The sequence below is a fragment of the Trichosurus vulpecula genome, chromosome 2, assembly GCF_011100635.1.
Source record: "Trichosurus vulpecula isolate mTriVul1 chromosome 2, mTriVul1.pri, whole genome shotgun sequence".
NCBI classification, from domain to species: domain Eukaryota; kingdom Metazoa; phylum Chordata; class Mammalia; order Diprotodontia; family Phalangeridae; genus Trichosurus; species Trichosurus vulpecula.
The window spans coordinates 383,183,786-383,255,874 of record NC_050574.1 but is presented as its reverse complement, the minus strand read 5'-3'; the positions used below and the strand labels follow the sequence as shown (position 1 = coordinate 383,255,874).

General features: G+C 37.7%; 1 pseudogene; it reads left to right on the top strand.

Annotated features, from left to right (window-relative positions):
- Window positions 1-28,962: 28,962 nt before the first annotated feature.
- LOC118837223 lies at window positions 28,963-63,119 on the top strand (annotated as a pseudogene).
- The last annotated feature ends 8,970 nt before the right edge of the window (window positions 63,120-72,089 follow it).

The following is a 72,089-nucleotide window of genomic DNA, read 5'->3' as shown; positions in this document are numbered from 1 at the left end:
ATATGTATGTACATATGTTTGATTAAAGTTAGATTGTTGACCCCTTTGAAGTTGCTTTCCTTTAAAAAAGCAGATCGAAGAACCTGTGCTAGCAGCCCTCCTGTGTGCTGGTGTTGTTGGTCTTACACCCCCGTAGCAGCTGCAAGTAACATTGTTGTTACATTCAGGCTATAACTACATGCATACTTGTTAATAAATGTGTAACACTAGTGAAAATTTTCTAGGATTATGTGTAGATATAAATAATACACACATATATTGTTGCTGGTTGTCCTTCATTTTCAAAGAGGGCCAATGACATCAAGTGATGATGGCTTGATTCATGCATGAATTGGATTTAAGTGAGGCAGAATTGAACAAAGTCATCAGCCTCTCTCTCTCCTCAAGTCATTGAAGTAGAGGCTAGTCCTCCTTGAACACCTCATATACCCCATGTGTATATATGGATGGTATATTTGTGTATACATATATTCGTAAAGCTATTAGATGGTAAGATTTAACCTCTTTTCAAAGGATAAAAACATGTCTGTTGTGAGAAGCAAAACTTTAAATAGAATCTCAAGAGGCTTCTCTTGAATAATTTCTGGTTACCTACTGATAATAGTACCTTATATTTCATGCTGAACCTTATTATTGAGAGCAAGCTCAAATAAACCTGTAGAATAATAACTGTCATGCACCCCTATACTCCACAATCCCTATCTTTGTAGCAGTACTACAAGTAGTCACAGCCACTTCTGAACACATTGCAGAGATGCAAGAACCCCCCCATAAGGTATTTTCTAGTCATACACTTGGGGATACTGTAGGGCACTTTCCTAAGTGATTCTAAAAGCTACTGACTACCCAGGTTGTTGGGTGATGTTTGAGGGAGTTTTGTTTACTGTAGTACAGGAAGGCTTCAAATGAAATTTTTTCCTGTCCAGTGTTTACAGAAGCCATGGTTGTTGCATTCTCCCAAAGGAAAAGGGAAAATTGGACAAGTTAACTTTGTACCTTAATTATTCAACCCTGTGAAAGGGAATATAGTCAGAATGAAAAATAAAACCACTATGAGAAATTATAGGCAACAAATAGTATTACAAATCCAAGTACTTTCCTCTAAAATGTGCAGGAAGTACTTCAAGATTATTGAGAGATTTTTAAAAATTAATGATCTTACTGAGAACAAAATTCAGATATTATTTTTCTTTTTCTCAATTTCAATCAAAATCGAAAGAACTTTTTCATCTCTTAGAAAAGTATGAGTTTAGGACTTTGTTTCCTGTCTACGTTCAAGTGAAAAGGACTCTAAGCGTCTGGGTAGAGAGAGAGAGAGAGTCCTTGGCCTTTTATCTCCCAACGGGCCAACATTTAGCTATAAACATGTTGCTTTAGTGCCTTTCATCTTTCCACTTGTTCTTTCTTGTTCCTGAGTGAAGGAGTACTGGCCTAGGCCACATCACTATGAGCTTTGAAAGATCAGGAGAGGGAATCAGCAAAGGTCTGGGAGTTAGGGTTCATGACAGATTTTGAAGACTGCTGAGCAAGGTAAGGAGCAAAGTCCTAGCAACCTGTTTGACCCAGCATAGAAGTGGATCAAAGGCAGCCAAGAGGATGTAGAAGCAACTCATCCATGAGCTATGCTTTATTAGAAAGTGAACTTGGTACAGCAAAGGTTTTATCTAAACTGCCTTAAAGTTTAGCCCACTTTCCTCAGAGACTGAAGGGCCTTAGAAGAGAGTGTGCCCTCATGTCCTGGGAGAGGAATGCTTTGTAACTTCTGTTCTTGTCATAATTTCTCAGTATGTATCCCTTTATAAAAGCTTTAAAAAAAAGTATGAGTTTTAATTTAACATCAGTTTAGAGTAAAAAGCAAGTTAACACTACCACTAGAATTATATACTCTAATACAGGCCCTCATCACCTCACACCTGGATCATTGCAATAACCTGCTGGTGGGTCTACCTTCCTCAAGTCTCACTCCACTCCAATATATCCTTTATTCCTTTATTCAACCACTTAAGTGATTTTCCTAAAGCACAGGCCCGATCATCACACACACACACACACACACACACACACACACACACATCAATAAACTCCAGTGGCTCCCTATTGCATCTAAGATTAAACACAGGGGCAGCTAGGTGGTACACTGAGTAAAGCACCAGCCCTACAGTCAGGAGGATCTGAGTTCAAATCCATACTCAGATACTCATTTAACCCCAATTTCCCTGCCTTCCCCCCTCAAAAAAAAAAAACAAAAACAAGATTAAACACAAAATGATCTGTTTTGCATTCAAAATCCTTCATTATCTAGTCCTCTTCTACATTTCTAGTCTTCTCACAACTTACTTCTGACATGCATTGTTCGATTCTAGTGACACTGGCCTCCTCCTTGCTCCATGAACAAGACACTCCATCTTTCATTTTCCCTAGTTGATCCTATGCCTGCAATATTCTACCTCCTCTCCAAGTATGGGTTTCCCTGGCTTCCTTTAAGTCCCAACTAAAACTCCACTTTCTGTAGGAAATCTTCCCCAAATCCCCTCAATTCTAGTGTCTTCCCTCTGTAATTTCCCATTTATCTTGTGTCTAACTTGCTTTGTTTATAGCAGCTTCTAATAGCAGTTTTTATTTTCAATCTAACCTAGGAATACCTTCATGCTTTTTCCACCTACATAAAGTACATTGGAAAAACACCAGTGATTCTTGTACATAAATTCATAAACTTTTCATATAAATATCCATTTACATGTTGTCTTTGCCATTGGATTGTAAGCTTTTTTAGGACAGGAACTGTCTTCAGTTTCTTTTTGTATCCCCAGCACTTAGCACAGTGCCTGGCACATAGTAGATGCTGAATAAATGTTTATTGATTGATTGATTGGTTCCATCTTTTCTTGGCCACCCTGCTCCCCTTCCAAAAAAGAGGAGATACTACTCTCAGCGATACTGCTTGGATAGTACTTGGACAGTTACATTTGCTGTTTTCAGCCTTGGATTCATTCATTGCAAATGTATGTGTTCGTGATATCACTCTTTCTGTCCAGATGTATAGATTGTTAAGGAATATCTTTATTTTTTGCATATTTTTAAAGGAAAAAGAACAAAGGAGTGTGACCTTTTTGCCATGAAATACTGCACAGTAAGATTCTGAAAGCAATTTTCCCTTTTATTTTTATCCCTTTTATGGTCAGTTTATACAGATTCTTAAGAAACACAGGGACTATCTTGTAAATAAATCTATCTTAAACTCTTGGTTTTAAGAGGTAGGAGAGGGAAGAACCTGTATTTTTTAGTAGATACACTAGGAGGGTAAAGTTGAGTAGTTTGGGCAGAAACACAGCTTCTATTTTCAGCCTTACCTATGAATACCTCCATGGCTTTTTCCACCTAGGTAAAATACATTGGAAAAAAGACCAGTGATTCTTATACATAAATTCATAAACTTTTCTGCAACAGCCTAGACAGCAAATTGCCAGTGTTGTCAGACAAATTCAATGACAACAGCAAAATGTTCTGCCAAATGCAACGCCTCAATAGAAAAGCCCTGAGCAAATTTTCTGCGGCCATGAACAAGCAATGGGCATCTTGCCTGTGAAGAGATGCCCTCAGTGCCAAAATATACTGATCAGTATTGCAAAAGTTAATGGTTTCCTCCCTACTGCGACCCTGCAAGTAGCTACCCAGTTTGCTTCAGCCACTGCTACTGAACAATCAGGACTATGCTATGTGGACTCTATACCTTTATTTTTAACCACTCCTGTAGCATAGACTAGATAGCCTCTGAGGTCCCTTCTAGTTCTCTATCTATGGTCCTATAAGCCTGCAATCAATCCTATGTATTTTAACGATTTACTCTGCTAGGTACTGTGGATACAAAGATTAATCAGACACAGGCTCCTAGGGATCTACAATCTAACAAGGAACATGACACGTGGTAAAACTGAAAAATGGAAAAATTCAATCAACAAGTACCCTATAATTGTACCTCTATAACCGTAAAGTGATCAGAGGTGCTGTGTAGTAGTATAGAGAAGGCAACTAGGTGGCACAGCGGATAGAGTGCCAGGCCTGTAGTCAGGAAGACTCACCTTCTTGAGTTCAAATCTAGCCTCAAACACCAACCTTGGACAAGTCACTCAGTTTTCTCAATCTATAAAATGAACTGGAGAAGGAAACGACCAAGAAAACCCCAAAAGGGGTGACAAAGAGTAGGACATGACTGAACAACAGCACCAAAAACAATAGTAGTGTGAAGACTGCTGAAATTCAGACTCTGTAGTAAGATCTGGTGGCTAGTGCCAGCCCTACCACCAATTAGCTCTGTAACCCGAGCCAATTCATGTAACTTCTTTGATTTTCACCCTTCTGGATATATAAAAGAAATGGATTAAGTAGTTGACCAAAAATTTTATGATTCCATGAATCTCTCTCTTATGTTTGCAAGCTGGGGAGATTCTGCATCTGCAGGTATCAAGATCACTGCAAGATTTAACCCCATCCCCTGTATGCTCCAAATTAAATGCATCTGCCCTAATTCCCATTACAGAAAACAGAAGAGATCTTATTGAATGACAACCAAGGCAATTCAATACACAAAGACCTGAATTAGCACCTCTTCACACACCATCCCACATCCCTCCAAAAACTCTGCCTTCTATCCTATGCTAGTATTACATTCAGAGGCTGACAATGTAAGTCAGATTATTTTGCTTCCACCATTCAAAACAGTAGAAGTTATAATATTTCTGTCCAACATTATACCGTATGTAGAAAAGCTTTATGAGTGACTTTGGGCAATTTTCCTTGTGTCTCATTTCCTCTATTATTAAAATGGGGACAAAAATACATAATGTGTACTTCATAGAGCTGTTCTGAGTTGCCATAAAGGAAACATCCTAAAATATTTCAAGGAAGAAACATGCAGACTGATAACTACCATTATGAAGCATCATTCTCAATTGGTAATTGCATCTATATATCCTCCAAGCCAATAGACACAATTAAGGCCATGATTTAGATTTATGGTTTTGAGTAGAGCATTATGGTTTAGAGTAGAGTAGAATTTGACAATCATTTTCCAATGGCATTTCTTCAGTTCACACCAACAGTTCTTCCAAACCTCAAACTCACTTTTAAGTGAACATAGCTATATTCTTTTTCTCATGATCACAAAGACTGCTAGTGACTGCAGATTTTCTGCCCATCCATATGATGGCATATCACAAAACCTTGCTAGTTAGAAAAAAGGAAGATCCAGCCAATTTTATGCTTATAGGTATCTTTAATAAATTTTAAAAAACAAATTTGAGTTCTTGATTTTACCTCACCCACCACATAACTCCATTAATTTCAAATCTTTGGAGATTTCTAATAGTATAAATTTCTAATTTATTATTTCTAATAATCTATAGGTTTCTAATTGAATAATCTATAAATTTCTAATTGAAATGTAATAGAGTCTAATAGATTTCTAATAGTATAAAACATTTAGCCTTAATAGAAAGAAACTTAGAAAACATACAGATCCAATAAGAGATTAGATAGCAAAATGTATCATGGCATCATGGCATAGACATCTTCTAAAAAATTAAGTAATGCCACAATAGTACAAGTTTGGAATCCAGTGGCTTCATATAGAGTTTATAATAAAAAAATTACTAACTCCTTGCCTTAAGCATGGGATAACTTATTCATGACACATAAACCACTTATTTGAGGTTTATGTACCTTGTATGTATATCATAAAAATGTGGGTTTTTTTAAGGTTTAAAGCAGAAAATTTATTTAAGTAGTCATAAAATGTATTTGATGCTTCTAAAGGTACATTCTTTTAAAAGGAAACCTCAATACAGTTATACGTATATCATCCGTAGCTAGTATTTTTTTAATATGGAAAAGTTAACATTTTTCTTTCCTTCTTTTTAGTCACTCAAATTCTATGTATTCTATTTATATGAGCAAGTGAGTGAGTGATTGTGTGTGTGTGTGTGTGTGTGTGTGTGTGTGTGTGTGTGGTGGGGCGGGGGAGGGGTGGGGTGGTGATAGGGAAATGACATCATCAAAAAATTATTTTTTCTCCACCCTTTAATTCTATGTCAATGGACCTTTCAGTCTAGGTCCTATGATATAATACAAGACAATGTCACTAAGAATTAACAATATTAACCTGGTGCCCAATGACCCAGCAGTTACAGGTTCCAGTCCAGTGGTGCACAAGTCATTTTGACCTCCACTGTCCATTGCTCAACCTCCTAAGGACCAATTGTCCTGCCTGTAATATCAACTTCTGGGAAGTCATTTTTATTCATTTTGGCTGCAGTTTTTGGACTTGTTCTCATTGCTGAGTTGTGAGGACAGTTTATCAAGTTTAATTACCTTCATCTTGTTAAGTAGCTCAATTTTTTCTTAAAAAAAACCAACAACATATATTCTGTTAATAAGATTAGCAGCGTGGGCTTGATTCCAGATGCTACCTCTACAGAGATACATGATTGACAAATTTTGCTTAAAGAAAAACAAGCAAAGGCTTTCTACCAAATGTGTATGGCTTTTGGGAAATTCAGAGTAAATTAGGAGATTGTGGAAGGTATCTAAAGAGCAGAAAAAGTTGTAAATGTGACCATTAATTGTCTTCAAATCACATCAGTTTTCTAGTCACAATGAAATAGAGTGATCTGGAGATCTTAATTCTGATAAATTTTGGCAAGCAAACTACCTACCAATCCATTCCATAATTCTTATTTGGATACCCAGGATAAAGGACTGGTGCCAGAGCCACAGGGGATACCCTGCTTACCCTAAGGAAATAAGTCAGAAATAAGACAGGAGACTTCATGGAATCAGAAGGACTGTCCCAAAAGGCATAGAGGACCTCCAACTTGACCTGCTTCCTGAAGATCTTCAAAACACGAGCCTGGTTGAGATGGGAAAAATAAAAATAAAAAGGAACTGCTACCTCTTGACCAATGATGGTAGGTATCTTCACTTATTTGGGTTTGGAAGCCTCTTTGTTCAGGAACCTACTGCCTTTGAACTTCTTGTCTCATATGGAAGCTTCACACACTCTGCCTTGCATCACACAATTATGTAACTTCCCACTCCCTCTAAGAATGTTAGCAAACATCTCTTTGTCCTGAACTTCTCACATTCTTTTCATGTTCTTGCATTTATGGAAACCTTAGTCCTTTGGAAGACACTGCATCCTTGGCCGCCGTCTCTAGTATTAGGTACACTTTAGCTCACTTAACCTTTCTCAAAGAGGAAGAGTAGGCGTATTCTCGTTCCTCACTGACATTTTCAAACTCTCTAGACGCCAAACTCAATTAGTGCAAAATGGAGCTTATTGTCTTCCCCCAAAACTGCCCCTCCTTTAAACTCCTCTATTTCTGCGTAGGAGGGTAGCTAGGTTGCACAGTGGATGGAGCACCAGGACTGGAGTCAGGAAGATTCATTTTCATGAGTTCAAATTCGGCCTCAGACACTCACTACCTGTGTGACCCTAGGCAAGTCACTTAACCTTGTTTGCCTCAGCTTCCTCATCTGTTACCTCAGAAGCCACCTAGTCCAATTTATCATTTTACAGATAAGGAAACTGAAGCTGAGGGAGGTTAAGTGATTTTTCCCAGGGTCACATAGGTAGTAAATTTCCAAGAAAGGATTTGAAACTAGATCCACATTGGCTCAAAAACAGGGTCTAGACAAAAAGTGTAGTGCAAAATGTTTGTCTTTGGTGCCCTTTCACTTCCTCTTTTCTACTTCCTACCCAGCTGTCTGATATTCCTTTCTTCTTCTTCACTTCCCACATGTCTAATCTGCATCCTATTCCTACAGGGTTTTATTGTTATTAAAAACAATAACAAAAATAAATATTTATATAGCATTTTAAAATTTGCAAAGCACTTTACATACATCATCTCATTTTACCCTCAGAACAATTCCATGAGATAGGTATTATAAATATTATTATTCTTATTTCGCATATACAGAAACCGAGGTCCAGAGAGTTTTAGTGACCTGGCCATAGTCAGACAACTAGAAAGTGACAAAGGCAAGATTTGAACCCTGGTAAATAGCCAATATCCAATAAGCATTTATTAACATGTGCTATGTACCAAACACTGTGTGCCTCGTCTTCCTGAATCCCAGCTGGATGTTCTACCCAAGTTGCTACACTAAGCCATGCTGCTATAAAACTATAATCAGCTAGTGCTGATTCAATATGTTAAAATGCTTTACGGGACTTCCTGTTAGAAGGTAAGGTGAAAATCCACCACTAAGCATCTCCATCCAGTCCAGGACTGCATGAGATAACCAGAAGCCTGCAGGAAATATGGGGATGGATGAGCCAGGGGCAGCTTTGAAGTCAATCTGGAGTCTGATAAATAGTGCCTGAAACCAGGAGGATCTTAGGTATGACCTGTAGAAGCCACATCAGGGAATAGAGATTTCTTCACAGGGAGGTAGGACAAGGCAATGTGTGCATGTCTCAAGTCCTTCCTGATGAGCTAAAAGAACTAATGAAAAAAATGCAGTATTTGGGCAATGGGCAACCCCTATATGGGAAAGGAGGGCATTTGAGGAAGCATGAGATGTGGTATGTTTATGGCCTGTTAGCAAGGCACTAACACAACTAAAGACTAGAGATTTTGCAAAAAGAAACAGGCAGAGATGGAGTTACAGCCAATACTCACACTGAGCAAGAAGAAGGCAGAGTCAAAAGAATCATCGGGCTCCTGAAAACTATGATCAAACACGTGACCTCTATGCCATATTTCAAAAATTAATCATAATAGCTAGCATTTATATGCTGCTTTAAGCTAGCCAATAATAACAATAACTAGCATTTATATAGCGCATTGCAAGGCAATTTGTATAGGTAATCTCATTTGATCCTTACAACAACCCCGGGAGGTATGTGATACAATTATTTTCATTTTGTAGACAGAGAAACTAAGGCAGACACAAGTTGTGACTTACATGAAGTCATACAGCTAGTAAATGTCTAAGGTCGGATTTGAACTTGGGTTTTCCTGACTCCAGATCCAGCCCTCTATCCACTGTCTCATCTAGCTACCTCTTCAAAAATGACATTTTTTTAAATTGCCCATATTCATTAGAATTAGAGAGCAAAGTGAAAAAAAAAATGTTAATCTACCCATCCACATACTAAAAAAAAAATACCCCAAATCAAACAAATTGAGGAATACTATTGATTAAAATTTTTATTTCTGGGTCAAAGAAAAAGTATTACAAGCAGGCAGGGTTCAAGTACTAAGGAACTAGAGTTATGATTACAAAAGACTACATTGCAGCTACAGTAAAGGATAAGAAATCTCATAGAAAGATGTTCCAAAAGGCTAAAGAAAAAAGGCTTATGACCAATATCAAGTCATCCTGCAAATTTTAGTATAACACTATAGGGGGAAAATGGACTTTTAGCAGAATTGAGGACTTTTCAAGCATTCCTCAGGAAAAGACCAGAAGCTGTTAGAATCTTAGAAACACAACACAGGATGCAAGCAAAATCTAGAAAGCTAAGCACATTTAAGTGATTAGAAAGGGTTAAATGTTGAGGAAACAGATACATAGTTGTTATGTTTGTCCTTCATTCTTGAAGAGGACTGTGACATCAGGGAAATGATGACGTGACTTGCAGTTGACTTTGATTTGAGTGAGGGAGGGCTATGCAAGGTCACCAGCCTCACTTTCTCCTCCAGAGCCATCTGGATCCAGTGACCTGATATTCAACATGCTAATAGAGGGAGAAAAGACCAGAGCACTTTTGGAATGTCTAGTCACAGAAAGAACAGAGAAAGAAAAACTCATTGCTTAGGGTGGTGGGAGGTCATTTTTTTTGGTCTTGGTTTTAATAATGAAGATGCTAAGTAATCTAATGGTTAGTGCTCTGAACTTGGAATCATGGAATACCTGAATTCAAATCCTTCCTCAGAAGCATTTGCCAGCTGTGTTACTTCACTTGGCAGGTCACTCCAGTTTTCTCAGTCTCATGTTTCATGTTTTGTAAAATGGGAATAGGTGTAGCACTTACCTCACTGTCTTGTTGTGAAGATAAATTAGATATAACATGTGAAGTGCTTTGTAAATCACTTTGCAAAGCTTAAAATAGTATGTAAATATGAACTAGTATCATTATTTTAAGAAAGGAAAGAAGAACAAGGAGAAAAGGAATGCATTAAGGAAGAAACTAGGAAGAGGAATATATAATTGTTCATAACTGAAGTATGCCCAGAGAAGAGTACACATAGGGCAGCTGGGTGGTATAGTGCATAGAGCCCTGGGTCTGAAGTCAAGAAGTTGCTTTTAAGTCATGTCCAACTCTTCATGATCCCATTTTGGGTTTTCTTGACAGAGATGCTGGAGTGGTTTGCCATTTTCTTCTCCAGCTCGTTTTATAGATGAGGAACTGAGGTAAATAGGGTTAAGTGATCTGCCCAGTGTCCTACAGCTAGTATCTAAGTATCTAAGGCAAGATTTGAACTCATAAAGATAAGTCTTTGTGTTTCCATGACCAGTGCTCTATCCACTGTGCCACCTAACTGCCCCTCAGATTCCACACAAATAATGTGTAGGGCTGTGGGTGTGTGTGTCTGTCTATCTGTTTACGTGTATTTGCATATATGTAGTGATAGTGATTTTTTTAAAAAAACAAAGAAAGAAAATAACATTAATAAAACATTTAAAAATAGAAGACAGTATAAGGATATTCACAACACAAAGAGCAATTTTGTTACTATTGTATTTTAACACAATACACTTGTTAAAAAACAAGAACTATGTAATAGAAGTTAACAGAACCATATATAAACTATGCCTTTGATATACTAAAAAATATCTTGGAGCATTATGGAGCCAAACAAAGGATAGAGAAGATTACAGAAGTTAAAATGGACAGTTTTGATTATTTCAAATTCAAAAGTATTTTGCACAAATAAAACCAATACAGCTAAGATTTAGAAAGAAAGTAGATAATCTTTGCAGTTTCTCTGATAAAGGTCTCATTTCTCAAATATACAGGAAACATTCAAATTTATAAAAATATGAGTCCTTCCCCAATTGATAAATGGTTGAAGGATATGAATAGACAAATTTCAAGGAAATCTACTCTATCAATAGCCATACTAAAAAAATAAAATAATGCTCTAAATCTTTAATAATTAGATAAATGCAAATTAAAGTAACTGTATTTCTACTTCAGTATCCATCAGATAGGCAAAGTTGGACAAAAAAATTGCAAATTGTGCAGAGGCTATAGGAAAATAGGCAAATTAATGCCCAATTCGAGGGCATTGGTCTAGCCATCTGTGAAACAATTGGAAACTTTGCCGCCAAATTCCCTAACCTGCACATACCCTTTGGTCCAGTGACATCATTATCAGATCTATCTTTCCAAAGAATTCAAAGAAATAGAGAAAGGACCCACATGAACAAAAATGTTTGTAACAAGTCTTTCATGATAGCAAAGAACTAAGGGAAGTATCCAACAACTGGGAAATGATTAAGAATATTATGGAATAGTAATGTAATAGAGGATTATTATGCTGAGGCTCAAGGGGCTAAGACATTCTATTCAACAAGGCCCACTGAAGTAAATGATGAAATGGTTGTTTTCAGAGAATTCTTGGAAGATATGAATGAACTGATACAGAGTGGAATGAGCAGGAGAATAATTTATACAATACTAATAACATTGTAAAATTGAACAACTTTGGAAGACTCAAGAATTCTAATTAATGCAATGACCAAGCATGATTCCAGAGGACTAATGATGAAGAATGCTATTTACTGATAGAGAGGTAATGGACTAAAAAACACATGGGTGTGGCCAATGTGGGAATTTGTTTTGCTTGACTATGAATATTTGATAAAGATGTTTTTTTCTCTTATTTCTCCATTAAGGAAGGAGAAGGGAGAGCATTATTTTAATGCTCATTAATTGAGAAAAGTAAAATCTAATTTAAAAATAGAGTTATAGAGTATTATGTGAGAATAAAATATCACTAGGATTATGGGATTATTTTTTCCCAGTAGAATTTGCATTTGAATAAGTGATTCTTAGAGACTAAAATGTCTTTGTAAAAGAAGAAGATTTATTTGGTTTATTCCTCTTTTTAGCTGATGTAGACAAAGCATGTACTCACAGACGATGAGGTTTTAATGTGTTAACAAGATGTTAATACCCTGTTATGATTTTACAAAGTATAAGAACTGCTCTCTGATTGAGTTAGAGGAGTACAACTTCATTGGACAAGCAATAACTAGTTGGAGTCTGTCAGACAGAGAACCAACAGTAGGAGAAGAACCTAACTCTTCAGTTCTTGGGGTGTGTAACATAAACACAACATCTACAATAATTGTGAATATGCCTATGTAGTTCTCTACAGCAAAGTATGAGAGACTCTCCATATAGAAGGTAGAAGAAGTAAAACATTTATTCAGACACCAGAGTACCATATCCTATAACCAAACAATCTGCTCCCACAACCAGTAAGCCCACTTTATCATAACAGCAAGGAACTTAAAACACAATATCACAACATGGAACCTCTCTATCCCAAAACCTAGCTGACCCCCTGCTAGGGTCTTCCCAAAAACAAACTCACAGTACAGTTATCACAGGTTGACTGTCTTTACCTCAACTCTAACTATCATGATGGCCATTAACAGCCATAATGGCTCTCTCAGCATTTCCTGTGATACAACTTCCTTTTCCTCTCAGGAAGCTCCTCCCACAATATGTGACTTAGGTTTCCTGTGACTTAGCAGGTCACATAGCCCATTAATGTGTGGAAAAGATCTTCAAATCTAAATCGCTATTACAGGGTGATGATGGGGGAGGGGTAGAAGATATTATCTACTAGGCATATAGTCCAATTGTTCTATTCAACAACAAGAAGAAACTCCATTGGGACACTGAGAATCAGTTTGAGAAAGTTTAAGGAAGTAATGACACATATACCAAACAGGGATATAGAGAGGTATTCACATGAGGAAAGGAAGGAGCTTCAACAGAGGGACCCCAGGCAGCAGGAAAAAAAAGTTTTCAGTGAATTCAGAGAGCTATCCCTAGCAATAAAGAGTAGAGCACACTCTGGGAGCTCACCTGAGCAATCCACTAAATTAAACCACATCAGCCTTTGTGGAGCTTTATAAGGATTCACTGAATAGAGAAAGGATTTCAAGTCCTGACATACCCAGAGCTGTGAAACTCTTTGAACACATGTGCTCCCTACATGTCTGCTTCACAATTATTGTATACTAAGTTTGTACCCACCTTTTCCACAGCCTGGATTTTTAAAGGCAGCTAGGTAGGTGACTCAGTGGATAAAGAGTGGGTCTAGAATCAGGAGGACCTGACCTCAAATCTGGCCTCAGACCCTTATTAGCTATGTGACCCTGGGAAAGTTACTTAACCTTGTTTGGCTCAGTTTCCTCATCTATAAAGTGAGTTGCAGAGGGAAGTAGCAAGCCAATTCTAAAAATCTCAAACGGTGTCATGAAGAGTTGGACATGCAATTAAATAACAACACCCTAGATTTATGAGAAGTTGGAATATATCATAGCTAATATTTTACTATTCCATTTTAGGAAATGCTTTTGCTATGAGCTAATTATTTCTATTGGCCTGCTTTTTAAAAAAAATTGTTTTTATTCTATACTTTAAGGCCAACTAAAATGGGCATTTCATATGCATAGTAAGAGAGTAAAAAAAGTTAATTATACATGAAACTATAGATGTCTGTTATGTATTACTAACTTTTCTTTTTAAGTATATAAGTTCAAACTGTAGCTTTTGAAGTTATTATGTTCGTACGTACTTCTTTCCGTCCTTCCCGTTCTCTTCTCAGCATTTTCCCCCAAAATATGCCTCAATGTCTTTCTTTTCTTTTTTTCCTATCCCATCCCAATGCCTATTTCTTCAGGAGGGTCTCACCAACCCCATTGGGGAAAGAAAGATTTTTGAAGTCTTTTTTTGTTGTTGTTGTTGTTGTTTGGCTGTTTTTAAAAAGCTCTTTCTTTAAGTCCTCTAAGAATTCTTGTTGGGCTTGTATCCAAGCAGCATTTTTCTTTGAGGTTTCACTTATAGGTGTTTTCAAGTCATTGTCTTATGAGTATGTTTCTTGAGCTTCCCTGTCACCATTTAGCTTTTTATGGTCAAATTCTTTGTTTGTTGGCTAATTTTCCAGCCTTCTTCTTAACTTTGGACTTGATGTTATATTGGGCTCTGCTAATTTCTGGGCGGGGTGTTGTCTGACCTGAGCTTCTGTCTTTTCTATCCTTCTGCCACTTTCATACCTTAATCGGGAGGCCTGTAAGTTTTCAGTGTTTCTGAGGCATTGCAATTTAAGGAGAGGTCTGGTCACTGCCAGTGCTCTGGTCCTTATACAGATAGGGCCCCTGCTCCCTCACAACTGTGATTACTCCTCTCCACTCTGGAACTATGATTCAGAACTGGAAAAAATAGGCAGCAGAGCTCCCAGGTGACACCTAATCCTACTCCCCATATTATAATAGGATCCCTTGAGAGCTCTTTCTGCCCAAGCAGTCATCCCCCTTGCTAACCCTGGTGCTGGCTGTTTTTCATGGCTGCTGTTGCCACTATACCTTGTTGTGGTCTCCATTGCTAAGCTCCCAGTCACTCCTTCTACTAGTGTCCACAGACCTCTTTTTTGTCCTCCTAAGTTGTCCTGGAAATAAATGACTCTCTGTGACTTCTTGATTTTCCCACTCAGAATCTGTTTTGCCACCTTTTTATGTCATTATGAAAGAGATCCTGAGGAAGATGAAGCAAAGTTGCTGAACTTTCACTACACCATCTTGACTCTGCTTCTTGGCTTACTGTTAATGAAAAGCGCACTGGTATGCTGAAGAACTATGAATCTAGTATTAGAAGGTTCCAGAAGTTAAACCCTTGAAACCTGAGTATAGTCATCCCTCTGACATCCTAACCTAGATACCTATGAATATTGAGTTGGGAAATATTCCAGAATGGGTGCTACATCTTTAAAAAAAATCTATAATGATGTAATTTATCATATTGTGACAGAAAGCAAGAGGCAGCCATGGTCTAATAGAACGCATGTCTACTCAGGAAGCCTTGCTGCTGCTGATCCCTCATTTTTGAAGAGGACCGATGACATCATGGGGTTAGATCTTGACTTTCGCATGAACTGGACTTTAGTGAGTAAGAGTTGCCCAAAGTCTTCAGCCTCACTCTCTCTTCCAGAGTCATCAAAGTCTAGTAGCAAGACAAAGGTCAAGATGACTGAAGATAAACCTGGATGCAGTGGACGACCTTAGTGTCTGTGATGTCTGACTGAGTTCTAAGCACTCCACAGTGACTGCTTCAGTTGCCCATTGGAACAAATTTCTCTCCTCCACCTATTCCACTGGGAGACGTCTTAACATGCTTGAGGTAGACATCCCCCTACCTCACCAGTGGTTTTGAGGTTTGTCTGTTACCCTCAACTTGGTTTAGCCCATCTGCCAAGATAGTTTCACTGAGGTGTGGTCCCTGTGTATTCCCTGGCTTCTTAGAGCCAGAGATAAGAGTTGGGGGGGCAGGTGCACACCAAAGGTGGATGAGCAGTCCTGAAAAGGGCTCAGTTGCCCTCCCACCAGAGGTGCTGGTCCTCCCTGAATACCCCATATAGCCCAAGTCAGGAAACTAAGTTGAATCAAAAAAAAAAAGTCAAGGGTTAAAACCTCCCTTATGGTTTTAGATTGAAGGAAGAAAAAAAGGAAGAAAGGAATTTAAATTTAAGAAATAATAAAATCATAAAGCTAATATAGCTTAGTGTTTAGAGGGCTGTCTTCAGAGTCAGGAAAATGTGGGTCCAAGTCCTACCTCTGATACATACTGACTGTGCAACCATGGACAAGTAAATATGAAGATAATATGAAATCATAAATCTAGATTTTTAAAAATGATAGGGTAGGGGAGAGATTTTTGGTCAGGAAGCTCAGTTTGCCCCCTCAATTCACAGTTTATCCCTACTTATCAGGGCAACCCTGGTGACATGCTTAGTGAACCACTTAACCAGTTGGAGCTAGAGGAAAGACTGCTGCTAATTGGTAGTAGACAGAGGGATGCAAGAAAACGAATAACCTGTGCCTAAGATTTTTGTTTTCATAAAATACTGAATAGAAGTCAATGAGGCTAATACAAATCATTTTGTCCAGTAACAAAATAAGCTTCTCAATTTAATTCCCAAAGAACTGACTCTGAAAATCTCCCTGAAACAGATGACTATCTGAACTTAGAGATACCACGCAGTTTAATTCCACGATTTTATGGTAGAAAGTCATTCAATCATTTCCTTTGATGCAAGGAGAAAAATAATTACAATAGTCCATAAACTCCAGCAAGAAAAGGGGTACAGATTCAGATCCAAATATACAGCACAAGATCATATTTAGAAAATCTCAAAATTAAAATTCACGTGAATGGTTTCATCATTGAAGCTGCCTGCATATTTTGTATGTAGACACATACGACACACTCACAAATCAGGTGAAAGGATGTGTGAACTTTTGGCATAATGAAATGAATCCTAAGATGAAATGAGCTTTTTTTTACAACAACCTGAAATTTGCTACAGAACTACTACATATTACAGAATACTACAATATTCCTCCTCATCCATTGATGTCACAAACAAGATTATCCAGCATTTCTAGGCATCTATGGAATAATAGGCCTTTGTGAAAGCAACTGAATAAGATATTCCTTGAGATTTGTCTGTACATATCAATCTAAGTGTATAAGTGACACAGGATCAGTGATGTACCAAAAGAGAAAAATCCTAGAGCTGAGAAATTACTAATATTTTAAAAATAGAGGGGCATGATGGGTTCTAGACATCTACAAAAAAACTCAGGTTTTATCAGCATTTCTAAATTTTCAACATAGAAATATTGTTTTATGTTTACTGTGTTTTATGGCACTTTATAGTAATTTGTAACACATTAACAAAAGGATACACTGGGCTAAAAGCCAACGTGAGAATGAAAAAGATGAAGTGCTGTCAGAAATAGCAACTTTCAAATTTTAGATACACTCCTTGCTTTTATATTCTATCTAAGCTGTTAAACGTAACAATTAATTCTTAGCCACAAATTTAGAAATAAGGATTTTTCAAAAAATATGAAGTATCAGACAAATGCAAGCTACTTGTAATGTTAAATTCAAATGAAGACTCTGAACAAGATGCTAATATTGCTTGTTTTTTTTTTAATTTTAAAGAAATAGTACCCTTCTATATTAAACATTATATAAATAAAATAGAATATGGACCCATTGAATTGAAGAATTCTCTTTAAATTTGACTATTGGGTAAAGGACTTGTGCTACTCAAATGGATTAATGAAATAACTGGACCACTTAAATATTTTGTCTCACAGAGATAGTGAGAAACAGAAATAATCTGCTGAATTTTAATATAATAGTACTCAAATAGGAATTGATTCTGCATTTCATTAACTTTTGTTATAACTTCTGAAAATTAAATGCATATAACCTTCACATTGATACAGCAAGATGCTTTTAAAACATAAAAACTTGGATTCTTATGTAATGGGGTACTAGCCAATGAGAGCCCATTTCTTACTGCATGCATTGATTTTCCCTTCTTGGTGGATTATAAAGAGCATGCAAGGTATTTCCTTCCTTCTGCCAATCCACCATGTGCAACTTTAAGGAGACGGTTTCTGGTCGTAAGTGATTGAGAGGCTGATGTGATGTGATGACAAGGAGTTTTCTAATTATATTCAGAGCTCAAAGTGCTGATGATGAAATTGGAACTGTGCTCTAAGGATTGGTTTTGTTGTTCAGTGGTGTCAGGCTCTTCATAATCCATGGACCATACTGTCCATGGGATTTTATTGGCAAAGATCCTGGAGTGGTTTCCTATTTCCTTCCCCAGTGCATTAAGTCAGAGGTTAAGTGAGTTGCCCAAGGTCTCAGAGCTAGTAAGTGTCTGAAGTCACATTTGAACTCAAGTCTTCCTGACTCCAGGGCAGCTAGGTGACACAGTGGATAGAGTGCCAGGACTACAGAAAGGAAGATTCATCTTCCTGAGTTCAAATCTGGCCCCAGACACTTATTAGCTGTGGAACTTTTGGCAAGTCGTTTAACCCTATTTGCCTCAGTTCCTCCTCTGTAAAATGATCTGGAGAAACCATTCTAGTGTCTTTGCCAAGAAAACCTCAAATGGGGTAACAGAGATTCAGGCACAAGTGAAATGGCCCAACAACGATAACAAACTTCCTGACTCTAGACACAGCACCCTATCCACTGAGTCACCTAGCTGCCTGCTAGGTTGGTTGGTTGCTTGGTTGCTTGGTTGCTTGGTTGCTGTTCTTCATTCTTGAAGAGGGTCCAAATGACATCACTACGCTAAAGTCCAGTTTCAGTGTGTCCAGCTGTGGCTGATCAGACCAAGATGATCTCTGAATGTACTACCACAGGTCAGGCACAAATAGTCTGTGTAAACATCTGGGGCGGATACTCCAAATTTGCATATCCTGTGTCTCCTTTGAGCTGTCTCAAATCTGCTTTGCTCATAGAGCACAGCACCTTCTCTGCTGTGGGCATGCCATGATAAATGGTCCTGTGCCAATGTCTCCCATGTCACATAATCAATTCCAAAGTTTTTAAGAGAGACCTTGAGAGTGTCCTTGTATTGCTTCTTCTGACCACCATGTGAACTCTTGCCCTGTATGAGTTCTCTATAAAATAGTATGGCAAGCAAGCATACGTTTTACATTCCAACAACATGGCCAGCCCATCAGAGTTGTGCTCTCTGAAGCAGAGTTTGAATGCCTGGCAGTTTGGAGTAAATGACTTGTCCAAGGTCACACAGTAAGTGTCTCAGACCAGTTTTGAACCTAGGTCTTCCTGACTCCAGGCCCAATGCTCTATTCTTTGAGAGGTCTGGTTTCTGTCTCGTTACACTTAAATATGACTTTTATTCAATATTAGGGTCAAATTTTGGGTAGGGGACAAATATTTGATATTAAAATGAAAGTCAAAGGGAAAATATATTCATTCCAAATGCAACTTCCCATAGAACAGAAAGAATATTAGAGATCATCTAGTCCAACCCTCTCCTTTTACAGATGAGGACCAGGGAGGTTAAGCAACTTGCCCAAGGTCACACAGGTATTAGGTAGCAGAGCCATGTGTAGGAATTCAGGATTAGTTAAAAAAAATAATCATGGCCCTTCATATCCCACCAAACTGCCTTTGGGCTTCTTTTTAAGGCATTCTTCTTCTCATTGGCTTTTTGGGCCTCTTTTGCCATTTGGGTTAGTCTATTTTTTAAGGCATTATTTTCTTCAGTATTTTTTGGGTCTCCTTTAGCAAGCTGTTGACTCCTTTTTCATGATTTACTTGTATCACTCATTTCCCTTCCCAATTTTTCCTGTACCTCTCTTACTTGATTTTTTGAGTTCTTCCACGGCCTGTGACCAATTCATATTTTTCTAGAAGACTTTCAATGTAGGAGCTTTGACTTTGTTGCCTTTTTCTCATTGTATGTTTTGATCTTCTTTGTCACCAAAGTAAGATTTTATAGTCTGAGTTTTTCCTGCTGTTTGCTCATTTTCCCAGCCAATTACTTAACTTTTAACTCTTTGTTAAGGTAGAACTCTGCTTCCAGTGTGAAATTGAACAGTCCCAAGCTTCAGAGGTTTTGTGTAGCTGTTTTCAGAGATACTTCTACAGACCTATAAATTTTCAGTTCTTCTAAGGTAGCATGATCAAAGGAGTGGTGTTTAATCCTCTCCTGGCCTGCGCTCTGGTCTGTGAGTGACTACGAGCATTCTTTTTTGCCTTGGAACTGTTCTCTACCACGCCACCACTCCTCCTAGCCCCAGGTCCACCACCCAGATCCAGGATCAGGGAAAGCAAGAGAATCTTGCCTCAGTGCCAGCAGAGGTCCCTTCAATCCCCCTCTGATCAGCCACTCCATCCCCCTACCGCCTGTGGGTTGAGAGCTCTGGAAGCAGCAGCTGTTGCTGCCACCGCCACTGCCACATCCACTGCCCTGGGGCTGGGGCCTGACCACGGCTCCTCTCTCTGCCCTATGGCTGGGGTTAGATGGCACTGTTCTCTCACCCAGATCCCACAGACCTTTCCTACTAACCTTCTAAGTGGTCTTTGGTGTTTGTGGGTTGAGAAGTCTGGAAACTACCACAGCTGCCAGTGATTCAGTGCCTTGAAACCTGCTCCAGCTCTGTCTGTGCCAGTGCAGCCCAGGCTGGACTGTGCTCTTCTCTCAGACTGATGCAACAGACCTTTCCTGTAGACCTTCCAGGGATGGAAATTTGTTTCACTCTATCATTTTGTGGGTTCTGTAGCTCTAGAATTTGTCTAGAGTCATTTTTACCGATATTTGGAAGGGCTTGGGGGAGAGCTCAAGCAAGTCCCTGCTTTTACTCTGCCATCTTGGCTCTGCCCCCCCCCACCCCCACCCCGGGCTTCTAATATATAAAGTGAAGCCAGCTGCATAATATAGGAAAAAAATGCTTCCCCAATTGAGAAATGCTCAAAGAATATGAACAGGCAGTTTTCAGAGGAAGAAATTAAAGATATCTATAGGCATATGAAAAAATGCTCTAAATCACTGTTGATTAGAGAACTGCAAATCAAACCAACTCTTAGGTACCACATCTCTCCTGTCAGATTGGTTAACATGACAAAACAGAAAAATCATGAATGCTGGAGAGGATGTAGGAAAATTGGAACATTATTACATTGTTGGTGGAGTTGTGAATTGATCTAGCCATTCCGGAGAGCAATTTAGAACTATGCCCAAAGGGCTATAAAAATGTGCATAACCTTTGACCCAGCAATACTACTTCTAGGGCTATATCCCAAAGAGATCATACAAGTGGGAAAGGAACCCGTATGTACAAAAATATTTATAGCAGCCTTTTTGTGGTGGCAAAGAATTAGAAATCAAGGGGATGCCCAGCAATTGGGGAATGGCTAAACAAATTGTGGTATATGAATATAAGAAATGAGGAGCAGACAGACTTCATTATAACCTGGAATGACTTATATGAACTGATGCTGAGCGAGGGGAGCAGAGCCAGGAGATCATTGTACACGATTACAGACACATGGTATCTGTAAGGACTAACTTTGATAGACTTGACTCCTCTCATCAATGCAAGGTTCAAGGACAACTCCCAAAGACTCATGATGGAAAAAGTTACACACATCCAGAGAAAGAATTATGGAGTCTGCACGCAGATTGAGGCAAATTTTTTGCTCTCTTTCTTTTTTTTCCTTTTTTTTAATTTGGTTTCGTTTCTCCTTTCTCATGATTCATTCGATTGGTTATAATTCTTCATTACAACTGGACTATTATTTAAATAAGTTCAATGTGAAGGTATATATAGAACCTACATTGAATTACATGCCATCTCGGGGGTTGCAGGGAGGAGTGGAAGGGCGAGGAGTTTGGAACACAAATACTTGTGGAACTGAGTGTTGTAAATTAAAAATAAAAAAGAAAGAAAGAAAGAAAAATGCTTTTTGTGACAATGTAAAGAAGAAAGCTGAGACTCTATTGTCAAGTGTGCCATTTATGAATCTATATACCTAGAATGAAGGAAGGTGACAAGGTGAAACATAACTGATAAGGATAAGGGCTGTCTTTCTTTTTTATTTATCATATCCTTAGTGCCTGATGACATTTATGTAATGCTTGAAAGGTTTACAAAGTCCTTTACATACAAGGTATGGTTATTATTTGATTTTCACAGCAACCTTGTAGATAAACATTACAAATATTATTATCCACTTATTAATGATGAAAAAATCATGGCTGAATTCAACCAGAGCCATTATTAATAACTGCCCAAATCAGGATGCAAACCCAAGTATGGAACTCCTGACTCCAATTTCAGTGCTCAAAACTCTAAACTAGAGGTGTTAAACACAGGGCCAGTGGCCCCCATGCTCCGGCAGCTCCCAAGCACTGAATCAAAGTAAAATGTAGTTGGGAAATAATTAACCAAATAAATAAAAATACGAAAAAGCATAGAAAATACTACATTTTAAAAGAAAGTCAGTATGCTGCCTGCAGGGATTGTTATGCATGGATTAATTGCTTTCATTTCTATTTGAATTTGCTCTAAACCAAGGCAGAGCTTCCTTCATATGGAAACGTGAAGGCCTTGGTAATGCAATACATGAAGCCTTCCCTTGAACTGCAAGATGCCAAGGAGTCTCATAATAATTAATTACTTATTTCTCACCAGAAGGGTGAGTCAGGATTGCCTCACCCTTAAGCAGATCAAAAAATTGACTCTCAGAGTAAATGACTAAACTGCCCAAGGTCACCTGAGGGCTGCCACTAATGCCATCATGGCCTTCATTTAAAATGCTAGCCTGAGATGCTTCTATATAGGAAGATAATTTGTTGACACACTGAATGTTTAGATGGAATAATCAGCTTTCTTAGCTTCAATTCATAATAGACTGAAACCTTTTCAAAAGTTCTGTTTGGGGAAGTTGTTTTAATCGCTATTAGTGGGTGGGGAGGTAGGCAGTAGTAATTGGTACAGTAGTAAAGGCTCCCTGCTTTCTGATAGCCAGTTTTCCCTAAGAACCATCTTCCATCCTGAATTAATTAAAGAAATCAATGTTACTTTTCTTGTGGCCTCTGACAGTAAGCTCTAAACTTTCCCTGAATTCAATCTTGGAGGTCCTACTAACATCAAACATTCTTTTTATTATGCTGTTTCTTTTACTACAGCTCCAAAACAACTTCCCATGCACTAAAAATCCTGAGCCATTTAATACTACTATTAGCATTTCTTTAGTATGGATCAGGCATGTTTGTATGGGATTGCTATGCCTTATAGTGTGATAAGGAGCCAAACTTTCTTGTTGATGATTATGGGTGGGTTAAATGAAATCTGAAGATTTGAGGGGAATCGATTTTGTGGCTCCAAGTGCTTGGGGTCAGGGACTGTGAAGTTAAAGCAAAAGAGTGAATAGAACATTAAGAAAACCATCTACCTAGCTAAATTAAGTACAAAAATACATTTAAGTGTTTACTATGGCCTGGCACTGTGTGTGTTATCTCCCGCTTTTAAAATGAAAGTTCCTAAAGGGTAAGGGCTGTCTTTCTTTTTAATTAATCATATCCTTAGTGCCTGATGCATAGTAGGCTCTTAATAAATGTCTATTGTATTGGATTGGATCTCTTTGACTTCAGGCCTCCCATCACCCACCACATCTGTCCTTTGAGGAACATTGATGAACATTCTGACCAGTTCATATCCTTCACATCCAGTGACTTTGAACTTCCATAAATCATCATCTAATGCCCACTGGATACCTCCTACCACCTGATTCCTCATTCCCATCCCCCTCAACACTTCTCCCCAAAATTTCATTCTAACCCAACCCAGCCTTTCTACAGACCTCCAGAATGCCTCTTCTATAGGCAACAAACTTACCTTCATCTTAAATGTATTCCCCTCCCATTCCTTCCTTCTACTAGTTTTTACTGAAACCTGGCTTCCCCTTGATTACATAGCCTCCCTGGCTACCCTTTCTAGTGATGGCTGCACCTTCACTCATTCTCCTCAGATCACTGATTGAGGAGGAGAAGATGGAATATTCCTTGTTCCCTATTACCACTTCCAGGTTCTCCCTCTTCTCCCATCACTCAGTGATGGAAGGTTCATGCTGTTCATATCTACTACCCAATCAAAATCTTGGTAGTTATTGTCCACAGAACCCAAAATCCTCCCTTAATGAATTCAATAATTGACTTAAAAATTTTTCTCCTCCCCAGCTCCTACCTTCATAATAGGGGACTTCAACAATGTATTCTCTCTCAAATACTCCAATCACTTAGTTCCTCCATCTATTCACCTCCCATGAGCTACTCCTCCAACCTATATCAGCCACATATAGAGATACCCTTGATATTTTGCCATCGCCCACAAAAGTATCACCTCCGTGTTCAAAATTTTTGAAATCCCCCTATCTAGTCATAATCTATTGGCTTTTCTCCTCTCCCTCTCCTTTCCCTTACATAATCCTACTCTTTATCCACATCATGATCTCCAATCCCTTGGACCCCTCAATTCTCTCCCAAACCATTTCTCCTACACTAGCCGCTCTCTCTTCTTATTCCCATCTTCACACCAATTCAACTCTATAATGCTACAATGTTCTCTCTTGCATGCCTAGCCCCCTTATATCACCAATTGTGCCCAAACAAGCCTCAGCCTTGAATCACTCATTACCTTCACACCTATGCATGTGCTGCTGAATAAAAGTGGAGAAAATCATGCAACCAGTCTGACTGGGTCCACTACAAATTTATTTTACACAACCTCAACTGGGCCCTCACTGCTGCTAGGCAATCCTACTATACCTCCTTTATCACCTCACTATCTCACTCTCCACAGTGGCTTTTCTAAACCTTTTTATCCCTTCTCAAATATCCCGTGGGTTCCCTTTTCTCCCCCTCCACCCTAGCTGAGAACCTTGTTTCATATTTTAAATAAAAAATTAATATTATTTGCCTTGAGTTCTTTTTTCCTTCTTCCTCATCCCCTATCACTTAGGTGCCTTCTTCCACTTTCTACTCTTTAACTTCTATTTCAATTGATGAAGTGGCCTTACTCCTTACAAAAGGCTAACCCCTCTACTTGTTCAAATGATCCCATTCTATCAGGTCTCCTCCAAAAGACTCACCATTCTATTATCTCCACTCTTTCAATTATTTTCAATCTCTCCCTCTCTACTTACTCATTCCCTATTGCCTACAAGCATGCCTAGATAAGACCTTTACTTGATCCTTTCATCCCTGCTAACTATAGTTCTATATTTCTTCTGCATTTTGTAACTAGACTCGTAGAAAGGCTGTCTACAGGTGCCTCCACTTTCTCTCTTCTCACTCTCTTCTAAACCTTTTACAATCTGGTTTCCAACCTTATCACCCCATTGAAACTGCTCTCTCCAAAGTCACCAATGATTTCTTAGTTGCCAAATCCAATGGTCTTTTCTTAGTTCTCATTCCCTTTGACCTCTCTGCAGTCTTTGATGCTGTTGTTCACTCTCTCCTCCTTGAAAATCTCTTTTCTACAGGTTTTCAGGATACCATTCTTTCCTGATTTTCCTCCTACCTATCTGACTACTCCTTCTCTATCTCCTTTGCTAGATTCTCATCCAGATCAAGACTTCCAAATGTAGGTGCCCTTAGGGGTTATAAGCTGGAACCTCTCCTTTTCTTTCTCCATAGTACTTCACTTGGTGATCTCATCATCTCCTGTGGATTTAATTACCAACTCTATGGTGACTATTCTCAAATCTAGCTATACTGCCCCAATCCCACTGCTGACTTCCAATCTGACATCTCCAACTGCCTCTGAGACATCTCAAACTGGATGTCCAGTAGACATTTTAAACTCAATATTTCCAAAACAGAACTCATCTTTCCCCTTCAAATATTCCCTTCTTCCTACCTTCACTACTACTGAAGAAAGCATCACCATCCTTCTAGTCCCTCAAACTCACAACCTAGGAGACATTCTGGATTCCTCACTATCTCTCACCACCTCAGTCCACCCCCATATCCAAAATGTTGCCAAGACCTGCTGATTTCAACTTTACATCTCTCCTCTGAAACTTCCACCACTTTAATGCAGATATTTATCAACTCATGCCTTGGTTATTGCAATAGGCTTCTGGTGGATCTGCCTGCCTCAAGTCTCTACCTGATCCATTCCATTCTCCATTCAACCACTAATGTGATTTTCCTAAAATGCAGGTCCAATCATGTCACTACCACTCCCCCCCACCCACATACACACAACTCCCACTACCACTCAATAAACTCCAGTAGCCTCCTGTTGCCTCCAGGAGCAAATACAAAATGCTCTGTTTGGCATTCGAAATCCATGTCCCTTTTCACTTTTTCCAGTTTTCTTATACCTTATTCCCTAAAACTTATTCTTTGATCTAGTAACACTGGTCTCCTGGCTGTTCTATAAACAAGACACTCCATCTCTCAGCTTTGGGCATTTTCTCTGGCTATCAGACATACATGAAAGTCTCTCCCTCCTGTTCTCCAACTATAGACCTCCCTGACTTCCTTAAAGTCCCAAATAAAATCTCTCCTTCTACAGGCAGCCTTTCTCAACCCTTTTTAAATTCTAGTAACTTCTTTCAGTTAACTATTTCCTATTTATCCTGCATATAGCTTGTTTTGTCTATATTTGTTTGCATGTTTTCTCCCTCATTAGATTGTGAGCTCCCTGAAAGTAGGGACTATCTTGTGCCTCTTTTTGTATCCCCAGGACTTAGCATAGTGTTTGGAATATTTGTTATTATTCAGTTGTTTCAGTCATGTTTGACTCTTCATGACCCCATTTGGGATTGTCTTGGCAAAGACACTGGAGTGCTTTGCCATTTCCTTCTCCAGCTCATTTTACAGATGAGGAAACTGAGGCAAACAGGGTTAAGTAACTTGCCCAGGGTCACACAGCTAGTAAGTGTCCAAGGTCAGATTTGAACTTATAGTAATGAGTCTTCCTGACTTCATGTCTGGCACTCTATCCACTGTACCACCTAGCTGCCAGCCTGGCACATACTTGGCAGTTAATAAATGTTTACAGATTGATTGATCATTCCCTCGTCAGAGTTTGCATATTGCATATGACATTTCTTGAATGTGTTTCAGTTAGATCTCTTGAGGTTAGGTTTCATTTAGATTATAGTTATCCCTTCCATATCACGATTTTCTCCACAGTTTCAATATATTGCAGGTCAGGGTAAGAAATTAAATGGGAATTTTGGGGGAGTCTTGCAAAAATTGCATATCGTGAGAAGGCAAGCAGATGACACAGAAAAAGTTTAGAAACTCATAAATGCATAAAATATATGTATAGTATTGTATTATACTTAACCCAATTTTTACAATAAGGTACTGTAAATAGCCCATGAAAGGGAAAAAAGAAAAAGAAAAAAATTCAGACCTTCTCTGATTTGAAAAGAAGGCTAAAATATTTTACATGAATTTTATTTTCTCAGAGACACTGCACCCCTAGCCCCTGTAATGTAGAAGGGATAATTGTATTTCCTTTTGTTTATTTTTTGTGCTCCCATGTTGATTTTTACTTTATTTAGAATAGTAGAGACCTGTCTGGCTATTAAAATGGTGCAAGTTCATTCCTAGTATATCTGTCCTTATTTCATGCCACTCCATCAGAAGCATTCACCAAATGTTAGTTTTAAATAATCCTTAATTTGTATAGGATTAGACACAAAAATAAGTGTTCTATTTTATGAAAACAGGAAAATAAAATAGCAGTAGATTTGAAGCTAGTAGCAAGAAGAATGAATGGTAAAATAGCAAACTGCCCAGGTATTTCTTTCCTTAAAGATACACTGCCACCTGGCATAGAATATTTCTCTGTAACTGTTGAACTAAGCAATCTGAGAAACAGCAATCCAAGATTACCTTCAGTTAGGTTCCTGAACATTCTTGTGCCAGTAGAATGTCTTGTGCCAGTTTAAATTTTATCAAGGGCAAAGTACCTGGTAAAGCTCACACCAACACCTACACCCATTTGGTAGTCTGCATTTTCTTTGCTTCTGAGAAATTCAAGAGCACCCTAGAATCTTCAAAATATTCTCAGTTGGGTCATGCTTTATAGATGTCTTTGTCTGTGAACATACATATATCGAGATTCCCTACTCCTTAATAGTCTCACTATCTTCACAGCCTTCTGTTCTCTGGACAAAATAAAGGAAAACCACTAGAAGGTCAAACTTGGCCATATGTTTCCCTAAATCCAGGATTGCAGGGCTAAGACATGCCCAGCAAGAAAGAGTCATTATTTGCTGTCTGCCCTAAACAAAAGTGATGTTATTTATCTACGGTCACTTATGCCAATATTTTTGAAGGGTCACCACCACCATCTTGTTGATGGCATCGTATGGATTAGTTCTGGATTCCTTCTTGTAATACACATTGAAAGAGGTTAACAATATAATTTGTGGCCATGAAACATAAGCTTCTTTGTCCACGTTGAGGTTAAATTTGTGTGTGACCTTGGCTTCTGTGGCACAGTTCATATATAGCTACAAAGTTTAAAATGTCCTCTGCTATTCAAGTAAGATTTCTCTGTTTAATAAAATTTTATTAAAAAATAAAAGAAATACTTCACTATGGAGAAAAGAAATTCCCAGAGTTTTTAAAATTTATTTAAACTGAATAAATATGGAACTAAAAGGGAGAAGTCAATTATTTTATATTTCTAGGGTTTTAACCCTCAAATTCTGTATTTTTAAAAAATTTATCCTTTACAACATCTTTTCCTAGAAGAATATTTTTTAAGTTCTTATAGTGCCTGAGGCCTTATATTATATCAAAAAACAGCTTTCTCTCACTAGGCAGGAAAGACCATCTACTTCGTAGATTTTTTCATCCATTCAACAATTGTTTGTGGAAAATTATATAGGCAATAAAATATAACAGATGATTTACATACAGACCACTATCTGGGTTGTTAAGGAAGTAGAAAGTTTACCTAAGACACAGGTACTTACAGTTCAATAGAGGGATAACAGAAACATTTCTAGCTATTATATTATTAAATGGCTGACAAAGTTTTAAACAATGAGCTATATGAGGTCTGAGGAGGAAGGTCTTTACTGGAGCCATAACTAAGATAAGGGAACAAAGGTCTATACACAAAGTTCATCTACCTGGCCAAGGCCTTTGATACTGTCTGTAGTGAGGGCTTGTAGAATATCATGGCAAAATTTGATTGCTCAGAGAAGTTCATTACTATTATATTCCAGTTTCATGATGGCAAGCTTGCATCGGTACTAGTTAAAGGATATTGGTCTCATGCTTTTCCAGTTAACGATGAAGTGAAGCAGGCTGTGTGCTTGCTCTAATGCATTTGACCATGATCTTTTCAGTGATGTTTTCAGATGCCATCAACAAGAATGAAAATACCATCAAGGTCAGCTATCACACTGGTGGTATTAACTTGAAAAAACTATTACCCAAGACTAAAGTGGAAGGAGAGTTGATCCATGACTTTTTGCTCACAAGTGTGATCGTGCACTCAATGCAGCCCCTGAGGCTGAGATGTGATAGAGTATGGATTCATTCTCTGCTGCTTGCATTAATTATAACCTAACAAATTAACACCAATAAAACAGAGGTTCTATAACAGCCAGCACTACACCGTCCATACATTGAACCATCAGTTACAGCAAATGGAGAAATTTTAAATGCTGTGCATAAGTCCACTTACCTTGGCAGTATACTTTCCAAGGATGCTCACATAGATGATGAGGGTGACACACACATTGCCAGAGCTAGCTCAGTGTTTGGGAGGTTTGAAAGTGTGGGAGAAAAGAGGTATTAGACTGCCTACCAAACTGAAGATCTACAGAGCCATTGTGCTAACCTCATTGCTGTATGCCTCTGAAACCTGCAGTACCTTGCCAGGAAACTGCATTGCTTCCATTTGAATTGTCTTCAGAAGATTCTGAAGATCACCTGGCAGATACAGTACTGGACACTAAGGTCCTTTCTTGAGCTAAATTGCCAAGTATTCAAACTCTAGGGCAGAAAGCGTAACTTTGATGGGCTGACTATACTGTTCAAATGTCAAATGCACATTTGCCTGAAAGACTATCTTATGGAGAACTCACAGAAGGCAACTATTTACATGGAGGTCAGAACAAGCAGTACAAAGACCCTCTCAAGGTCTCTCAGAAGAACTTTGGAATCATTTGTGAGACATGAGAGACACTGGCAAAGGACTGCCCAGCATGGTGTGCCTGTTGCAAAGAAGGCGTAGTGTTCTATGAGTAGAGAAGAATAATAACTCAAAATAAATATGAGATGTACAAATCTAAATACAGTAACATCCCAAATGTTCAAATGGAATATTTGTACCTGACCCATGGTAGAGCTCACATTTCTGAGCTCATATTGGTCTGACCTCCCATAATAAAGAACATTGTACCTTGACCCCAACATCATGATGTCACTTTGATCCTCTTTGAGGGTGAAGGATGAACAACAACTGAGACAAGAAAGCCAGAACTTTGCCCCAAGTGCTGACACGTTGGTGGTAAGGGAGGGTTGTGGTCTGTAAACTCTCATCCCTATACCTTGTACCTTGTACTTCCTGGTCTTCTGCCAGCTCACTCCTAAACTTTTCTGGGTTGTGTAGGGGAGGGGGCAGGGAATGAAAGGGAAGAAAAAGGATCCAGGCTGCTAGTGGTAGATTCTAAGGGAGGGAAAGAGCTATCTCCTTACCACTCACAACTGAACTAAAAGCCCAGATTATCTCTCATAGGACACAGCTAACTTCACTCCCTAAACTCCTACAAGCTGGTGTTCTCCCTCCCTTCTAACACCCTCTTCAAAAAAAAAAAAACAAATACAAAAATTTCTTCAAAGGGCCAGGACTCTTAGATAAGGCTTTCATCCTTACAGAGAGCAGGGAAGAGAACAGGAAAAGCTTTACTGGGGAGGTAGCATTTTAATTGCACTATAAAGAACAGGTAGGTATTGAATAAATTAAGAGAGGAATACCTTCCAGCCAAAGGTAACAGTCAAAGAAAGGGCAAGAAGTTACCACAACAAACATTAATTGAATAAAGTCAAAATAACTAATTTTTTTAAAGTTTAAAATGTTCAGTGCCCCAAAGGCACAGAGTGTTCCAATTTGACTGAAGACTAGATCAAATTGAAGAAAGCAACGTAAAAGAGAAAGGGAGAAAGGTAGAATGGTTGGTTGGTTGTTGTCTTTCAATCTTGAAGAGGACCAAAATGATATCACTATGCTTGAATCAAGATTCGATGTGTCCAACTATGGCTGATCAGGCCAATAGGAGCTTGGAACACTTTACCGCAGGTTAGGCACAAAAAGTCCCTGTGAACACTTGTGGACATTCTAAACTTGCGCATCCTGCGTTTCCTTTGAGCTGTTTCAATTTTGCTTTGCTCATAGAGCCCAGCACCTTCTCTGAAGTGGGCAAGCCATACTAAGTGGTCCTGTACCAATGTCTCCCATATCACAGAATCAATTCCAGAGTTCTTCAGAGAGAGACCTTGAGAGTGTCCTTGTATCATTTTTTCTGACCACCATGTGAATGCTTGCCCTCTGTGAGTTTTCCATAAAATAGTCTTTTTGGCAAGTGTATATTTTGCATTCGAACAACGTGGCCAGCCCATTGGAGTTGTGTTCTCTGAAGCAAAGTTTGAATGCTTGGCAGTTTAGTTCAAGTAAGGACCTCAGTGTCTGGTACTTTATCCTGCCAGGTGATCTTCAGAATCTTCCTAAGACAATTCAAATGGAAGACATTCTATTTCCTGGCATGGCGCTGGTAGACTGTCCAGGTTTCACAGGCATAAAACAGTGAGGTCAGCACCACAGCTCTGTAGATCTTCAGTTTGGTAGTCAGTCTAATACCTCTTCTCTCCCATACTTTCCTTTGGAGCCTCCCAAACACTGAGCTAGCTCTGGCAATTCGTGTATCAACCTCATTATCAATGTATACATCCCTGGAAAGTACACTAACAAGGTGAGTGAACTTATCCACAGCTTTCAAAACTTCTCCATTGCTGTAGAATGGTAAGAGACTGTTGAAAGCCTTGAATGCCAGGAACAGAGGAGTTGGAATTTTGCTCAGTAAACAACAGAGAGTATTTTTTAGACCCAGAAATGAAATCAGATGAACTTGTTTGTTCTTTGTGTTGAAGAAGACCAATGACATCAAGAGATGATGTCTTGACTTGTGTATGAATTGGATTTAAGTGAGGCAGAGCTGCACAAAGTCATTAGCCTCACTCTCTAGTCTAGTGGCAATACAAAATTCAAGAAGACTGGCAATGGCCTTGAATGCAGGGGGTGATGCAGTGGATGACCTCAGTCAATGTCTGACCAAGCTCCTTAATTTTAGAATATAGTTCTAGCTAGTTCACTTATCGTTGAGAAGAGTTCACTCATTTAAAAAAAAAGATTTATTATATTTAAAAGATATTTATTACAGTATAAGATTTATTATTGAAAGATTTAAATTGTTATTTATGCAAGTCCTAATATTTCTATTTTTCAGATCAGTAATCGAGTTCTTTAAAGTTACATAATCAAAATTTGTATGATCTGAATATTGAAAAGGTGTTTATATGCATATTTACATCATAAACCTTAGTGGCTTCTTCCTAACTCTAACTGCTACTGGTATCAAGTTCTAAGCACCATTATGGCAGCCATATTCCTTTGCAAACTGCCGTTAAAATCACAAAAGAAATTTACCACCTAAACAATTAGAGTGAAAGCCATCTAAATTAGTAGCGACTTCACAAAATGAAAGAAATAGGATTTTCCTTTCTTCTTTTCTTTTATACAACTTGGCTCAGTTGGAATGCATAGATCAAGCCAGAAGCCAAGGGGTGGGTGTGAGGGGTTGAGGGGGAAGGGAAGCAAAAGCTTCAAAGACGTCAAAGAATTAATTAGCTGAGAGAGTAGTTCCAGGTTCTCTGGGGATTGTAAACCACAAGTGATTAGTCTGAAGTAGAACTGTCATATTCACGAAACATATATTCAGGCTTTCTTTCATTAGTCAACACAAATAAAAGAAATCAAAAGGCTTTCTGACACCCCAACCACCTTGTAGAACTGTTGGGCATGCCTATTATGTACTTGGTTCTCAAAGTTTGCCTCATCAACCATCACCTGGTTGAATTTTATAAAAATGGCCCCTATTCAATAATCTAAGTGTTGAAGGCATAACACAGAAATCATGAGAACTGACGAGAAGTGTTAACAAATTTCTGATTTACAATCCTCTGTAGGAAATGTTTGTTGCATTTTATACCATCTTATACCATATATCATATATCTTACAACATATATCACAATAATGTGACCTGAATATTTAATGCAATTTGAATATGAAAGGTCACATTATAAAATAAGTAAAGGACAAGTAAAGCAGGTACTTTTGACAACAATAACTAAGGGTAGCATGGTGTGTTTTTTTTATTTTAAATTTGTATTGATACGCTTTTACATTACCTTTAATTCCCAATGTACAGTCCTCCCTCCCCAGTTCTCAATATACAACACCCTCCAATCCTCTGAAAGCCATGCCTTATTACAAGGAATAAAAAGGAGGAAAAAAAGCCAGTTCACCAAAACTAGTTATCACATCAATGAGGTATGACACTATATATGGTATTCTACACCTCATTTCTGCAAAGAAAATGTGAAAAAAAAGTACATGCTCATATCTCTTCTTTGCCGGCCAAGCGTGATAATCATAATTACAGTGTTTGGTTTTGATTGTTTTGTTGCTGTTCTTTACATTTTCATTGTTGTAATAATTGTGTATGTTGTTTTCCTAGTTCTGTTTACTTTCACTCTGTATCAGTTGAGATTAGTTTGTCCCAAGCCTCTCTGTATTGTTGACATTTCTTACAGCATAATAATATTCCATTACATGATGTACTACAGTTTATTTAGTCATTCCCTAATCAATCAGCATCTATGATACTTTATTTCTAGTTCTATGTTACTACAAAAAGTACTGTTATAAATATTTTGACGTCTGGGGCTTTTCTTTCTGTGTTTGACTTTAAGGGATATAGGCCTAGTAGTGGGATCCCTGAGTAAAAGGGCATGGACAAATTTTAGTCTCTTTCTGGCATAATCCCAAATTGCTTTCAAGACTTATTGGACAAACCCAGAGTTCCACCATCAGGATATTAGTGTGCCTATGTTTCCATAACCCCCTCTATCACTATTTCAATATTTGGTCTTGATTGCCAATTTCCTGGGAATGGGGTGAAAACTCGATTGCTGCTATTTGCATTTCTCTTATTAGTGATTTAGAACATTCTTTGATAAGATTATTAGTAGTTTGCAGTAAGATATAAATCTAAAATTAAAAATAATAATGATCTGGAAATTCTGTTACTTAAAGTTACTTACTATAAAAAATGTTGAGCAGGATGATCAAAGAAAAACCTGGAAAGGCTTGCATGGGCTGATGCAAAGTGCCATGTACTGCGTACAAAGTTAACGGCAATACTGTAAGATGATCAGCTGTGAATGACTTAGCTATTCTCAGCAATACAACCATCCAAGACAACTCTGAAGGACTTAGGATGAAAAATGCTATCCATTCCCAGAGAAAGACCTGATGGTGTCTGAGTACAGATTGAAGCATATTTTTTTTAACTTTATTTTTCTCAAGGGTTTTTTGTTTATGTTTTCTTTTACATGACTAATACGGAAGTGTTTTGCATGATTACACATGTGTAACCTATATCAAATTGCTTGCCTTTTCAATGAGGGGATGGGGAGAGAGGAAGGGAGCGAATTTGGAACTCAAAGATTTAAAAACGAATGTTAAAAATTGTTTTTACATGTAACTGGAGAAAATAAAATACTAAATTAAAAAAAGACTGATCATTTAAAAAAGAAATGTGCTGAATTTTGGTATTAATCTTTTTGCTATATGTTGGTTGGAGTTTCAATATGTTTCTATTTATTAAATTATTTATTCTCCCAATCCTTCAGTTTAAGGATAAAATGCCCTGGATTTTTGTTTTTTTACTGAACCTATTGTTTTGGTATTTCAGGGAGGTCCCAGTGAGAAAGTTCTTTCTACAGTCTGTAGTTTTAGAAAATTGCCTAGAGCACTGAGAGATTTATCTACTTATCCAGAGTCACACAGGCAATAAGTCAGAGGCATAATTTGAAGCCCATTCTTTCTGACTCAGAACCTCTGTAGAGATCCCACTGCTTCTTTGTCTTAGAGTTAGAAGAATTAAAGTTTAAAAAATTCTAATATTCGAGAAAGTATTTTATGTATAAAACATTAAAGTTCTCAGCCAAAATGAAAACCAAACCAAACAAACCAAAACTTTGTACCCTTAAAACATTAATTATCCAGAAATATCCCTGATATCTAAGGTGATTCCCATTTCCCCCCTCCCACAATAAAACAGCAGAGAATATTAGTGGAATTAACATGAATTACAATAGATCTTACTCTGAAGAAAAAAATAGAAGTTATATGAAGGAACTTGGGCAAAGATGCTATTTTATATGTATTCAGACTACTCATAAAATAGTAATTGGTAGAAGCATAAGTAACTTGGTATAAGAAACTTATAATTTGCTATTTGTTTAACTACATTTTCAATATTGATCCCCTCTTTATGTATGTGTTTTTTTAATTCATGAAGTTATTACAAAATAATATGGAGAAATAAAATGCCTGTGAGCTCCTTGAGAGCAGAGACTATCTTTTGCCCCTTTTTGTATTTCCAGCACTTAGCACAGTACCTGGTACACAGTAGGTGCTTAATAGATGTTTATTGATTGGTGGATTAATTGATTTAAAAGGTCAAAGAAATTCAGTTATACTTCCTCAGGACAATAGTAATTCCACTAAAGTGCTATATGGATGCAAACTAGAATTTTTATTAATAAAGCACATTTTAAAAAAAACTTTATGAAACATGTGCTGAATTTACCCAAGAATAGAAGGCCATATGACTTATTTTACCCAAGAAGGATATATTACTGATTAGGGATTCATCATATTATATTTGGTGGTGAAAACCATCCAAATGACAAGTAGACATTATCAATAGCAGGAAAAAAAAAGACCTTGATTGTCTCTTGGTTGTTAATTATTCTTAAATTTGAAGCAGGAAAACTAATGTCTCCTGCCAGACATGATTTTCAAATATTCTAAACTTTACCATGGGTTACTTTAAAGATCCTCTGATATGAAAGATGCCATATATCTAATACTAGGTTAAACTTTTTTCAGAAGTCAAGATAAAAATCTTAAAGTATGATTTTTTTAAAAAAGAGCAAAATTCAACAAATGCAAAAATAGATTTTAAAGACATTTCCTACAAAAAAATTGTAAAACCAAATAAAAGATTGTGCTAAACATTCCCCAAAGTAGGGAAACATGTTATGACATTTATATGTACTTAAAAGATAAAAAGGTACCTGCAGAAAAAAGACTTCTTGCAAGGTACTATTACTATTACCAAAAAAAAATAATAATTTGTTATTTGATCTTACCTGGAGCGACTTTTCTTTCAGTGACTACTCATTTCTTCTCCCACTCCTTCCCTCTGTCTCCATACTCCCCACAGATAGTCACATTTACATAGAATTCTCCTCTTTGTTTATTGAGAGACTTTAACCCCTCAATTGACTTTCATACTTACTGCAGGATTCATCAAAGTATTTTCCAAGTTGATCTTTCATTGTATACATACTTCGAGATAAATCCTTTAGTGAAAACAGAAAAAATACTAAACCAATACTAAATCCATGCCTTGTGAAAATGGAAAGAAATATTCTGAGTACTATTTTGGGGGGGAAGGGAATGGGCAGGAAGGATATTCCACTGTCTCCAGTGTAAATTAAATAACATTAAGACAACAAAAAAGATTGAACATGTATCAATGAAATTGGGCAACGTAGAAATTGGCCAATTCTGAATATACATCCCTAGAAAATATTATTATTGTTTCTTTTTGTACCAGTTACCAGGTATTTGCTCCTCTGACAATTTTCATTATGTTATTAAAGATCCTGTCCTAAATAGAATTCATGTTAATGAAACAAATGTTTTCCATTATTAGGAATGTTATTACTGAGAGACTTGACTTCTGTTCCCTGCAGTGACTCATAATTTGACCCCAGAGGAATCATTCAATGGGTATGAGTCTATCCAGATATTTGTAAAACCTATTAGGGCCTTTGGTGAAAGATAGAAGCAATAACAGGTATGAATCCCATGCAAGGTTGGTGGCATGGATAAATGAAATAATGGAATTATCTCATAATCTAAAATCCTCAGTATAAATTTAAAAACTATTTTAACAGAAATATTTAAAATTAGTGGATTTTTTGGAGGGGGGAGGGCAGGGCAATTGGGGTTAAGTGACTTGTCCAAGGTCACACAGCTAGTAAGTGTGTCAAGTGTCTGAGGCTGGATTTGAACTTAGGTCCTCCTGACTCCAGGGCCGGTGCTCTATTTACTGGGCCACCTAGCTGCCCCTAAAATTAGTTTCTTTTTGAAGTTTTGATTGCATTTTTTGTTTTATTTCTCTCTCCTCTCTAAGAAGTATATGCTAATTAACAACATAGTGCCCACCCCACTCCCAACCACCACCAATAAAACTACAATTGGCAGCAGCAGAAGGAAGACAATGAATGCTCCAAAATCTAGAAAATCAAAACGAGAATAATTTGTAATAGGCTATGATAGCTGTTATTACCATACACAAAAATTCTATGGTTTTTTTGGAAAGTTAAACAAAAGCACCTCTGAAGTTTTCTACAGTACTTATAACTTCTCAGGTGTCTTCAGATATATTTCAGGATTGCTGGATTGGTCAGAATATCTTTGGATCATTGTTACGCTTTTTTAATGGATAATGGATACATTTAAACACAAGGTTAAAAATAAAAAATTAAAATGTAAAGAATAAAAAATCTCATTTTAAAAAAATTAACCATTAAGCTTTTCCTTTAAAAGGCCTAATGTATTTGCTCACCCTAACTCAACCTTTTGAAATTTTAAAAAATATTGATCTTGTCCTTCCCAAATGTCTGTCTATCCAGTCTCCAAAATACAAAATTTGATCTCAGCCACAAAGCAGCAAAGTTTCTTTGAAGTATTATTCTATAAATGCCTATAGAGAGTCTCTGCTTTCTTGCCACCCTTGTATTCTGAAAATTAGTTCATTTCAAAAAGTAATGAGAATCTTTTTCTGCTTTTTTCTCCTTTGGTGGAAAGTTATATTTCTAAGTATTTCTCAAATTTAGCCTGAGCAATGGACAAGCTTGTAATTGGAAATGACAGATTTGCTGTTGTTGTTTAATATGCCATTGTCATCTTTTCACATCCCTCATTCTAGACTATATTTGTTAAAGTTAGTTTTTTTAATAAGAATGTTTGGTGATCCTGCTCTAGCATTCAAATGAAGAGTTATAATGAAGAGGAACTCACTACTTCCTAAGGCAGTGACCCTAAATCCACCTCTCTGAGACTTCTACCCATTGTTCCTAGTTCTCCCCTCTGGGACCAAACAAAACAAAGACTAATTCTAATTCCTCTGCCATATGATAGTTCTTCCAATACTTGAAGGCAGTTATCATTCTTCAGTAAGTCTTTTACTCTCCAGGCTAAACATTTCTAGTTTCATCAACATGGCTCCTTCATCAACCTAATTCCTCTTCCCTGAACATGCTACAAATGGTTAATGTCCTACATAAAATATAGTACTCAGAACTAATACAGATGTAGTTAAATAGATGTGGTTAAATCGGAGTGGTGTATGACCATCTTTGTTCTGGACACTATTATTCTTTTAATGAAACCTAAAATAACATTAACCATTTGAACTGCCATGTCTCATGGTTGACTCATGGTTCACCAAAACCCCAAGATATCTTTTCAAATAAACCATTGTCTCTACTCTTGCTCCAGTCTGTATGTGTATGGTTAGTTTTTTAATCCGACTATAAAATTAACTTCAGTTACATTTTAAATTCTATCCAATTGAATTTGACCCAATGTTGTCATTATCTCTTTGTATCCTGGCTCTTGCATTTAAGATTATTTTTCCCACATTTAGTTCATCTGCCCATTTGATAAGAACTGACTTCATGTAATTCATTAACAAAACTATTAAACAAAACAGGATCAACCAGAGAAATGCCAAATTTACTCTAAAAGAGACTCTTTCCCAAGGGCATCAAAGCTCTTTGGATCTAATCTTTCAATCAATTCTGAAGGTACCTAATTGTGCTATCATCTATCTAACCCACAATTCTTTATCTTGTCCATCAGTATAGAATGATTTGTTTTATACAATGTTTTGCTAAAATCTATGTTATTTTGCAACATTCTCCTGATGTATCATCTAGTAAGACTTCTACTTCCTGTGTGTTCTTTAATTACCCTTTGATGGAATATTCTAGAATTCTGAAAGGCTTGGAGGTCAAGGTCAAGAACACTGGCCCATTGTTTGAGGGTTTCACTGTTTTTCTGTTTTTGAAATTAAAGCATTTGCTATTGTTCTAACCTGAGGCACCTCTCTCATTTTCTACCATCTTTCAAGGATCAATGGCTGGGCAATCCTATCTGCCAGTTCCTTTGATACCATGAAATATATTTCCTAAATTCACAGTCTGACTCACAAATGACTAAATAACTACATGACTAAATTTCATTGCCAATGGCTTTTGCTTGCATTTTGGATAAGTAAATCATATCCTCTGTCTAAAACTCATGGCTGCATAGTAGAAGTATTGCAAAATAGTAAAAAGAATTAAATAAGAAAAGAGAGGACTGAAAAAGAGTATGAATAAAGTGCACGTAGATTACATTTTATGTAGTGTGTGTGTGTGTGTGTGTGTGTGTGTGTGTGTGTGTGTATTTTGTGGATTGGAGGTTTTTATATGTTATTTAATAACAAGTTGAAAAAATAAAACTTATATTTTAAGAAAATAGATATCAGATAGTTCAAATATTCAGTTCAGTGTCAGTATTTGAAAACTAACAGTTGAATCAACCTCTTAATTATAATTAGTGAATTATAATTAAATTATCCCACTTATTCTGAAAGTCCTACCTCTTAGTGAAACAATAGATCTTCCATCTTTATCAAACTAGAAAATATTTCAAATAAACTTTACTTATTTTTATAACAAAGAATTGATGGCATAAATTTTGGCATTTATGTTCACAAATGAGAGACTAAATACAATTTTTAAAGAAAGCACTTGACTTGGAGTGATAAATACCTGGGTTCAGATTCCAACTCAGAGACATTAACTATGTGACCATGAATTACTCTATGTCCCAAGCAGGTATATAAGATCACAAATCAGAGAGGTTACTAATCTACATCCTTGTACAGAATTCTCACACCATTTTTCCAGTCACTGATTTATTCACAGAAAAAGTATGTAAATATTCAGATGTCATCTCTTTATTTTTAACATTAACAAGCAAATACCCTATGTAAAAAGAAGGATGTTTTTGTGGGTGTATACACACACACATATATCAATAAGACATGTGAAACCTTTTTATTTGGGAAGAAAACAGCTTCAAAGACAAAGACAATATTGGAATATTTAGATTTAAATATAAAAGTTAAATTAGACAGTTAATCATTTTGTAGCATATTTCCCAGGTAAATATGATAAAGCTGGCATTTTATTAAATGAAAAAAAAATAGATTCAGAAATGCCTTTGGTAGGAAGAGAAATATTTGTATTTTAATTATCAAACTTTTAATCTAAAAAAGAACTCAACTTAAGCACTGAAAATATTTACTCTCTGAAGTACTTAAATAAAAGAACAATGAGCCTCCAGGGTTAAGTGTTTATCCTCTATCTAGATTGTGTGTTTTTTGTGCAGATTTTTTGGTTAATGGGATACAAAAGATATTAGTCATCTCCTTCTATGCCCACTCTAAACCTCACCCCTGCCCTCCTCCACCTAGTCATGGTAATATGCTGAGCAAGCACCTAAAACAGACCAATAAATGAAAGGGAACTGAAAGGTCACTCAAGGTCTTAATTTTCACATACCTTTGAATAATGAGAGCATCATATGTCAGCTAAAGGAGAACAAAATGTCACATTCTCCAGCTAAAGGTCAGTGTTGGCCAAAGGTCACTGAAGGGAGGCCAGGAAATAACCTAAGAGGTTAGGCTGAATGAACAAAGAAAGGTCAACAAATGTCAATGAAAGCATGCAGCTGCTTGGAGATGAAACCACTGAGGCACCCTTTTGTGCTGACATAGGCTAGAAAAAATGTCTCTGCTGACATTTTTTTTTAGCTGGCAGTTTTATAGGACATTGACATTAATGTACCCAACCCAGAATTAGCCTTTTTAAAAGCAACAGTTTGGAATTTAAGTGATGCTGTTTCCAAAGAGTCATAACTATGACATTTTAATTTCAAATGATTAATATTATGTGGACTTCTAACACCAAAATCAGATTCCAAAGAGCCATTCCAGCTCTGCCAATGATACTAACAAGACATGAGAACAGGTAATGAGAAATTATTGCTTCTTTTTATTACTAATATTATTCCAACCCACAGGTCTTCATAAGCATTATTTCAATCTTGTAGAGGAAGATATGGGAGATTTCATATTTTCCTTTGGTCAGAAGTTTGAAGTTACTGACCCACTACAAACTCCATTTAGTAAGAAAAAAAAAACAACACCCTGATACATTAGCAGCACCTGTTTGGTGGAACTTGTTTCTGACAATCTCAGAAATCCTTTATCTCTGTCTATATGAACACAAACAGAACTGGAACATGGAAATCCATGCCCATCTTGGTAGGACCTTAACACCAAGGCTGAGACCCTAGGGCCCTGGACTGAACCACATGCTCTTTACCCTAGCAACACAAGTGATGGATAAGGGAGTTGCTGCTTCTTCCTCATTCAGGGTCTTAGAGTCTCAAACCTCCCTCAAATTACATTAAGAAGCTATTGAACATCACAGTGTTCTCTTTAAAAAACAAAAGGGCAAAAAAATAAAATCAGAATACCTGATGTATTCAAAAGCAGTCTAAAAGAATTAAAGGAACTTAAGAACTAGTGCTTCTTTGGGTATGTGGCCCTAACCAAAGTCCTTTAGTGGAGTAACTGGCTAGAGGTAAAGAATCAGGAAGAGACTAAAGACCTGTCACCTTAGATACCTATACTGCAAGAAGCAATAATTTCTCGTTCTTACCTGTTCTCATGTCTTGTTAGTATCATTGGCAGAGCTGGAATGGCTCTTTGGAATCTGATTTTGGTTTTAGAAGTCCACATAGTATTAATCATTTGAAATTAAAATGTCATTGTTATGACTCGTTGGAAACTGCAGTGTTAAAAATGGGCACTTCTCTACGAATCATGAAAAGGCCTGTATTGATAGAAAATGCTCTAATGATGTTTAGAAATATTCCATTCCAGTATATATAGCATTTCTGTGTGTGTGTGTGTGTGTGTGTGTGTGTGCGTGTGTGTACACATTATAGACTTAGCCTAGTGCAAGATAGGAACTAGCAGAAGCGAAGTAAAGCAATCAGGTTTTATTGATGGGAAATACAATGTGAAAGGCAGTCAGGGAATATAGAAACAGGTCAGGGCAACTGAACTCCCTGGTAAAACAGTACATCAAAATGGTAAAAACCAGTAGGAGGGGATTCTAGGAAGATGGTAGAGTAGGTCGGAAAATTCCATGCTCTCCAACTTTTTTTCCACAAACAGACAGAACATCACCTTCAAATTAATATGGAGTGGCAAAAATAAATTATACTCAATTTTGCTGGGTAAGTTATTCTTGGTCACAGTGCCAACTCTTTTGCTCTTCAAAATAATAATGTTCCAAGACCTACAGCCTTTTAGTGTAGAACCTGCTAGGCTTTGTGAAAACCTTTTTTATAGCTTTGCAATATCTAAATTGTTTTTGTCTTGTTGCTTACAATATTTTCTCCTTAACCAGGGAGCTTTGAAACTAAAGTAGCTGTCCTCCTAAAACAACTTGAGAAGACCTCCAAGAAAAACAGAACTTAGGCTGAGGTCTGGCCTGAGTAAAGTGCAAACACTTTCAGGCTAACTCTGCTGAATAAGCAAATAAAAGTTCTTGGATACAGCTCGGTGGGAAAAGCATCCTGGGCCTCAAGAACTCTCACTGCACAGCTTCAGGAACTTTCACCTCACAAACTTTCATCTAAGGAACAGGGTAGGGATCATATAGCTCAATAAGGGAAGAATGAAAAACCCTCTGCTGTCTCTGCATAACAGGCCTAGTGGTGCTGCCCAGACATGATCCTGGGGTGCAGCTGTGGCTGAGGAGGAATAAGTTCATACCTGATGAGTGCTGTACTACAGAGAGCAAGAGCATCTTCAGCACAGCGTGGCTGGGGGGCCTTAGTTAAAGGAGGAGAAGAATATCTGAGGTTGGGCGCCTGGACAGAATTCAGAAAACAACACTAAGAAGGACCTGAGGCGTGTGGCTCCATTAACCACAACTCAGGACCTGATTACAATAATAAGCTACTAAAAATAAAATAAAACAAAATAAAAATTAAAATGATTAAGCAAAGCAGAAAGAACCTGACCATAGGTAGCTACTAAAGTGTAAAAGAAAAGCTGGGTTCATATTCAGAGGAAGATAAAAGCCACTCCTACCCCAAAGCAATGTCAAATGTTCATGGGTTCAAATAGTTCCTACAAGAACTTAAAAATGACTTCAAAACTCAAATAAGAGAGATTGAGGAAAAATTAACAATTAAAAAAATCAAGAAAATTATAAAAAGAAAGTCAACCAATTGGGAAAAAAGAAAGACCCAAAATCTTAAGGAAGAAAATAATTTCCTTGAAAACTAGAATTGGGCAAGAGGAAGTGAATCACATCATAAGACACCAAAAAATAATAAAAGCAAAACAAAAAGAATGAAAAAATAGAAGAGTATATTAAACATCTTATTAGAAAAACAACTAATTTGGAGAACAGATTAAGAAAGGCTCAATCTCCTCTCCAAATTAGTTGTTTTTCTAATAGAAAGCAGTAATCAGAGGAAAATGTATATTTCTAAATGCTTACCTCAATAAAATGGAGAAAGAGCAGACCAATGAATTGGGTATGCAATTTAAAAACTAGAAAAAGAGCAAATTAAAAACCCCAATTAAACACTAAATTGGAAATCCTTAAAAAATAAAGCTGAGATTAATAAAATTAAGCATAAAAAAGCATTGAATTAATAAATAAAACCAGGACTTGATTTTATGGAAAAAAACAAATAGACAAACCATTGGTTAATATGATTTTAAAAAGAGAAAAGAAAATCAAATCTCTCGTATTAAAAATGAAAAGGATAAACATGCCACTAATGAAGATGAAATCAAAGCAATTATGTTTCCCCCAATTTTTAAGTAGCATTTTATTTTTCCCCAGTTATATGTCAAGAAAGTTTGAAATATTCATTTTTACAAGATTTTGAATTCCAAAATTTTCTCCCTCTCCCCCTAAAAAGAGTAGGCAATTTGACATAGTTTATATGTGTGTTATCATGTAAAAATATTTCCATATTAGTCACAGCTGTGAAAGAAGAAAAAGATCAAAATTAAAAAAACACCAGAAAGAGTAAAGTAAGTGGGGGAAAAATGTGCTTTTATCTGCATTCATAGTCCATTAGTTTGTTTTCTGGATATGTATAGCATTTTCCTTCATGAGTCCTTTATATTTGTCTTGGATCATTGTGTTGCTGAGAAGAGCTGAATCATTCATAGTTGATTATCACACAATATTGCTGATACTGTGTATGATGTTTTCCTGTTTCTGTTCATTTCACTTTGCATCAGTTCGTACAAGTTGTTCCAGGTTTTTATGAAATCTGCCTGTTCATCATTTCTTATAGCACAATAGTATTCCATCACATTCACACACCAAAGCTTGTTCAGCCATTCCCCAATTGATGGGCATAATCTTAATTTCCGATATTTTGCCACCATGAAAAGAGCTGCTATAAATATTTTCCACATGTAGGTCCTTTTCCCTTTTTTATGATCTCTTTGGGATACAGACCTAGTAATAGTATTGTTAGATCAAAGGGTATGAAGTTTGGTTGCCCTTTGGGCATAGTTCCAAATTGCTCTCCAGAATGGTTGGATCATTTCACAACTCCACCAACAGGGTATTAGTTTCCCAATTTTTCCACATACTCTCCAACATTTATCATTTTCCTTTTTTTGTCATATAAGCCACTCTGATAGGTGTGAAGTGGTATCTCAGAGTTGTTTTAATTTGCATCTCTCTAATCAGAAGTTATTAAGAGAACTTCTTCATACATCTATAGATAACACTGATTTCTTCATCTGAAAACTGCCTGTTCATATTCTTTGACCATTTATCAAGTGGGGAATGGTTTGTATTCTTGTAAATTTTACTCAGTTCTTTATATATTTGAAAAATGAAGTCCCTATCAGAGACACTTGATGTAAAAATTGTTTCCCAGCTTTCTGCTTTCCTTCTAATCTTGATTACATTGGGTTTGTTTGTATAAAAGCTTTTTAATTTAATATAAATGAAATTATCTATTTTACATTTTGTAATTCTCTCTATATCTTGCTTGGCCCTGAATTCTTCTCCTCACTGTAGATCTGACAGGTAGACTATTCCTTGCTCTTCTAATTTGCTTATGGTGTCACCCTTTATGTCTAAATCATGCCAAAGGTCTGTCATATCTATTTTTTTTACTGTTCTACTTACCTCCTTAGTTTCTTTTTTTATTTATTTTTGGTTTGATTTATTGAATTCTGAGAGGGGAAAATTGAGGTCTCCCACTAGTGTAGTTTTGTTACGTATTTCTTCCTGTAGCTCACTTAACTACTCCTTTAAGAATTTGGATGCTATATAACTTGATGCAGATATGTTTAGTTCTGATATTACTTCATTGTCTATGATAACCTTTAGCAAGATGTAATTTTCTTCCTTATCTCTTTTAATTAGGTCTATTTTTGCTTTTACTTTGTCTGAGATCAGGATTTCTACCCATGTTTTTTTACTTCAGCTGAAGCACAATAGACTCTGTTCCAGCCCCTTACCTTTACTTTGTGTATGTCTCTCTGCTTCAAGTGTGTTTCTTGTAAGCAACATAGGGCAGAATTCTGTTTTTTGATCCACTCTGCTATCCACTTTTGTTTTGTGGGAGAGTTCATCCCATTCACCTTACAGTTATGATTGCTACCTGTATTTTTCTCTCCATCCTATTCTTCTCCCCATCTGTCTGTTTTCTCTCCTTTCACCCTTTCCCTCCTCACCAATATTTTACTTTTGTCTACCACCTCCACTGATCTGCTCTCCCTTCTGTCAGTCCCCACTCTCCCTCCTCCCTTACTTGATCTCCTCCTCTCCTACTTCCTTGTTGAGTAGGATAGATTTCTATATTCAACTGGTTGTGTATATTATTCCCTCTTTGAGCTAATACTAATGAGAGTAAGGTTCAAGTAATGCTCATTCCCCACCCTCCCATCTTCCCCTCCATTGTAACAGGTCTTTCAAACCTCTTCATGTGAAATAATTTACCCCATTCTACCTCTCTCTTCCTTCTGTATCCAGTGTACTCCTCTTTCTCATCCCTTATTTTTTATGTCATTCACTCAAATTCACTTTATGCCTGTACCTCTGTTTATGTATATTCCCTCTAGCTGTACTATTAATGATATAATTTTTAAGAATTACAAGTATCATCTTCCCATGTAGGGATATAAACAGTTTAGCTCTATTGAATCCCTTATGTTTTCTTTTCCCTTTTTACCTGTTTTTCTCTTGGGTCTTGATACTGAGATGAAATTTTTGGTTTAGTTCTGGTCTTCTCCTTACAAAGGCTTGAAATCCTTCTATTTTGTTGAATGCTCACTTTCTCTTGATGTATTATGCTTAATTTAGCCAGGTAGGTGATTCTAGGTTTGCCTTTGCTTCCAGGACATCATGTTGCATGACATCAGATCCTTTAATGTTGCAGCTGCCAAATCTTGTGTAATCCTTATTGTGACTCTCTGATATTTGAATTATTTCTTTCTGACCACTTATAGTATTTTTTCCTTGACCTGACAGTTCTGAAATTTGGCTATAATATTCCTTGGAGTTTTTATTTTGGAATCTCCTTCCTGAGGTGATTGGTGGATTCTTTCAATGCCTATTTTGCCCTCTGGTTCCAGGACATCAGGGCAGTTTTCCTTGATTTCTTGATAGATACTATCCAGGTCCTCTTTTTGATTATGACTTTCAGGTAGTCTAATGATTCTGATATTGTCACTCCTGGATCTATTTTCCAGCTCAGTTATTTTTCCTATGAGGTATTTTACATTTTCTTGCATTTTTTTATTCTTTTGAATTTGTTTCATTCTCGATGGCTTATAGTCATTAGTTTCCACTTGCCCAATTCTATCTTTTAAGGTGTTGTTTTCCTCAATTAGCTTTTGTACTTTCTTTTCCATTTGGCTAATTGTACCTTTTAAGGAGTTGTTATCTTCAGCAGATTTTTCGCATCTCCTTTTCCATTTGGCCAATTCTACTTTTTAAGCAGTTTTCCAAGCTGTTGATTCTTTTTTCATAATTCTCTTCCATTACTTTAATTTCTTTTCCCACTTTTTCTTCTACCTCTCTTACATGATTTTTAAGCTCCTTTCTGAGCTCCTCCATGAGTTCTTTCTGAGCTTGTGACCACTTCCCATTTTTCTTTGGGGTTTTACCCATTAGGTGTTTTGAAATTGTTGTCCTCTTCTGAGTTTGTGTCTTGGTCTTCCTTGTCACCATAATAACTTTCCATGGTCAAATTCTTTTTTGTTGTTTTTTGCTCATTTGTTTGTTTTTGGCCTTCTTCCTTTCCTTTAAATTTAAGCTTTGCTCCCAGGCTGGAAGGGACACTGTCTCATGTTTCTTGTGCCAGGCACTGCCAGTGTGGACTGTTTACCTGGTGCTGCCCTAAGGTTGTCCTGAAGCCTCCAGGGGACCCTGGTTTTTTGTTCTGTGCCTAGAGGTACTGATGGGAGGCAGCTGAGGCTGCTGAAGGCCATAGGGGTCTGGCAGTTCACTTGTTGCCAAGCTGGAGTCCTAATGGTCATGTCTGGTGTGTGCTGAGGCCTGATGTGGTGTTTCTGCATTTCCCTGGGGCTACACTGAAGCATGCAGAAGTCTGGCTGCTGGATGATTCCTGTTTGCCCAGAGCTGTGCTGAAGCACATCTAGATCTGGCCTCTAGACAATGCTTATTTGCTGTGGGCTGCACTGAAGCGTGTGGAAGTCTGGCAGCTGGAGGATATATGTTTGCCCTAGGCTGTACTAAAGCACATGGTAGTTCTCAGAGCTGGAGTCTGTTGGTTCCATTGGCTATGCTAAGGCATGTGGGGGTGCTGATGTTGGTACTTGCCTGCTTCACCACAGTGGGGCTCAGGATCTCCCACTGGTTTGCTGAGATGGGGCTTGCTGATGCTTTGCTGGGTTTCTTCCTGTCCTGGATTGTGCTCCCCTTTTACCTGAGTGAGACATACCTTTCTTGCCTATCTTCCATTTTTCTTAGGCTAAAAGAGTGTCTCCCCCCCCATAATTTTGCTGGTTCTGCTGTTCAAGAATTTGTCTGGGTGCACTATTTTTTAGTTGTTTGGAGGTGGATATGGGAGAGTTACAGCGATTTACTGCTTACTCCTCCATCTTGGCTCCTGGAAGTTGTATATCTATAAGGAGTTGTGGTTGTTGTTGCTGTTTTTCCCAATTATATGACAATAAATTTAATTATTTAAGTGAAATGGAAGAATGAGTACAAAAATATAAACTACCTAGTTTAGCAGAAGAAATACAATATCTAAATCGACCTATTTTAGAAAAAGAAATTGAACAGGCCATAAATGAGCTCCCTAAGGAAAAAGCACCAGGACCTGGATTTACAAGTGAATTCTATCAAATATTTAAAGACCAACCAATTCTAATATTAGATAAATTATTTGTAATAATAAGCAAAGAAGGGGTTCTACCAAACTCCTTTTATAAAAGCAAATATGATACTGATACCTAAACCAGGATAATAAAAACAGAGAACAAACAATTTCATTAATGAATATGGATGCAAAATCCCATATAAAATACTAGTTAAAAGATTACAACAATATATTACAAAGATTATACATTATGATCAAGTGGCATTTATACCAAGAATGCAGGCATGGCTTAACATAACGAAAACTATTTACACAATTGATTATATTAATAATGAAAATTATATGATTGTATCAATTGATACAGAAAAAACTTTTGATAAAGCACAACACTCATTTCTATTAAAAATACTTGAAAGCATCTGTATAAATGACTTTTTCTTTAAATTGATAAACATCAGCAAGCATTATTTGTAATAGGGATAAGCTAAAAGCCTTCCCAGTAAGATCAGGTATGAAACGAGGATGCCCAGTGTCACCAATATTATACAATACTCTGTTAGAAATCCAAGCAGCAGCAATAACAGAAGAAAAAGATACAGAGGGAATTAGAATAGGAAATGAGATAATAAAACTATCTTTTTGCAGACAACATGATGATATACTTGGAAAATCTCAAAGACTCAACTAAAACGTTAGTTGAAAAATTAATAATTTTGGCAAAGTAGCAGGATACAAAGTAAATCCACATAAAATGGATATAGATAAAAATAGATATAAAATAGTAAATCATCAGCATTCCTACATATATCACAAACAAAATGCTGCAAGAAGAGATAGCAAGAAATGCCCCCTTTAAAATAATTCTACATGGTATAAAATACCTAGGAATGTATCTGCCAAAACAAACCCAGAAACTACATGAATAAAATTATTGTTTTAAAAAAAACTTTTTATACAAATAAAATCAGATCTAAATAATTGGAGAAACATCAATTGTTCATGGGTAGGTAGAGTCAATATAATGAAAATGACAATTTTACCTAAAAGAATTTATATATTCAATGCCATCCCAAACACCACACTACCATCATTGATGTGTATGTTCTCACCATGATGAAGCCTAATGATGTCAAAGAAAACAATTATGAGGACCTGGACGTGTGTTGAAACATCAATGTGCTGAAAGAGGACAAGACTTTAATTCTTGGTGACTTCAAGGCCAGAGTAGGCATGAACTATCAGACGTGAGAAGGAGTCCTTGGGAGGAATAAAGTTGGAAACAGCAACAATAGTCACTTATTACTGAAAATTTATGCATCTTATGACCTTCTCACCATCAACAATGCCTTCCATTTCCCTAAACACAATAAAACTTTGTGGATGCACCGTTGCAGCAGAAATTGACATTTTAAAAATTATGTCATTGTAAGGAGAAGAGACAGGATGTGAGAATAATGAAGGCAATATATGGTGCAGAGTGCTGGACTGATTACTGACTTATCCTCTCCAAGTTAAACATTCACATTCAACAAAATGGTATCCCTAAGGCAAGATAGCTACCAGAAGATTTAATGTCAACAGAGTAAAGAGCTTCTCCAGGTATCAATAGTTCATCACTAACTTGGAGGGAAAGCTGAGAATGTTTGGCAACAGTAAAGCAGAAAAGGAGTGGGTAGCTTTCAGAGATTTGTTGTATAGCATTGCATTTTCTCATCTTGACTAGAACTTGCAAACATCAAGATTGGTTTGACAAAAATGATGGGAAAACTTGGAAACTGCTGAACAAAAAACTGAGAACTCCACAGGGTTTGCCAGCAGGATAGTTCATCTGTCTCTAAGAAGGGCAGTACTCCATTAAAAGTAAAGTACAAGTAAAGCTTAGAGAGATACACGATTCTCAGCTCAGTAAGAAGGCAGATGAAATTAAGTCTTACACTGATAGTAACAATCCAAACTGCTTTTATGATGCCCTGAAGGCTATTTATGGGCCAAAGACCTATGGTGCATCTCCACTACTCAGCGCTAATGGAGCCATAATAATTAGTGATAAGGACATGATCCTGGAGAGATGGGCTAAACCCTTCTATAGTGTTCTCAACAGACCATCTTCAATCAATGCTGAAGCTATGGACCTATATCTCAAGTTGAAGTCAGTCCCTCTCTAATTTAACTTCTACCTGAACAACAGATTTTGAAAACCATTATGCACGTCACATGTGGCAAAGCACCTGATGCTGATTCTATCCCAGCTAAGATTTACAAAGCAGCAATCCACTGCTCATAAAAAAGCTGACTGAATTTTTTGGGGTTATATGGCAAGAGGAGGTTACCCCCCAGGAGATCAAGATACCTCCATTGGCCATCTCTACTGAAAAACAGACATTGCAACTAGGGAGAAATGTAAGGAGTGACTGTCAGGGATATATTACTTTGCATATATTGTTAGTTACTTAACATGGCAAGGAAATCCATTTAGCACATGAAATCAGTGATTTATATATGTCACACCAGATCTAACTGACACTTGCTAAACTTTTTAAAGTCACTTTTATGCTGATTTCTTTTCTTATAAATTTTTGTACACTTCTATAAAATGGATGCTAAGACAGTTCTTATCTGTTAGTACTCTCATTTGATTAACCATGTCTAAGGTCAAAATTCAGAGAAACTCAAAAGGGAAGCAAAAGGCATAAAAAAGACACATCTTCATTTTTTAAAGAGATCCTGAATCTCTATACATGACATATCATTATCACTGACTTCATTTACTTAATTCACCTCCATATAATTGATACTTGGGTAGTAATAAAAGTGTAAGGAGATATATCACCAGAATTACAATAATGAATCTCTTCCAACCCTTTCTTACTTTAATTCAGGGGTCTTCCTTTAATTTTTAAGGGCGAGCAACAAATATTCGACTTGGGTGGTGGTGGGGGGCGAAATCAAAGGATTATTGTCAAATTCATGGAAAACAAGTTCTCTAATAATGCTATGACCATAAACATCAAGCCTGATGGACAGAGGAAGAAAATAAGAATAAGAATAGCTGTGTCTTTAGTGAGGCATAGAGGGGTGTGCAGGGAAGCAAGGGATTTTTGAAGTAAATCAATGTGTAAATGAATCAACTAACTTAAAAAACACCTGAAAACATTTTTTGTTACCATTGTCTTGTTCCTCAAAATGGAAGAGACTTATCTCACAATTAATTCATTGCATAAAAATAGAATCAAATTAACAAATGGGTTAATTGATTTTTTTTTATGAAATGACATACCTAGAATAAAATTCTTCAAATAAACATTTACGAATATGAAGATGTATGTCTGTTCTAAAAGAGTTGTTATAGTTTCTCTGAGAAACTACCACCATCATACTTAAATCAATTTGAGGACTTCTATAATTCTTCTATAATTTGGGGGTTGGGAGCAGCTAGGTGACACAGTGGATAAAGTAGGCTAAAATCCTGGGCTAAAATCAGACCTCAAACACTTACTAGCTATGCAAGCTGGATAAGTCATTTAACCCTATTTGCCTCAGTTTCCTCATGTATAAAATGAGCTGGAGAAGGAAATAGCAAACCCCTCCAGTATCTTGGCCAAGAAAATTCCAAATGATGTCACAAAGAGTGAGATATGACTGAAATGACTCAACAACAACAACATCAAAATGGAAAAGGAGCACCTCCTCCCAAAATAAATGAGTATTATAAAGAGAACATAATCTCTCTCTTTTAGATTGACAGAATAAAACCACAATTTTCACTGATGAAGCATAGCATTCAACCATGGGAAAAGGGAATTTGGGCAACAAACACTGCCTCAATACAATAACAATAACAAAAATCATAATAACCCCCTCAAGGTTTGTATCCCCCCAAGGCTCTGTCCTGGCCCCTCTCCTCTTCTTTCTCTACACTATTTTGTGTGGTGCTCTCATAATTTCTCACCGATTCAGTTATCATCTTGATGATTCCCAGATCTACTTATTCAGACCTAACTCTCTTCTGAGCCCCAGTTTCACACACCCAACTGCTTCTTGGGAATCTTGACCTGGATGTCCCATTGTCATCTTAATCTCAATCTGTCCAAAACTGAACCCAGCAAACTCTCCCTTTTCTTGACTTTTTCCACTTACTGCCAAGAGCACCACCGTCCCTCCAGTCACCTAGGCTTGTGACAGAAGTATCGTTCTTGATTCTTCCCTATTTCTCACTCCCTGTTTCCAAGGTTTTGTCAAATCTACTTTCTTTACATACATCATATGTACCGCCTTCTCTGTTTTGATACTGCCATCGCCTTCAGTAGTTCATGCCCGGACTATTGTAAAAGCCTTCTAGTACCTGCCTCAAGTCTCTTCCTGCTCCATTCCATCCTCCATTCAGCTGTCAAACATTCAAAGTCCTTCACGACCTGGCCCCTTCCTACATTTCCATACTAAATACACTTTTTTTTCCTAGCCATGTACTCTATTATTCAGTGACACCGGCCTCCCTGCTATTCCTTGCATAACATACTCCATCTCCAGACTGTATTTTCACTGGCTGTCCCACATGCCTGGAAGTCTCTTTCTCATTTCCATATCCAGTACCCCAACTGCTAGAATCCTCAAGTACAGATGACATTGATGTAGGAAGAGCTCAAAAGCACAAAAAAATGGAATGAAGACATGAATATTTTCATTATGTATCAATACTGTAACATAACTAAATTGGAAATAGAATTCAATTATAGGCGAGGGTTTCATGCTGGGTTTTGTCCAGAGTGCTCTCAGTTTCAAGTCATACAACAATGTATTGCTGACCTTTGCAGAGCAATCATAAAAAATAAAAATAAGTATGTAAAAGTAGAAACAAATAAATAAATAAATGCAACCTTTGCCCTCAAGCCCAGGTTAGATGAAATAAGAGAAAAAATTGAAATGTTATTAAAATATGAAGGAAAAGGGCCATTGAAAACTTTCACTTAACACAACCATCATCCTGTATCTCATAGACATTTGTAGCTAAACTCCTCAGAAAAGCCATTTACAATAGGTGCCTCCATTTTCTCTCCTCTCACTCTCTTCTTAACCCCTTAAAATGTGGCTTCTGATCTTATCATTCAACTGAAGCTGCTCTCTGCAAAGTCACTAATGATCTCTTAATTGCCAGATCTAGTGGCCTTTACTTGATCCTTATTCTCCTTGACTTCTCTGCAGTTTTTGACGCTGTTGATAACTCTCTTCTTGATTCTCTTCTACAGGGTTTCTGGACACCACTCTTTCCTGGTTCTAGTCAAACCTATCTGAACGTTCTTTCTCTGTCTCTGTTGCTGGATCCTCCTCCAGATCATGCCTTCCAACCATAGGTGTCCCTGAGTTCTTTACACTACTTCACTTGGTAATCTCATCAGTTCCCATGGATTTAATTATGATCTCTATGCTAATGAAAGGCAGCTAGGTGGTGCAGTAGATAGAAGACCTGCCTTGTAGTTAAGAAGACTTGAGTTCAAATCCAGCCTCAGATATTTACTAGCTGTATGACCCTGGGCAAGTCATTTAATTCACTTTCCTCATCTGTAAAATGAGTTGGGGAAAGAAATAGCAAACCACTCCAGTATCTTTGCCAAGAAAACCCCAAATGGAGTCATGAAGAGTCAGACATGACTAATCAATCAAACAACAAAATGCTAATGATTCTCAACTATACTGCCCCAAACTCTCTGCTGACCTCAAATTTCTCATTTCCAAATCCTTTCAGACATCTTGAACTGGATGTGTCCAGTAGACATCTTAAACTCAACACATCCAAAACAGAGCCCACTTATTTTCTTCCTAAACCATGCCCACTGCAACACCTTCCCTCTATTACTGTAGAGGGCAACACAGTGCACTCCCTCAATCTTTCAGGCTTGCAAATTAAGTCATCTTTGACTCCAAACTTTCTCTCACTCCATCCCCATATGCAATTTATTTCTAAGGCCTATCACTTTCACCTTTATCTACTAAATATGCCCCCTTGGTATAGAAATGTATCTTATGCTACAAGAAAGAGGGGGGTGATGGAAGGGAGGGCAGACTGGGGAAAGGGGTGATTAGAATGCATGCCATATTGGGGTGGGGGAGGGGAGAAATGGGGAGAAAATTTGGAGCTCAAACTCTTGTGGAAATGAATGTTGAAAACTAAAAATTAATTAATTAAAATTTAAAAAAAAGAAAAAAGTATAAATAAATGAATGAATGAATGTGCCCCCTTGTCTCTGTTCTGGTATAAGCCCTCATCACTTCACACCTGGATTTTCACAGTAGTCTTCTGTTGGGTCTGCCTGCCTCAAGTCTCTCCCCACTCCAATTCATCCTCTATTCAACCACTAAAGTGATTTTTGTTTTTATTTAACATGTCAATTTATTGTTTATTTATTTTTAAACATTCTTTTCTTTTTAAATTTTGAAATCCAAATTCTTTCCCTCCCTCCCTCCCCCCAACACCCATTGAGAAGGCAAGCCACATGATATCAATTATATATGTATATAAGCTAGACACATGAAAAAAAGGAAATCAGGCAGACTTAGGAAAATTTCATGAGGACTCCACAAAGGAAGAACAAAACTTTCAGTAACCAGCAAACTTGGGAAACTGAGTAAATATTTTATCCATATATATTCTCTGAGCTTGAATCCACTCTCCTCAGTAACCAGGAGTGTTCAAGAAAATGCAGTGTGCCTTTGGTGTGGGAGCCATTTCTGTATTTGGAGAGCGTAATGGTGGGATATCATGAGCAACAACATTAGGAACCTTAGGCCCTTTGGTTAACCCTAGAACCTTGAAAGAAAAATAGTCAGCAGCCCTCAGGGGCCCCTGCCTGCCAGTGTGAGTGGGAGCTGTAGCTGTAGTCCTAGAGGGGATGCTATAAATATAAGCATAATTTCTTATATATGTTTATAAAAATCTGCTACAGGTGGGAGGGAGGTATAGTTATACATGTCATGTGAAAAACAACTAGAGATTTTAATGGGAGGCAATGAATAGGGCAACAAGAATTGTACACAATGCAAAGGCATGGATAGGTTGTTATTTGCACTGCTAGAGGGAATACTCACAACAATAAGATCATAGAAGTATTTAAATATTTAGAAGTATTTCAATATGCTGACCAAATTTAAATATGCTAACCAAAGAGATCCAGGGTTGTGATTCCAGTAAATGTCAGGATTTTAGTATGTTTCTCCTTTATTAACCAAAGGTCAGGCATGTAAGAAATTAAAATAAACCAATTATTACTTGTTAGTATAGACACAATCTTCAGGTAAAACAGACATTTATATATTAAACATATATATATTATACACAAATTATATAATAAACAAATATATATTAAACATTTGTATATTAGAGAATAACAGAATCTGCAATATAATCTGCTGGTGTATTTGAACTTGAAGAAAAAGTTAATAATAAGAAAAAGCCTATGAGATCGGGGCAGGGGGTGGGGTGTGGAGAAAGGATCCCTGAATAAGACTTCTGGCACAACATCTATCCTAGTATTAGACAGCTTACCTAAATACACATACATACCCTACTCTAATTTAATTATAACAGCAAATGCCAGATGAGGTAAACTGTTTGTAGCGTACCTATGAGATTAAAGTTTTGAAGTTTGTGTTTGTTTTTAATATAAATGAAGAAATATAAGATATCAATTTAGTCTAAAATATATCTAATGCATTCTCCAAGGAAATGAATATAGCAGAAGGTTTATTTTGAAAAATAAATGTAAGGACTGAGAACTAACTTAATAATAAGCCTCTTCCATAATCATTATGCTAGTTTTTCAAATGTCAACTACATCCTTTGAAGAGATGATTATTGGCTTTTCTTGGTAATTATTTTCCCAAGATGGTATACCAGGAGGTATATAATGAGAAACTGGAGGTTTTATACCCAAATAAATGTTGCTCCCCTTTTATTAGTCATTTTGGGAGGCAATCAATTATGCTGCCTTTCCTCTGTTAGTGATCTGTCCTCAAAGTTTGTACAACATTCTTTGGAATCTCCTCTGTGATGGCAAATTTTCATTTTTGTAGGTGAATTTAATTTTTAACAGTCAGAAGTCATTCAGAGCCAGGTCTGGTGAACCTGATGGAATTGCAAGATGGTTGATGGGGTTTGGGGTAGATATGAGGTATGAGGGGCCATTGCTTTTGTGAGCTTTGTGAACTGGCTAAAATTCTGAAAGAGTAGTTACAAAAAAGTATTGCACAATGCAGTCTGTCAAGGGCATTGATTTGAAAAAATCATTTGGATATATAAATTCTGGTATGCTTGTTAAAATTTTAATCATATTACATTATAGTCATACATTATATATCTCTTTTGAGGCACTCATTCTCCCTCTGAAGATTCTGTTACAATTGTAGTACATGTAGAAAATGTTTGACACAATGAATAACCACTGTAGTAGGGAATAAGCATTAATGGTCTATTTCTAGTCATAGAACAGTTTGGCATGATGGGAAAAGTTAGTCACTACTGAGAGGAATCTTACAGCATTTAGGTCACAGTTTCTGTGTGTTTTCTGATTTTGTCTGGTTGTTGATTAAGAAATCTGAGCAAAAGTCTAGCTGGGAAAATAATAATTTGGTGTTTACAAGTATACAAAGTAGACCATATATTTGTAAATACATCGTGTATGTGTGTGTGTGTATAAAATGTTTCACTTGATCCTCACAACAATCCTGAAATATATGTATATACTTGAAATATATATAATAAATGCCTTGACAAATTATATTATATTACATATTATATTATACAATATACATGATATATTGTATAATATATATTATGTAACATAATATATAATATATATTAATATATATTATATATATGTATATATACATAATATATATATAATCCTGAAATATAAGGGTATTTTCTTCTCAATTAAATGAGATTCAAAGACATTAAGAAATTCGTCCATGGCTACAGCACTAGTAAGCACTGCAGACTGGATCCAAATTCAGGTTCTTCCTGACACCAAGTCATTACTCTCTCTACTACAATGCACTGCCTCTAAATTAACATAAAATCCTCTTTTCTTGTAAATCCAACACCAAACATTTGAAGAGGAAAAGATTAAACAAAAACCCAATATACAAGCAGATAAAACAAAAAGGATTCTAAAACAAGAAAGAAGAATTAATAAAAATCTCTAAAAGAATAAAAAAGTCTTGACAAATAATATAATATGAAGGAAAATGAATCAATTCCTATTAAAAGACAGAATCCTGTGACCACCCCAGAGAGTATGGCACTGAAATAATAAATTTTGTAATGGCTCGAAAGAGCAATGAAATCCATAAAAGGAGAAACGGGATGAATATAGGTACAAAATCAAGGCTGAATTAAGAACTCAATGAACGAATTAGAAAAAATAATTGAATTAATGATGGAGAGTCTCTCTAAAGAAGTGAAAAAGATTTTAATGTGTGTGGAATACAAAAACACCAAAGGAGGAGGCTGTGTGAGGAAACTGAGACCAATCAGACTCCAGAGGAAGCCTTGTCTTCTTTTAGATAAAACTTTTCCAAAAACACATCAAATGCTTTCCTTTTTTTGAACATCTGTCATTTTATTGATGACTAGGCTCAGGTTTGAAGGTGTGATAGGACTCTTCCACCTATAATATGGGGAAGTCTCCAAGAAAAACACAATTGGAGCATACATTCCACTGGAATTACTAGAAGGGCTGGAGCCAGAGTTAGAGGAGAGCAACAAAGAGAAAACAAATGTCAAGGAGGCTATTATAGTAACAGGGCTTTCTTCTCCACCAATAAGGAGAGAGTCCCATAGCAACAGGCTTTGGGACAGGGGTTCCAGGTAAATAAATGAACGTATCAATAGTCTTCAGAGAAATATTATCTCTCTTGGAACAAGCATGAACAAAATAGAAGGAAAAAATCAATGAACCGAATAGGCAATTAAAAATCAGAAAATGATAATCAGATCTAAAATAAAGACAAAGAAGTTAATCTTGAAAATCAGAGGAGAAATAGACAAATTGGAAAATAAAGGTTACAGAACTGAAAAACGAAACATAAAAGTTGCTTCTTTGATAAACCTTTAACTAACCTGATTAAAAAGAAGAGGGAGAAAAATCAAATTTAGAAGATAAAAAATTAAGCAAAGTGAAATTATAACAAGTAGAAGAATTAAAAAGAATTATAGGAATATCCTATATATGCCAGCAAAACTAAGAATTTAAAATAGAGGATTATCTGTAAAAACTCAAAATGTTCAAATTAACAGAAGCAAAAAAAAAAACCTTAATCTGATTTTAGTAAAGGAGATAACCACCTGTCAAAGAACTACCAAATGAAAAAAACCTTTGACACAGATGAATTTACAGAAGTATATGGAAAAGTTAAAGAGCAATAAATAGTTATGCTCTAAAAAATATTTTCAAAAATTAATAAAGAAAATTTTCTACCAAACTCTCTTTTTGAAGCAAACATAGGATGAAGCAAAGAAAAAGCTTTAAAGCATTTTGATTACTGACTATCAATTGAAGTAATCTAAATAAAAACCTGACCCCCCCCCAAAAGGCCACATCAATATAACTAAAAAATGTTTACTTTAATTAAATTGGATTTATACCAGGGATGAAAGGATGCTTCAACATGAGAAAAGAACATAACAACACACCAAATCCCTTTACATGATGCAACATTCATTTATTCAAAAGGAAACTTTATAAATCATTAACACAGAAGGCCTTTTTAAGAATGATAAAAATATGAATCTTAAACTAAAGCTAGTAGTATATGCAACTTGGAAAACATGAGAAGCTTTCCTAATAAATAACGGAAACAACAAAAAAAAGGATTCCCCTCTTTCTCCACTGTTTGACATAGTTATTTAAATGAAAAATATCATAATAAGACAAGAAAAAGAAATTAAAGACATAAAGATCAGCAAAGAGGAGAAAACTAGCCCTATTTGCTGGTGACATGATGATTTACTTACAGAATAAAAGAAAAAACATTAAAATAATGGCTTTCATAAAATAGCAGCATACAAAACAAGCCCATAAGAAAATCAACATATTTTTCATATAATAATAACCAAATATGGGAGGAAATAAAAGAGATAAAAACTGCATTAAGCACTTGCCATGTGAAAAGTACTATGTTAAGCAATAAGGACACAAATATAAGAAAACAAGTTGGTTTTACATGAATAAAATTAACACAACTAGGATTAAAATGGAAGCAGTGAATTGGAAAAAATGCTTGCATGAAGTCTCACTAATAAGGGTCTGATACTTAAGTTACATAGGAAACAAATATATATATATATATATATATATATATATATACATATATATATATATACATATATATATATATACATATATATATATATGTATGTATATATAAGCAAAAACCATTCCTAATTATGTAAGAGGCCAAAAATATGAATAAATATTTCTCAGAAGTTGCAAAATATCATATGAGTGTACAAAAAATGCTTCAGATCAGTAATAAGAAGAGTAATACAAATTAAAACAACTCTGAAGCTTTATAACACACCCAGCAAATTAGAAAAAATGGGAATAGTTAATGTTGGAAGGGTTGTGGAAAGATAGACACACTAATGAATTAAGAGTCGAGTTGTAATCCAACCATTCTGAAAAGCAAATTGGGACTATTCTAAGAAAGTAACTAAAATGTCCATAAGCTTCAACCCAAAAATGCCATTGCTAAATGCATAACCCACAGAAATTTTTGTGTATATGCAATCTATTTTTTTTCAATCACTCACTTCTATGGGTTACACATTTAGCAGTGGCATTTCTGGGTCAAAGTTTATGGTCTTTCTAGGATTCCCAAAATCCTCTGTAGGTTGGATTAAAATGGCAGGTATCTGACTCTAATGAGGAAGGCAGCTAATATCACCTCTGAATTCTTGAGAAGAGTTTTTCCAGGAAAGAGTCATGGAAATTGTTGATGCAGATGAGAAAGTTCATCACAGTAAACTGGCTGAGTCTGTGGACAAGGCCATTGAATAAAAGAAGTGCCTGGCTGGAGCAGACCCTTCTGCAGTGGAGATGTGTTATCCTCCCATCATCCAGAGTGGTGGCAACCACAATCTCAAATTCAGTGTAGTTAGTGACAAAAACCACATGCATTTTAGGGCCATTACCTGTGCCCTGGGTATTTACTGCAAATCCTACTGCTCCAATCTCCTTCAAACACTGATGGTAGATCCTCCCCAGGAAGTCCAGGAGAATTACTACTTTCTGCTCCAGCTACTAGGAAAAGCTGCTGAAGGAACTGAGACAGGGTGTAAAGCTAAGTGAATATACAATACTGTCGTGGATATGGTCAAGAATCAAAAACCAGATCTGCTCAGTAAAATCCCAAAAATCTTGGGTTTGTAATGGGAATTGAATTTTGTGAAGGATCCTTGGTAATCAATAGTAAAAATTAGTACAAGTTGAAAAAGGGGATGGTTTTTAGCATAAATATGGGATTTTCAGATCTGACTAACAAGGAAGGAAAGAAGCCAGAAGGAAAAACCTATGGCCTCTTCATTGGTGACACAGTTCTTGTCAAGCTATTGTTCTTACTTCTGTCAAGAAGAAAGTGAAGAATGTGGTTATATCTTAAAGAATGAGGGTGGAGAAGAAGAGAAAGATGAGGCTGAGGACCTTTTGGGGTAAGGTTCAAGAGCAGCTTTACTTACAGAGAGAACATGAAATGAGATGACTGCAGAGGAGAGGAGAGAGCATCAAAAGGAATTGGCCACACAACTCAACGAGGAAGCCAAAAGGCATTTGACAGAGAAGAAAGGAGAACAACAGGTTCAGAAAGATTGAAAATCTAGTGTATCCTACAAGAACCCATCTCTGATGCCTAAGGAACTATATATCTATGAAATGAAGATTTATATTGATAAGAAATATGAGACTGTAATAACGCCCATTTGGCATTGCAACACCCTTCCATGTTGCCACAATCAAGAATATCATATGTCTGTGGAAGGAGACTACATCTACTTGCAAATCAACTTTTATTGCCCAGACAGCACGCTGGTGTATTAGCAAGGCAATAATCACAATATAGACGATAATTGTCAAAATGCCTATGTGGTTCTGTATTGCAAAATATAAGAGATTCTCCATACAGAAGGTAGAAGAGGTAAATCATTTATTCAGACACCACAGAATCAGGTCCCAAAACCAATAAGCCCAATCCATCATAGCAGCAAAGAATTTCATGTACAATATCACAGCAGAGAACCACTCCATTTCAAAGCCATTTGCCCCCCTGCTGGGGCCTTGCCACCAACAATCACTCACAGGACAGATAGCACGTCTGCTCTCTCTCTCCCAGTTCTAACTGCTCTCTCTGAGCACTTCCTGTGACACACTTTCCTTTTCCTCTCAGTAAGCTCTTCCCACCACATGTGACTTAGGCTTCCTGTGATGTAAGCAGGTCACATGGGCCTATTAATGGATGGGAATGATCTTCAAATCTAAATTGTTATTACATTTGGCCCCCAAGATCTTTCTTATCCATTACATTAGCATTATCCATGGGGCAATCAATAGGAGTTTTGAGATAACTAGTATCAATAGAACTTTATAACAATATAAAAGGGATAACACAAAATAAGTGTATAAAACAATATCATCATTCTCCCCTCAAACGAATGAGGCTCAAAATCTTGCAAAGGTCTCGTCCTCTATAGTTTCTTCATGCTGAAACTGAACGTAGAGCTGTCCCTGCCCCAAGAGGGAAAGAGTCCAATGTAAGAGGTCAGTTCTTTAGCTGGCATTTGAAACTTGGTCAAAACCAGGTCCAGGGATGACACATTACAGTGGTCCAGTCCAGGGATGACACATCATGGTTGTCAGGTCCTGTGATGTAAGCAGGTCACATGGGCCTATTAATGATTGGGAAAGATCTTCAAATTTAAATTGTTATCACAGCTGGGCAGAAATGAAGGCAACATTTTCCCCAATCCAGAGGCTACATTTGTCAAGGAAATCAGGTATCGAGCTTCAAATATGAAGGCACCTTGGGAATAGGTTGTACCTATTATACCTATACCTTTAAATCTTCAAAATGCCTTTTGATTTAGAAAAGAAGTTCAAAAGTGTTATAAGACTTGGGAAGCAGAAGAAAAAGAAAAGAAAGGCATTGTGAAACAAGTATCAGTAGTTATCAGTCTTAACTGGAGTAATCTCAAACTAAGGATCTGTACATCTGACCCAATATTGCCCAAAAGAAAATGCAAGGCGACCTTAAAGCTCATGTCAATGGTTTCCATGTCACATCAGTTCGAGGAGACAAAGTGGATATTCTCTACAATAATATTAAGCATGCCTTGTTCCAGCCTTGCAATGGGGAAATGATCATTGTCCTTCACTTTCACTTCAAGAATGCCTTCATGTTTGGGGGAAAGTGGCACATTGATGTGCCGTTCTACACTGAAATGGAAGAAATCACCACTGACTTGAGAAAACACCAGCATATGCATCACCAAGATGATCCGTACGCTGAGCAGATGGAAAAGGAGATGATGCACAAGCTGAAAACATCTCTCTAAGAGCAGGATGAAGTAAATAAGTACAATAGTGGACATCAGTGTCATGTTCATGTCCCCTCTCCCCATTCCTTTCCCCAGTGACTTTTTTTCCACTGCCAGTAAGTATGTGAGGCAAGATTTGAACTTGGGTCTTCCTGGCTATTAGTGCATCATTCTTTCCACTGTGCCACCTAGATTAGACTTCTCAATCGCTATCTTTGAAACCTTGAAATAGTAAATTAGATATACCTTTTTACCTTATTACTTCCAAGGTGGGACTAGAAATAGTGGGTATAATATGCAAAGAGATAGATTTCAACTCAATATGAGGAGCTGAGAGAAAACCTGGGTTAGAAAAGGCTGGTGCCTAACACAGGCTAGCTATGTGACCACAAACAAGCTACTCAGTGTTCCACCATTGTGACCCCACATGGGATCATGAAAAATTTGGCAACAGTAAAAGATTTCTGAACATTCCGTGATCAAAAATTAATTAAAAATCAAATGTGTAATGAATGCGAGGTGTTTCTAGCAGGGCTTGCCCGTGTTGCCTTGCACAACTTCACTGCAGCCTTCATTCTGAATACAAAGCATGTGCACAGTGTACTGTGCATGTCTTCAGGCCATGCAACACCAACAAAAATGCAAAAAGTGGTGGCGAGTGGAAAAAGTTTAAGAAGCCCTGTTCTAGGCAAGTGTGCTCCAAATTATTTTGACAATGCACTTTTATCAGTTAAACAATATTATTTCTAAATTATACATATGCACTCTTGTGCTAATATGATACATTATGAAACATAAACAAAAACAGACATTTAAAGAATTTAAAGGAAAGGTAAACAATTTTAAAAACATCTCATTTCATTTATTAATACTACAAAAACCTTTTTTATTCTCACTAAAATCTAAATTTTTAAACATAACACTGATTAATTGTGATTTATTATTACTCCTCCCCCCAAAAAATAAAAAAAAAACCTTATGTATGTCCTGACAGGTAAGGCAGATTATACACAATCATTGTTTTAATGATTAATAATTCAGTTAATTTGATTTATTAGCTAGTTATGTGGATTTTTAGCTATTTCATTTATTTATTGTTTATTTTTAACATTTTCCTTTTAAATTTTGAGTTCTAAATTCTCTCCCTCCTTTCCACTTCCTCCTCTACCAAATGAGAAGTCAAGCAACATGATATCAACTATACATGTGAAATCATGCAAATCATTCCATATTAGCCATATTTCAAAAAATAGAAAAAGTAAAGTAAGAAAATGATACTTCAATTTGCACTCAGAGTTCATCAGTTCTCTTTCTGGTGGTAGATTGCATTTTTTCATCACAAGTCCTTTGGAATTGTCTTGGATCATTGTATTGATCAGAGTGGTCAAGTCTTTTACAACTGATTATCATTACAACATTGCTGTTACTATGCACAATGATCTCCCAGTTTTTCTCATTTCACTTTGCATTAGTCTATATAGATTTTTCCTATATTTTTTTGGGAACCTCCCCTCACTTTCAGTGCCAAGATGGCAGGAACTCATCTGAGCCCTCATAAATTTCCCTCTAAACAATCTTACAATAATACTTCAGAATAAGTTTTAGAGCAATGAAGCAGCTTAGCAGCCCAAGACATCGTGGAGGGCCACCAGGAAAGATCTTTCTCACTGGGATTGGAGGGGAACATGAGCAGAGAGCAGCAGCACCAGGAGGGACCCTAGAGGGCCTGCAGCAAGGCCCCATGACCCAGGCAAAGCTACCAGCAAGGCCCCACCCCAGTGCTGGCTGGCAGCAAGACCCTGCCCCTTAGGGCAGGCCAACAGGAAGCCCTCACTCCCAGCACAAGCTAGCAGAGAGGTTCCCCCCTGCCCCTGCCCCAGTGAAAGCTAGAAGCAAGGCCCCAAACCCTGGGTGAAGAAACTTGGGACAGTGCAGGAACATAACCCAACTTTTACATAAAAGTATAAAGTCATAAAATAGGCAGAAAAATAAGCAAACAACAAAAATAAAATAATGATGTGACTATAGAATGTTACTGTGGTAACAAGGAGGATCAAGGCACAAACTCAGGAGAAGACAACAGTATCAAAATGACTCCATGCAAAGCCTCAAAGAAAAACATAAATTGATCTCAGGCCCAAAAAGAACTCCTGGAAGAGATCAAAAAGGATTTTTAAAAGCAAATAAAAGAAATAAAAGAAAAATTAGGCAAAGCAATGAGAATAATGCAAGAGAATAATAAAAAAGAATCAATAGCTTAGTAAAAAAAAAAAAAGAATAGAAAAAGTTATAAAAATTCACCAAAGAAAACAATTCCTTAAAAGTAGAATTGATCAAATGGAGAAAGAGGTACAAAATTAAATGAAGAAAATAACTCTAAAGATTAGGAATCAGGACAGTTTTCATCGATAATTTCTGGAAATATGTCTAGGCTCTTTCTTTGATTGTGGCTTTCAGGTCGTCTAATACTTCTTAAATTATCTTGATCTACTTTCCATGTCATTTGTTTTCCAATGAGATATTTAACATTTTCTTCTATTTTTTTTCATTCTTTCGACTTTGTTCTATTGTTTCTTTGATTTCACATGGAATTATTAGCTTCTGCTTGTCAAACTCTAATTTTTAAGGAGTTTTTTCTTCAGTTAATCTCCTTTTCCATTTGGTCAATTCAGCTTTTTAAGGAGTCATTTTCCTCAGTTAATTTGTATGCCTCTTTTGCCATTGCCAATTCTGTTTTTCAAAGTGTTATTTTCTTCAGTATTTTTTGTGCCTCTGTTACCTAATTCTCTTTTCATAATTTTCTTGCATCCCTCTCATTTCTTTTCCCCATTCGTTCTCTACCACTCATCTCTTTAATTCTTCCAGGTATTCTTGTTGGGTTTGTGTCCAATTAGCATTTTTCTTTGAGACTTTTTTTTTGGTAGCACTTTTTATATTATAGTCTTCTGAGTTTATATCTTGGTCTTCCCTGCAACCATAGTAGTTTTTTATGGTCAAATTATTTTTTGCTATTGTTGTTTGCTCATTTTTCCAGTCTATTTCTTGACTTTGAACTTTATGTTAAAGTTTGGTTCTGCTCAATTCAGGGTGGTGAGGCACTGTCCCAAGTTTCAGGCTTTTTTTGTGTGTGCTTCTGTTTTCAGAGCTATTTCTGAGAGTCTGTAAGTTTTCTGTGCTTCCAAGGTGATGAGATCCTGAGAGAGGTATGGTCACTGATCTCCCAGTCTGTACTCTGGTCTTTACCCCTGGTCCCCTGTAGCAGCACTCACTAACACTCTTCTTTGCCTTGGAACTATGACCAGGGTCCCTGTTCCCTTATGACAGAACATCAGCATTCCTCTCCACCCTAGAACTACGACTTAGAACTATGTATGAGCGGTAGAGTTGCCAATAAAGACCAGCTGTGTCCAGTGCTAACAAAGAGTCCCCTATAATCTCTTTCTGACCAGTTGCATGACCCCACCACCATCTCTGGGCTGAAAGCTTCTGAAGCTACTGCTGTTAATGAACCCACTGTTGCAAGCAGCATGTGTGGACCCCAGAAAGGCCCCAGTGTCACAGACTTGTCCCACTGACTCAAGTTTTCTTAGGCCTGAAAACTGTCTCACCCTGACCTTTTGTTGGCTGTGCCACTCCAAATTTTGATTTGAGGCATTATTTTAAAGTTGCTTGGAGGGGAATGTTTAGAGACTTTAGCTGGGTGGCTGCCCCTAATAAGCTGTCTTTGCTCCCTTTAGGACCTTTATTGGAAGATACATAACACAACAATCGTTAAGTCTGTGAAAGTTTCTATGTCAATCAGACTAATCACTTTTAGCAGAGGGACTGACACTGTGAGTTTATTGGTCTAAGGAGCTTCAAGGTGAGGAAATTCCCTCTACAAATGCAAGCCTGCAGTGTCTCTGTGATTTATAGAGTTAGAGCCCCTACAGCACTGATATGTTTTGACTTGCCCACTGTCACATGGCCTGTATGTGTCAGAGGTAGGACTTGAAATTCAGGTCTTCCTGGCTCCAAGGACAGCTCTCTATTCACTCTGGCACATGGACTTTTTGTTTGCCTCAGCTTCCCCATCTATAAATTGGGGACAATAATAGCACCTATCTCCTAGGATTATTATGAGGATCAAATAAGAATATTTGTAAAGCAATTAACACAGTGCCTGGTATATAGTGAGTACGATATAAATATCAGTCCTTACTATTATTGTTGTTGCTGTTAAACAATTATATTCCAGATCATCAGGACTAGGAACTGTGTTATCTCCTGCCTCTGCTTCTTTGTGGTTTGTGCCCCAACCTGGAATGCACACTTTCTTCATCTCAAGCCTGTCAAAAGCCCTCTTTTCCCTCAAAGTTTAGCTTTGATATCACCTCTTCTCTGATCCTCCTGGCTCTAAGTTCTCTTCCACCTAAATTTTTCTTGAGCTCTTTGTAGCATGACCTTATACTTGTCATACGCTAATCTGCATTATAGTTATTTGTGTGCATGCCATAACTTATAAGCTCCATGAGGGCAAACATTGTATCTTTATTTTTGTAATGTCAGTACCTAATCAATAAGCATGCATCAAGAGCCTGTTGTGTGTCAGGCAATATGCTAGGTGCTAGAAATGCTTACATGAAAGTGAGACAGACCCCGTCCTCAAGGAACTTACATTTTATCAGTTAGGCAACCTATTCACAGATGAGTAAATATGGATTATATACAAAATAAATATATGATGATTTGGAATGGAGCTGACAACTGAAAGAATAAGCAAAGACCTCTTGAAGGAAGTGGCATTTGTGTTGAGGCTTAAAGGGTATTAAGGGTATGAGGTGGGAGTAAAGAGGGAAAGAAGCCTAGAAATGGGGGCTAACCTATGCAAAGACAGAGAGGAAGGAGAAGAGATGCCAGGTATGGCTGGAGCATTTAATGCATTAGAAAGAGGAATATGTAATCAGCCTGGAAAGATAGGCTGGAATCAAATGGTGAAGAGACTTAAATGTCAAACAGAAGCTTTATATTTGATCCTAAAGACAATGGAGAACCACTGAGGCTTTTAGTGGAAAGCAGTAGCCTAATCAGGCCTGCTCTTTAGAAATATCAATTTAACAGCTGTATGGAGGATAAATTGGAGAAGGGAAGAGCTGGGTACTGGGAGAACAATTAGGAGCCTACTACATTAATCCCATCACATGGTGATGTGGACCTAGACTAGGCAAGGAATTGCAATGCAAATGGTCACATGAACTACAATAGTAATCCAAAGGTAGATAGTAATTTCAGCTCTATTCTGCCCAGTGTTTTAAATCACAATACTTCTTATGAAAAGAATGATGTTGTTTAAAAAAAAAATTACCCAAGGTCTCCCCACCCCTACACCATAGGGAACGAAGGCCCTGCCTAGAATCATAGTGTAAGTGTGGATGAAAAGGAAACTACATCCTTGGAATCACAGGAGAGAACTCTTAGATCCCCATTTAATAGGTCTGAGAGCAGGACACTACAGGGAAGTATGTAGTGATCAGGTAAAGGAAGCTTCTAACGCTGGAGCCAGATATCCAACAACAGGAGAATTTCCCGAAGAAATGGGAATTCCCAAGGAACTACTGGAAAGGGGGCAGTCAGAGGGTAGAACTGTGGGAAAAGTGAATGCCGATTTAAATTGAGCTGGATCTAAAAATGGTTCTGCCTACTTTAGGAGATCAGCAAAAGGTCAAGGTGATGAGGGCACAGTCTCTGGGAACCCCTTGAACCCTTGAACTCTCCTTGAATCTTCCCACTCTACCTGGCCTTGGCCTGAGGCTATAACCATTAAGCCCAAATGCCTACCTTGCCCAGTCCTCTATTGTCCAGCTGTTTCCTACCCTTAATCTTGTCTTCCCAACGACCTCCGGCCCTTAATCCTGTTTCCCATCCTTAAACCTGATCAAAATATCTATACCCTAGCTCTGGTACCCCAGCCCTTTATGGGTTGTCATTTCCATATAGCCTTCAGCTATTTCCCCCACCCTGGAGTCTGACCTCACGCCAGTCCCTTCAGGCTCCTCCTTAGACTCCTCCTTAAGTCCTTCCCTAGACCCCTCCCCTGGCCACCCCAGACCACCCCTCAATCCCTCCCACAACCTTTGTGTATATAATCACCATCTTGCCTCCATGAAGGTGGTCAGATCCAATCTAGCTCAGATTGGTCTGGCCAGCTTTCCTTACAGGCGTCGCAAGGGATGGTATCTCTGGGGGCAGGCCTATGTGGCTAACTCTTAATAAACTTTCTTTTCCCTTGGCTGAGAAGGCTTGAGTCGAATTCTTTCGGCAGGACCCGGTGTTTCTGTACTTTGGGGTGTCGAGCACCTCTCACCCCAAACCCTCATCATTTATGGTTCCCTGACCGGGAAGTACTGCTAATCTCAAGTTCTTCTCCAGCCAAGACTGAAGGTATGTGAGCCTCCCCCTCTCCCAATCCCCCTCCTCGCTCTCCAAACATTTTGGATGTGCTTCTCGGGCCTGACCTCAGCAGGTCCCAGTGGGTTGGACAGCTTGGTCCAGTGGTCTCAGTGAGTCGGACAGTCACGCTGTCCTGGTCAACCTGACGCTATCAGGTGGTTCTCGGTCCAGTCGGACAGCTCGGTCCAGTGGTCTCAGTGAGTCGGACAGTCACGCTGTCCTGGTCAACCTGACGCTATCAGGTGGTTCTCGGTCCAGTCGGACAGCTCGGTCCAGTGGTCTCAGTGAGTCGGACAGTCACGCTGTCCTGGTCAACCTGACGCTATCAGGTGGTTCTCGGTCCAGTCGGACAGCTCGGTCCAGTGGTCTCAGTGAGTCGGACAGTCACGCTGTCCTGGTCAACCTGACGCTATCAGGTGGTTCTCGGTCCAGTCGGACAGCTCGGTCCAGTGGTCTCAGTGAGTCGGACAGTCACGCTGTCCTGGTCAACCTGACGCTATCAGGTGGTTCTCGGTCCAGTCGGACAGCTCGGTCCAGTGGTCTCAGTGAGTCGGACAGTCACGCTGTCCTGGTCAACCTGACGCTATCAGGTGGTTCTCGGTCCAGTCGGACAGCTCGGTCCAGTGGTCTCAGTGGGTTGGACAGCCACGCTGTCCTGGTCAACTCAACCTGACGCTATCAGGTGGTTCTCCGTCCAGTGGTCATGTTGAAGGACATGGACGGATGCCCCATCCGGAAGCATGTGCCAGATCCTTTCAATTGTTTCGGCACTGGGAATTTGGGAAAGTTTCAGGTACCTTCTGTATATTTTATTTTCTTGTTTTATTTTGTTTGTCTCCCAACAATTACTCCTAACTATTCCTTTACTAAGGAGGAAGGAATTTCCAGCCGAAGGGACCCCACGCCCTGCCTCTACTGCAGGCCCTGCAACATCTATCACCATGGGCCCTACCCCCAAGGCAATCCCTACTCAGGTTCCAGCCTCGGGCCCTGCCCCCACGGCAATATCTCCTCCCCTAGCCCCTCTCTCTGAGGTAGCACCCACTTGGGTCTCTGGGGTATCTTCCCCTCTGACCTCTACCCCTCCTCAGGTACTAGCTGATCTCCCTTGCCAGCCAGATGCCCTGGCCTTGCAGTCTAATCTACCTCAGCCCCAAGCTCCAGGTCCCACAGCGCCTTCAAGGCTTTTTCCCCTGAGGGAAATGCCTGCCTCCCCTGCTGGGACAAGGAGAGTGCATGTTCCACTCTACATTTCAGATCTCATCCAAATTAAAGAAAAACTGGGGAGATACTCAGAAGATCCAACTAAGTTTACTGAGGGTTTTAGGGATCTGTTCCTGCAATTTGAACTTTCTTGGTGTGATTTGCATATCCTCTTCTCTACCTGTTGTACCACTGAGGAGAAGAGGAGAATATGGGAACACGCTCAAAAATTTGGGGACAGTTTGGCTAGCAATAACCCCATAAAATATCCCCCAGGAACAGCTGCTGTTCCCACTAGTGACCCAGGATGGAATTATCAAAGGAGTGAGGCTAGAGAAAAGAGAGACCATATGGTAATTTGCCTGTTAGAAGGCCTAAGAACTGCATTTCAAAAGCAAATAAATTTTCAAAAAATTAGGGAGATTACTCAGGGAGAAAAAGAAAACCTTGCCCTTTTCCAAGCCCGGCTAGTAGAAGCTATTAAGAAGTATACAAATTTAGATCCTGATTCTATTGAAGGGACGGCAATAGTTAACATGTATTTCATTAATCAGTCTGCCCCAGATATTAGGAGGAAACTGCAGAAATTGGCCATGGGACCCCAAGCACCTCAGGTCCAATTGCCGGAGATGGCCTTTGGAGTTTTCGACAATAGAGACCTGGTTGCAGCAGAGGAAAGAAAATGCAAGGGAAGAGCTAGAGGCAGAGAACACACTCAATTCTTAGCTGGTACCATGCCCAGGAAAAGACCCAAGGAGCGCCCCTCCAGGGAGCCCCCTTGGAAGCCCATTGGCTTGGGCAGTGGGGAAACCTGCTTTCGATGCCACAAGGAGGGTCACTGGTCTAAGGAGTGTCCCTCTAGGGCGCCCCCCCTGGAAGAAGCCTCCGGGATCCAGGCCTCTAGGACTGTGTGCAGCATGTAACCAGGAGGGACATTGGAGGTGTCCCCGAGGCTGGAAAAGTGGTAGAGCCTCCTCCCAGCACCCTGTCCTCCAGTCTTCTCAAGACTCGGAAGGAGGGGAAAGCCTGGGACTTGGCTGTGCTCCCACTTTCTCCACCTCTCTCGTGGAGCCCTGGGCAAAATCGAGGCAGAAGGTAAGGTTACCCACTTTATCACGGCTATGTTCTCTTGCTTTAACTAGTGGCTCTGGCCCCACATGCCCCTCGACCTATCAGGTCATGGGCATCAAGGATCTGTTGTCTGAACACTCCTTCTCTGGCCCTGCCCCCTTGGGAAGGGACCTGATGGTGAAATTGGGAAGCCAATTTTCTATAGTTAAACCTCCCATCTCCCTTCTCCCCCTGCTTAGCAGGCCTCCCCACGTTCCTCCAGAAGTGTGGGAGACGGTCAAGCCA